Raw genomic sequence first — 51199 nt, forward strand, 5'->3', positions numbered from 1 at the left:
GGAGCCCACACTGGCCCAACACAACTGCTCTCAGCATGAGTGCGATTACTGTTTGACCTCACGTGTTTGACCTCTCGTGTGAGCTGTGGGATGAGGGCTTCCTCCACTGCTTGTTGTTTCACGCCTGTGATGCAGTAGTGGCAGCAAAGGAAGGGCCAGCCTTGCTTTGTGCAAGGCCTTTTATAGGCCTTGAGCTATTGCAAGACCTTCATTCATTAATATAAGTTAATCTTTAATATATTCATTTATGTAAACTTATGTAAATTTATTCAAATTTTAAGTGTAAATTCTTTTTTCCCCTGGCCCCCGACGCAGTGTCAGAGAGATGATGTGGCCCTCCTGCCAAAAACTTTGGACACTCCTGATTTAGATGATTGAATGTACAGCATATTTCCAAGATGGGAGTAAGGGAATTCTGTTTCCTCTCACTTTTGCCCCTAGAAGCAAGAGCCTCTAGGGGTTGAAGAATTGAAGGACATGGGAGGGGTGGCCCATGGCCACAGGCCAGTCAACCATGGACTTTGAGGAAGAAGAGGCTGTAACATGGCAATGACCTTGCTTCTGCTGTGTGCCACCCTCTGCTGTTGCTGGAATGGCATGTGCTGATGGAAACTCAGGGTCTGCACACATTATTTGTCTGCGAAGGACACACCCTCCGTCATGGAGTGAGAGGAGCCTGCCTGGTATCTGTTATGACTTGGTTTTACATCATTTCATTTGCCTCTACGGGTGTTCAGAAACGTAGTGGTAGTTCTGGTAGGGGGAGCAAAAGGCAGGCAGGTGGGGGCAAGAGAGTTGGAAACATCCCCAAATTGTTTGTTGGCTACAAACACACTTCTGAATTTGGGAGGAGGAGGAGTAGTTCTCTCCATCCTGGGTTCTGTAGAGAAGGGAGAAGCACAAGAGGTAGGAATAAGTCTGCCCTTGAAGGAAGCCGTCAAGCCCCAGTACCACCCTTGCAAGGCCTCTGGCCCATACCTGCCATTGGTATATGATATCTGCATATTGTCCATTGTATTTTTGCAGGTGGCGCTGAAACCTCTCAAGGCACTGTGTGTGTCAAGGAGGAAGAGCTATTTCATGTGCAGGGCAGCAAGGGCAGGTAGAGTAGGCCGTTTGCCTTGCATCCTCTGCGTCTATTCTCCCAGCGGCAAAGGTGAGGCAAGTGAGACTGGGGACACTGGCAGAGCTTGTTTTGTGTAAGCAGATGGAGTGTTGGCCAGTATGGCCCTATTGCACTCTGGGCAGGGCAGTGGACCTGAAGGAGTGTGTGCCTGTCAAGAGCTGCAGCTTAGGCTTGCCTGCTTATCACCTACCTATCTGTGCTGGAAGCTGAAGCCTCTGTCAGACTGGCTCTTGCCTGCCCCCACATAGTGGGTTTGGCCGGAAAAGTGGGGTTCAAATTCCCTCTTAGCTCTTCCTCAGTGATCTTGGCCTTGGGGTGAGATGCTTCCCAAATAAAGGTGCATCCTGATGGGTAGGTTAAGTCACACATGTTTGCAATTACAGAGTAACCGTATTGCCTAAGTATTGTTGCAGAGGTCAGATAATTGCTAGGCACAAAGCAGGTCACCCAGATGGATCAGTGTGGTTGACACCTCTGCTGATGTGGCAGTCCCTGATATGGGAGCACGGAAGGGCATGGGCAAGGGTGGGGCAGGCAACCGGTTGTTGAGACATTTGCAGTGGTTTATTTGTATCTCTTTAGAGGGGTGGGGCCACTGGGCCAGGAAATAGCTTTTGGTCAAGGGTGGGGTGACACCCACACCAGCCACAGTGTTCCACTGTGTACTCTGCAGTCTTCCCCCCCCCCCCAGTGCTGCTGCTAGCCAGCCAGCCAGCCACTTTGAGCTCCCTGACTCCAACCACCCCAGAGCTCTCAGGTGCCTTCACTACTATTCACAGCACTGTTTGTCAGCTCCCACCCACTCGTGGCCTTTTACATGCAGAAGGCCTCAGGTTCCAGTAGGACAGAGATAAATTCCTGGCTGAAACCCTGGAGAGCTGCTAGCACCAGTCAGTGCAGACAAGACTGAGCGAGGTGGACCAAAGGTCTGACGTGGAATAAAACACTTTCCTGTGTCTTCTGCATGAATCCGCCTGGGTGCCATTTTACTTCTGTATCATTGTCTGCTCTCAGTAACTACCTGATCAGTACAGTAGCTCTAAATATGCAAGACTCTTATGTACCAATTCAGCAGTTGAGATTCACGTTTAGTTGAGAAGTATCTAATAGTAGAAGTATCTAAAAAACATTTAGATTTAAATTGCCTTTTTTCTTGGTGGTTTAAGTAGCCATGATTAATTAATCCACCCTGCTCACAGCTAAATGTGGAGTTGAGCCTGCTGCTTTTGGGGTGCTGAAAACTGATCAAGGATGTCTGCAGAACCTCCAAGCTGAGCTGGACTCTGGGTTCCTCTCCATGTTAGAACATGTAGCTGAGCACCTTTTGTCTTGAAACCTGACTTTTCTACTCTAGAACATTCAGCCATGGAACCAAAGTACAAATACATTTTATTTCTGAGTGACAATCATGGCCTTCTCCTGATTCTTTTTAAAAGAGAGGATGGGCAGAAAGCTCTTCCTCTGCCTGAGAGTACCTGCCCATCCCTGGAGGCAACAGCCCTCCTCCCAGAGGCTTGGCTCAGCTCCTGCATGGTAACGAGACTAGGGAATAGAAGAACATTTCAGGCAGAAAAGCTGGCGATGTGACCTGGACAGCAGCAGCAGAGATCGTTTTGGTACAGCAGCAAGAAAAGGAAATGGCACTGTGCAGTCCTGTAGCTCAGCAAGGACAGGGTAGGGTGGCAGAGCCGGGTTTATGGAGGTATATCATGGAGTGGAGGTGTAGAAAGGCTTCCCATTTCCAGTAGCAGCAGCAGCCCTTTCATTTGACCCAGACAAATGGGGGGAGCACCCAGGCAGGCAGCCACCTCTACCCTGTGCGACTGCTGTTCTTCATTTCAAGAGGGTTTGTACAGAACTCTGTTCATGGAAGTGACTGGGGGCCGCATCCAGCCTCTGCCCAGAACACCAGTCCTTACACGGGAGCAAAAAGTGAGGGAGGTGCTTTGTTCCACAAGAGGTGTTATGTGGTGCCACCCCAAGGGCTCATCCTGCAAGACTAGCAAAAATGGGAGGCCCTTTTGCAGTCAAAACGCACTTCCCTTTCAGCTAACGTGGCACCTGGAGGAAGGCAAGGAGCTGCTCTTGGGGTCCTTGTCGTGCTAGCCAGGTGCTGCTTTCCTTGCTTGGGTGCCAAAACAAAGCACCACAGAAGTCCATCATTGTTCAGGAGAGGCACAGCCCTGCCTTGTCTGCAGGGCTCTGGGCAGCTTGGGGTTGATAAAAAATGCTTTCAGGAAGAGGCGGCAGGCAGTGTAGGGCAGGTAGTGGTGGATGAAGTACATAAGCCCCAGCCCCCTGCCTGGGTAATATTTCCCCTGAGGCCTGGTGGAGAGGAGAGCGTCAGTGATGCTCTCCACCACAGAGCTCAGGTCCTCCACAGCCATCTTCATGAAAGCAAGAAACTGCCTGTTGATCTCCTCCACATATTCTTCTCCGTAGGCATCCAGGAGGTCCAATGGCAAGGCTGCCAGCAGCTGATGCTTCTTGTCCTTCCAGAAGTCAGGACTGCAAGTACAACCTGCAAAATGGGGGGGTGGTGCAGTGGGGGAAGAGACAAAGAACACCCTCCTTAGCAGACTCATCTGTAGCCCAAGGGGCTAGCCAGCACCATGCCTGATGACTGCACTTGGGTTCCTGCTGCAAAAGCTATTCCCAGGACTATCTCTTGGTTTTGAGCCTTGACAAGCTGTTCAACTGACGGTTAGGGAAGCCAGAGGCTGAGCTTTCTCCCCCACCCACCCCAAACATGGAAGTGGAGGTGAGGAATGAAGTTAATTTCAGCCCAAAGTCTGAGTAAGCCAATGAAGTATTCCCAGGCCAATAGGTGGAGGGAGCCTAGGGGCCTTCTGCCATGATAGAGGAAATGACAAAAACCAATCAGCAACGTGTAACTGCAAGCAGTTAGAGCAAAGTGATGAAGGCATTGAGTTAAGACTCAAGAAGCCTGATGCTCACCTTGGCTAAGAAACTTGCTTGATCTCAGTCCCGGTACCTGGACTACTATGGCCTACCTTGCAGGGTTGGTGTAAAGCAGTAGCTCTCAAACTTTTTAGCGGCCCTAGAGGCTGCTGCCTGATTTATAAATGCCAAAGGTGTTGCTATAATGGTGATTGGGCAACAATGCCCCCCCCAGCAGCTTGTTTAACCCTTGATGCACATAGCCTAATCTGCCTTGGCAGTTTCACAAACTGCCAAAAACTGGTTCATGACCCACTGGTGGGTCCCAGACCCACAGTTTGAGAATGGCTGGTGTAAAGGATTACAGCACTCTGACCATTCTAAAAAGTGCTGTATGAATGCTGCCTATTATTCCTTGTGGGTGACTTTGCACGTTTAGTGACATGAACAATGACTGGTGCCCCTGTGTTTTCTACTTTGGGCAACAGGCAAAGGGGGGAATAATTTGCCATGGTGCCAGTTCCAGACACATCTGGGAGATGCATACCTTGTGTCAAGAAATGACACAGGGAACCGATCCACTGGGGTCTGGAGTGAGCCCCCAAAGGGCCCAGACCAATCTGCCCTTCCCCATCCTAGCAGCCAACGGGATTCTCTGGAGAGGGGGGGAGAAAATGTGGGGCAGGCTGCCTGGCACATATCTAGGACAAGAACGTCACCCAATCATTGCTGCACTGAGGCATGACTGGGGGGGGAGGGATGTGCAAAAGGTCTCAGAATCAGACTGTGACCCACTGCCTTGTGGGTCTGTGACCTTGGTGCCAGCCCCACAGGTCACAAAGCCTCAAATGCAGATTTTATGACCCTGAAGAAGGAAACAAAGACCGCCTCCTTCATCCTGTCAAGTTAAATAGTTGCCTGGTAATATCACACTGATAGGGAGATGGTGGCAGGATGTTTTGCTAGCCAGCTACCTACAAAGAAAAAGTCAGCATTCCATGATTTGGGGGCCAGGCGGGGCTGGCCAGACAAACAGGATCGTCTTCCAGTTCTTCTCAATCCATTTGCTTCAAGAGTTGACACTGAGCTCTGTGTATTCCTAAAGCTTCCCTCCAGCTTGTTTCATGCCAGCTGGCCTGGCTTTAAAGGTGGGAGGGAAAGAGTTGAGAATACAGAAAGTGGATACTTCCTCATACCTGAAACAGGTGGCAGAGAGGCTGCTTCAAACGCAACATCTGCAGAGCCATGGATGGATTTGGGCTCAATAGGTCTCACCTGCACCTTGAGGGAAGGCCAGGTGCACCTGATACTATGCAGAGGTTCCATGGTGTATCTCAGAAGGAAATTGGATGTGGAAAAGGCTCCCAGAACAGCTGGAGAAATGCTGCCTTTGTGAGGTGGGGGGGGAGAACCCTCCTGGCAAGGTCATGACAGTGTGTGGGGATACATCCAAGCCTCACTAAGAATATGCTAACAGGAGAACTCAGAAAAGCCTTACTGGGTCAGGCCAAGTGCTCATCTAGTCCAGCATAGCAACCCACCAGATACCTCAAGACCACAAAAACTTGCATCCTATTGCCACTCCCCTGCATCTCATACAGAGATAGGCTACCTCTAAAACCCAGAGGTTGGATACACTTGTCATGGCTTGGAACCTGTGATGGACTTTTTCTCTATGAATCTGTCCAGTCCCCTTTTCAAGGCATCTGGGCCAGGTGCTAGCATAACATCCTATAGCAAGGAGTTCCACAGATTAACTGTGTGCTGGGTGAAGATTTCCTTTCATCTGTTCCAGCTTTCCTGCTGGTCAATTTTAGTGGATTTAGAAACTCTGGTTTCTGACCTTGTGCGAGATGGAAAAGAACTTCCCTCGCCCCTCTATCCATCCCATGCATAATTTTCTCACTCATGTTTCCCCTTGAGCACCTTCTTTCTAGACTGAAAAGCCCTGAACGCTGCAGCCTTTGCTCATAAGGGAGGTGCCCCAGCCCACACATCATTTTGGTTGCTCTCTTCTATATCTTTTCCAGTTCCACTATATCCTCTTTGAGACATGGCAACCAGAATGGACACAGTACCCCACATGTGGCCTTACTATTGATTTGTGCAAAGGCAAATTAATTCCTATCAGGAGAATTAAGATCTACCCCCTCCCTCATGGCGCTTTGGTAAGGGCTCAAAACATGTTTGTTCCCTCCAATGTCTGGGTGATAGATTGTCTGCCTCCTGTACCTCTGTAGCAGTACCTGGGTTGTAAATAGTTTGCCCTCCTCCAAATGGTTTAACTAATTGTTTGTGGTTTTTAATATTTGTTTTTAATATTATAAATCACCTTGGGCATTTGCTCTGGCAGAGGAAAGGTGGAGCAAAAATCTTTTAAATAAATAAATAAGTTCCTTGAGATGTCTAATTTGCCAGGAACGTGACCCACCTGGGCTCTCTTAAAGGTCAAGCAAAAGGGAGGGGGCCTTAGAGAAGTCCACACACACCTCCAGTATTTCCAGTCATTGCTTACCAGTTTTGAAATATCCAGGAAAGATAATGCTCACTTTCACCCCCCAGGGTGCTAGTTCACACTGAAATGTGTCCATGAGGAGGCTCAGTGCAGCTTTGGATGCCCCATAGGCAGCCAAACAGGGGTATGGCATGTTACCTGAGGAAGAAGAGAAGCAGGGTATTACTGGCCACCTACATACACTTTTATAGTGGGCGGGTCAGAGCTTCTACATGGCCCCACTGCACAGCAGTCTCAAAGGATACCCCCCCCCATGCCTTCTTGGCCCTTTCCATCACAGGTCTGAACCAAAGGGACCTGCCCCAAGACTAAATAAACTCAAGACAGCCTGGGAAATGATTCAGCCAACTGTCCTTGTCACTGTACTATACACAATAAGAAGCACATTTATGTACCACTTTTCAACAAGTAGTTCACAATCATGGTCACTGACAACCACAGCCCTTTGACCTCAACACCCACAACTTCTCATCCTATCCCTGTCTGTGTGTATACGTACACGAAAATGCACATGTGTGCCTATGCATTTCACTTCATGTGTCTGATGAAGTGGACTATGGGCCACAACATTTAACACTGAAGCCAGCAATTTGGTCCTTACAGTACCACAAGACTCTTGGCAAACTAAGGGCCCAATTCTATCCAACTTTCCAACACTGATGCAGCCGTTCCAAGGGGCATGTGCTGCATCCTGCAAGAGGGGGCAGTCATGGGGGCCTCCTCAAGGTAAGGGAACAGATGTTTGGGCCCTAAGACCACAGTTCCCCTCCCCTCTCCCCTTCAGGAAGGGCATTGCTTCTTCTTTCACCCAATGGGTAATTTCATGTAACTCCCTGGAGCCTCCACAAACACAAATGAGTGCAGGGCCTGCAAAGTGCTTGGCACAAGGAGTCACAGAATTGAACGCCATGGCAGGTGTTCATCAAATTCTTGTTTTACATTTTCAACATGTGCGTCTTTTGCCAGTCTTTTTTCTTTGTGTTCCGGTTTGGCAAGACTTCCATTTTCTAAAGGAAAAGAGAGCCTCTCTAAGACAGTGGTGCTCTCTTTACACTCCACAGGGGGAAAGCAATTGCCCCCTACCCCCTAGCCAGCAGTGGCCACTTTCCCTGTGGTACCTCTGCTTCACTTTGTAAGACTGTGAGCCCTTTTGGGACCAGGAACCATGTTCAAGTCGTCCCTCATCATTCACTGGGGTTCCATTCCAGAACCCCTAGTGGATAAAAGAACACTGGGAAAATAGATTTAAAGACCCACTTCCAAGTTGCTTGCCCCTCCATTGCTCCTAATGGAATAAGGTCTTGCTTCGACTTCTGCAGGGGTTTGATTCTGGGACTCCCTGCTGATACCATAAAATGTGTTAAATAAAAACAGTTAAAAAAAATTGCATATCTTTACAATTGTAGTTTAAAAACAGCTTTTCTTACTGTTGCAGAAAGGCAGTCAGCAATTAGAAATGCAAAGGACCCCCTGCCTTTGCCTGGTTCAGCTGAAGAATGGAATGATCTCTTGCATAACTGGCTCTCTACAACAGTTAGAAAAGCAGTTTTTTAAACTAAAGGGATGCATTTGTCCCCTTCTCCAGGGATCAGCACATTCCTTCTCATTTGCAATGGCCATTCGGGTTGAGTCAAATCCTTGTATAAAAAATCCATGTGTAACAAGGTTGGACCTGTTCTTTGTTTACCTATTATTATTATTAATTATTATTAACAGTATTTATATACCGCTTTCAACAAAAAGTTCCCAAAGCAGTTTACAGAGAAAAATCAAATAACTAATGGCTCCCTGTCCCAAAAGGGCTCACAATCTAAAAGGATGCAAAAGAATACCAGCAGACAGCCACTAGAAAAGACACTGCAGGGGTGAAGAGGGCCAGTTACTCTCCCTCTGCTAAATCAAAGAGGAGCACCCACTTGAGAAAGTGCCTCTTATCCAGTTAGCAGGATTATGTGAACTACTGTGTGAACTGTTTTGTTGCAAAGCACTATATAAATTTTTTTAAACAACATTTCTTTTGACCCACATTTCCTCTGATTAAATAGGTTTTACAGGTTTTTTAAACAGTGCTGAAACCTGCAGAACCTATTTGTCCAGAAGTGAACATCGAGTGAGTGGACACATGAACTCGCTTTCAAATTGCCTTCCACACTCAGGGGAAAAAAAATCCCAGGAGGGGATTTGCGGTCCAAGTACCAGTGACCAGAAATGTTGCTCAGTGGCCAGTTTGATTTTATTTTCAGGATGTGGGAAGCTTCAGGGCCGCTTTTCAACCACCTTGAGCAATTCTTACCTGCTGGGCTGCTGACTGTGACGATCCTTCCTTGTGAGGCACGCAGCAAGGGCAGCAGCCCTTGGGTCAGCTCCAGCGCACCAAAGAAGTTCACTTCCATGCATTTGCGGAAGTGGTGCAGCGGGGTCAACTCAGCATCAGCAATGGTGTCATTGAAGCCAGCGTTGTTCACCAGGCCCCAGAGACCTGCATTCCAAAAGGCAGGGTTAGCAGTGAGCCCTGCCTCCCTGGACAGAGATTTGTGTTGCTGCTTCATCTACCTTACAATGGGATATGCTCTGTCCTCTGAGAACTTAACCATTTGTGTCTCTGCAGAGGTCCCAATGCTGCCTTTGCTATCAACTCTTTATCACACAAGCAAATTGGTGAACAGACTGGGGGGGGGGGAGGAACTCAGGGGCAGAGCATCCACTTGCCATGCAAAGGCCTCCCTGATTCATGCCCTGGCAGCATGACCACTCAAAAGGAAGCAGAGCTGGTGTGTTTAAGACTCTGCAGAGCTGCTGGAGGTCCAAGTGAACTATGTGGGGCTAGCTCGGGATCAAGCATCTCCTGCTCCAAACATCAAGGGTATTGCTTGGTGCCACAAAAGCCATGGAAATATGCCTGCAGCTCCGGACGCACTGAATAATAATCATGAATCACGACTGGGGAAGTGGCTTTCATATGAGGATCACCTTGCTGCACATGGGGGCCAAGAGAGCCAGGCACTGTGAGAAGCCTCTTGGTGGGGATGCTCACACTTCCATTGTGCAGTTCCTGTCTGCTGCTTATATAAGAACACAGCATAAGAAGAGCCCAGCTGGATCAGGCCGAAAGCCCATTTAGTCCAGCTTCCCATATCTCACAGTGGTCCAACAGATGCTTCAGGAGCACACAGGACAACAAGAAACCTTGCCGGTCTCTTGCACCTGGCATTCAGAGATAGCCTACTTCTAAAACCAGAAGGCTGCACATACCCATGTAACCTGTGATGGATTTTTCATCCATAAATCTGTGCAATCCCCTTTTCAAGGCATCTAGGCCAAGTGCCATCACCACATCCTTTGTCAAGGAATTCCACAGATTAATGACATGCTGGAGAAAGAAATATTTTCATCTGTTCTAACACTCCCAACACTCAATTTTAGTGGAAGTCCCCTGGTTCTGGTGTTGTGTGAGAGGGAAGAGAACATCCCTTTATCCACTCTATGCATATTTCCATCCCATGCATATTTCTGTACATCTCAATCACATCTCCTTCAGGTGACTTCTTTCAAGACAGAAGAGCCCCAAACACTGTAGCCTTTTAAGGGCAGTGTCCTAGCCCACTAATCATTTTGGTCACTCTCTTCTGCACCTTTTCAGGTTCCACCATATCCTTTGCTTGTGGTGTGGTCAGGGGAGCATGTATGCCCTTGTTTCCCTCAGCAATTCAAAGGGCCAGCCCAACTTCCATTGTTGTACCGTCACCATCTGGATTATGGTCTTGGTACCAAAATGGGATATATTTGCGTTTCAGAGGAACTCTTTTTTAGATTTTCTTTAATAACTCTTAGGCTGCAGCCTGGCTGTCCAGTCTCAGCACTGAGGTCATAAGCAGAGGCTGACTGCAGAACCTTGGACGAGTGCCCAGTGAGTGCTGAGCCCAGAAGTCAGCCGCCAAGCAGAGCCCTCACTGGGAACATGAATCTCAACAAGTCCCACTAGTGGCTGAGTTCCTTGCTCTGCTCCTTGTCCCCTCCCGTGGAGTCTGTTCCAGGTCACCTCCCAGCTGCTTGCCAGGATGTGCCAACAAGCTCTGTTACCTGTCTTTTCTGTCTGCGCCTTGATGAAGTGCAGGGCTCTTTGGATGTCCTCTGCTTTGGTCAGGTCCATTTGCAGCAGTGTCAGCCGAAGCGAACAGCTCTGCTGAAGCTCCTCTGCCCCAGGACTTGTGAGGTCCAGTACACTAGCATAGACTGTAAATCCCAGCGAGTCCAAGTGCTGGGCAGCCTCCTTTCCAAAGCCAGAATCACACCCTGAAAAACAACAGAGGGTAGTGGGCAGGGATGAGCCACAAACCTTCTCACAGACTCAGCTCTTCACCTGAAACAAGACTATGGAAGTGACTTTCCTCATGGGACTGTTGTGCAAACTAAGTGGTGTGGGCATGATTCAGCCAGACTGTAGCACTATAAGTCCCATTACCTTCAGTGGGAGAGATCCAAGCACCATGTGCTTAACTTTTTCACAGGAGCTCCATTTCAGCTAGAGCCTGCCCAGACATTGTCAGCACTTTGCAAAGTGAATATGCCAAATAAATTGTGACTACATGAATTTAGATGGCGCACAGATCGATTTACTGCACGCTGTTACAAACTTATCAGAATTTCCAGCACATTCCAGGTTGTGCCAGGGGAATGTTCGCTGCCACACATGTATGTCTGCAGAAGTCCACACAATATCTAGAACCAAGAGAAAAAAAATGTAACCAAGAGAAAAAATGTAACTGAAATGTTCAGTCCAGCTTCAGTAGTTGCAAGGGTTAAACATAATTCCACAAATGCAGAACAGATCCTACCACACCTGGGGACACCCTGCAATCCTGCACACACTCAACACAAAGAGGTCTGCTTCCGAGCAGCTGCACAGAGGACTGCACTGGAAGAGGAAGGAGACTCCCTTCGCCAGTGATGACAGCATCTGGAGTCCTGGGAACCATACAAGTTCATTCACCTCTAAAGGAAAAGGCTAAGTTAAGGGCAGCCCTGACTAAGACTGGATCTTTTCAGTCTATCTTTGCAGTGTATGGTATTCTGATCTTCCGAAGCTTTCAAATGATTGCTTCAGCATTTGTTTCAGAGATTTACAGCACAAACCTATATGTGTTCCTCAGAAGCCCCATTGTATTCAGTGGGGCTAACTCTCAGGTAAGTTTGCATAGGATTGCAGCCTTAACTTTAGAAAGAAAGCAATAGGGCACATTTCCCACAGGCAAAGATGGCCTTGCCCTTCCCTAAGCAGGCACGGCCTACTGCACAAATTACACAGGCCTACAAAACTGAGGGTCAGAAAAGTTTTTCCCAAACTTTATGGTGGTTTGATATGAATTTGGGGTGCCGATTCCAAAAATGGTATCTGTTTTGCCCTATCACGTCTAGTTTTGGAGATATGGTATAGCCTCATTAGTGAATTGTTCAAGCAGCTTCCTCATGAGGAAGCCACGGTGCAGGCTTCCTACAGATGCCATTTTTGGAATCAGTACCCCAAATATACCCAGGAATTGGTTTAATGTTTAAGGAAGCAAAATGTGTGTTGGCCTGTGTTATTTACTGTTATTCTGAGGAACATCAGAGGTGGATACAACACTAGCAAATCTGTGAATCACCTGATTCTGAAACATGATGTTGCCACCCCAGACGTATGAGGGTGGCAGGCTCCTGCTTACGAGGCAGAGCTAAGAGCTCTTGGCAATCTGTTCCCATCAGGAGAGAGCTGGTACTGTGCGCAGCAGGGTCAAGAAGAGGGTCCAATGAAGCAAGGGCCATTTGGCAGAACAGGCCCAAACACACAAGATGAGACAGTAAACTGTCCAGCCACAACACCCAGTCGCAACGCCCCAGCCTGTGGGTCCTAGCCTGTTTCCCCTTAAGGAGTGGGGGCAGCCAGGAGGCAGGGAGGAGGCAGCGGTGCAATTCCCAGGATCGTGCAGCTCAGGGGAGCTGCAGGGGCTTGGGTACACTTACCAGAGCCTCCTGCAGCCTCCCGGGGACGAGGGGAGCCCTGCGCAGCTGTCTGCAGGGCTCCCCGAAGCCTCACAAGTGAAAGTGGAGTGATCGTGCTCTGCTTCCGCTAAACCAGAAGTGGAGCGCAATCGCTCCACTTTCACTTGTGAAGCATTGGGGAGCCCTGCGGATAGCCGCGCAGGACTCCCTGCACCCCCAGGAGGCTGCAGGAGGCTCTGGTAAGTGTACCCAAGCCCCTGCAGCCCCCCTGAGCCCCGCTGCCTTCCCCTCACCCCTGCTGCCTCCCCCTGCCCCGCAGAAACTTACTGTGGCTTTCAAATTCCCTGGGAGTTTGAAAACCACAGTACTGGGCCATTGGCTGCAGCTTCTCACTAGGGCTACAATCCTATGCATTGCGCAGAGCAGCAGGTTTTTAACTAAGGATTCCATGGCTACCCTAGCTGGTTTCTGCGGAACTGAGGATGTGAGGGGTGATGGGAACAGTTCTTGGGTACCTACATCCCAAGCCGTGTACAGCTTTAAAGGCAAGACCCAGCACCAAATACATAAGCAGAACAAATGCAACCATTCTCTGCTCGTTGGTTTTGTGTTTCTAGCCTAGCAGAGTCAAGCATATTCAGCCCCTGAATTCTGCTGGTGGAAGACACATGAGAACTGCAGCTCTAGCCAGCTGTGCAGTTTGGAGTGCCGCCAACAGCAGGCTGCACCCTTTACAGCTTCCAAATTGCCTCTGTCTATAGGCCGCCTACCCGGCAGCTCAGACTTTCAGCTGCAGTGACCTGTCAGGTTCGTGCGCGCATTTCATTCTCTCTCCCCACCCCAGATCTTAGCAACCTGTGCCAATGGGAGGCTGTAACACTGGGCACTCATAAAAAGCCCCCCTGCTGAGACCCACCACACCTATAGCTTTTGTGCACAGGTGGCGGAGTCATTTATTAGGTCATTTGGCTGCTGTTATACATGGAAACGTGTTTATCTTCCAACCCACCACACAAACCACAGCGCTAAAAATAGCCTCTGCTCCCTTTGGTAGCTCCATTCATAGTGCCCATTATTGGACCTGGAATCCACAGTCAGGTTTATACACGTACTCCCTGGCGGGGTCTGAGCAGAAGTCCAGCTCAGCTTCAAATTGGCTTCCTTGCAATCTCTCTAGAGGCGGGTTGAGTCCCCTGAGCCCAAGACACTCTCCCTCCTCATCTCTGCCCCCTGGCAGGAACGCTGCACCTGCCTCGTCCCTGTTGCCACCAGGGTCCTAGTCATGACTCATTATGACATACTTTCCTGGGTGTAAGCCCCACTGAATACAATGGGACTTGCTTCTGAGTAGACATGTGTAGGATTGTGCTGTCTGTGCAGAGTTACATACACACAAAGGCAAAGAAGGAAGGCCCATAGCCAGGGAGACAGACCAGGGACAGACTGCACTTGCTCCTGGTGTGGAAGGGATTGTCACTCCCGAATCGGCCTTTTCAGCCACACTAGACGCTGTTCCAGAATCACCATTCACAGCGTGATACCATAGTCTTTCGAGGCTGAAGGTTGCCAACACATACACACAGAGCTCAGAAGAAACCTGGTGACCTGAGATGGGTTCCCCCAGGAGACAGGTACAAGAAAGCCCCCAGGACAAGCAGGGGATGGAGCTGACCAGCAGTCAAATGGCACTTTATGACTTCTGGGAAAATTCGTATCACCTATATTTGAGAATTTGCAAGTTTTCCCACAAACACACCAAGAATGAAAAGAACTATTGCTAATGCCATTCTGCACCATGAGAGCATACCCTGTTTCTGTTATGGAATCTCCAAATCCCACAGCTCTGCCATGCCATGAACATCTCCATCTCCCTTTGGTTCTCTGAGTCCAACAGACAGGCACGTGGGCCATCTCTCTGCAATGCTCACAATGATGATCTCTTAGTGTTGTGGTTTTGTCAATACACATGGCGCATAACTGAGTGGCACAGGCAAAAAGGCAGGTCCGTGCCTGGGAAAAGTAAAATTCTCAACAGAGGAGTGAAGGGGAAAGAAGACAGAGGCAAGAGCAAGAAGTGGACAAATGCCATTTGGGTTCTGTCGCAGCTGAGAAAGAAAGCAGGTAGCCAAAGGGAGCAATGCCATGGGGCTTGAGTCATGATTGCAAGGAAGAGAGGACACTGCCAATGTTCGGGAGGGGAGCGGCGGCGGCAGAACTGCTGAAGGACACAGAAGGCCTCTGGCAAGCTGAGGATGGGGCAGCCAGAGGAGTGCAGGTCATTGGCAGGGCTCTATGGGGTTTTGATGACAGGGAGATGTGCAGGGCAGGTCCAGAAACAAGAAGACTTTGCAAGGCATGGGAGTGCCAGAAGTCATGGTGCAGGGGTGAACATCTGAGTGGCAGAGTTCTGGAGAGAAGGCTGGGAGGGGAGGGGGCTGCAGTTAGCAAGCCGGGAGGCAGGGAGACACACTCCAAAAGGCAGGCCACATGGCCAAGGGTCCCTTCCATAGTGCTCAATGCAGTTTGGGTTTGAGTGAGCCTACTGGATATTGTGGGCAGAGCTGCAGATTCCAAAGACCTCTCCCTTCCCTTTTGTCCTCCACCAAGGAGCAGTGCCACTAAAGACATGCCAGCAGGAGAGGGGCAGTGGTTCACTGGCCCCTGCCAGCAACAGGTGCAGCCTTGCTGGTTATGGGGAGTATTGGCAAGACCCAGCATCCTTCGAAAGATTGCCCTATAAGGGACCTGGGGAGGGCAGATCTCCTCGTACGCCAGCTGCTGACCAGGAAGAGTCCCTTCCTTTGAGGGAGAGGGTGAAGAAAGCTTGGGGGATCCCTGTTAACGTGCAGGTGTCCACCCTTGCCTCTCTAGAAGTGACAACAGAAGGCAGGTGCATCAGAACTGTTGTGCACCTACCTGCACATAAACCCACTGCACAGGGAGGGACCTCAATGCCAGGACATGGCGTCCCTCCCAGGCTCTCACCCCCTCCTCCAGAACGACAACCAGACTGTCCCCAAAATGCCCAGCTCACAATATTGAAATACCCACAAGGCCCAAATTCTTTGGCTTAAAGCCCCTCTCTGACACTTGTTCAGGACAAGCCTGGTGTGGGCCTCCAAGGACGAACAAGATGGCAATAAACAAATCAGGATGTGAGATGAAAGGACTAGGGTAAAGTGGTGTGATAGATTACCAGACCCTCAGTAATGGATATCCTGTCTGTAAACAACTTGTCGATGCGCATCGAATTGCCCTTCCCAAACAAACATCCTGAACTGATAACGAATGCCGATTTTGTTTTTCTGCGGGCTTCTGTGTTATTTTCCCCACGGATGTTCTTCTCTCTTTGTGTGCTCGTTACCCCTCCCCTATTTGGAATGCTCTATAAAACCTGCATTATTGGAACTCTTCGGGGTCCTCCACCTGTGTGTGTGTGGGGGGGGGGGTCCTGTTTGCAAACGAGTAAACGTTTACTTTGTCAGAAGTGCTCTGAATTCTCCTGTCGTTTGCCTCTCCATAATCTGAACTAACCATGTGCCCATTCGGGATCAAGACCCATGGCCAGCTTACATGCTCCATCCAGCAGTTGTGTTGTGTTTGCTTAAAGGGTACAATTGTGCTCAGCTTGCTAACATGTCCCCACAAAGCTCTTGCTGAATCAGTGAGCAGCAGGCAAAAGGGGTGTGTGTCCGTCCCAGGCACTTAAAGGGTCCGTCCTTTTCAGATCTCCCACGGCTGCTGCAGCATCCCAAAGCAGTGCAGTTGGGCCACTGGGGTGGGAGAAACTTCCTCTCCCAAATGCTGCTGGTTCAACAGTCATGTCCTAGGAGAGTCCTTTGACCAGGGGAGGAGCCTTCTCCTGCCTGCCTTGCCCTGCCCCAAGCATGAGCTGGCCATGAGGCCAACTGCACCTCCCTAGGCCTAGAGGGTGGCTTGTCTTCTGGCAGGAGAGGGAGGGAGGGAGGGAGGGAGGGATGGAAAATAAACACCCCCACCCACCCACAGCCCAGGGTACAGGCTGTTCTCTTCTGATGGCCTGCCTGATAGCTTCCCTTCCCAGAGATTACAAGCCTCAGCAGGTTTATGGCAACATTAACCATTAACAGTGACGCACCAGGAGGCAGTGAAGGAAGGGTGATGTGCTATGCAGGCCACACACGCATACCCCGTGCCTCCAAGAGCAACTGTGGGGCAGGGCTCTGCTCCCTAGGACTTGGTCAAGGGTTTCCATGGGTACTGCATTAAATCAACCAGACCCTTTTGATTTTCACTGAACAATGTTTTGAGGGCACACATAAGAGGCCTTTGGAAAAATAGGTGTGCCAGCAATGGAGGGAAAAGGTGGAGAGGGGGAATGTGTCCTGGTGGGGTATCAACCAGGCCATAGAGTAAGAAGCTGTTTAGGTGTGCCAGAATCAGAGCCAGCTTTCTTGTTGTCCAGCAAGAATGCAAAAACCCACCTTGGGGGGGGGGGAGGCATGTCACACTTTGGAGAGAAAAAATCAGAAGGAAGAATCAGAAGCCCGGTTGTTGGATCAGGCTCAAAGGGCCCCATCTTCTCCAGCATTTTGCCCAGAGGTGCCCCCCACCCATGAAACCCTCACACAGGAGATGAAGGCAAAGACTCCTCTCCTTCCAATGCATTCTTGCAACAGAAATTCAGTGGCACTACAGCCAGAGGGAGCACACAGCTGCCATGGCCAACTTCCATTGGCAGACCCCTGGTCCTCCATACATGTGTCTAATGCTCTTGTATAGCCATCTAACAGCCCAATCCTATCCAACTTTCCAGCATCGGTGCAACTGCAATGCAGCCCCAGGGTAAGGAAACAAATGTTCCCATACCTTAAGGAGGCCTCCGTGACTGCATCCTCAACACAGGAAACTGCATAGCCCGTAGGTACAGCAGCACCGGCACTGGAGAATTGGATAGGATTGGGCCCCAAGTCAGTGGCCACACTGCATCTCGTGGCAGTGAGTTCCACAGACTCATGTCCTGAATCTCCCCCCAGTCAGTCTCACTGGACAACCCAGTCTGAGTTTAGTGTTGAGAGATAGACAGCAACTCATCTCTCCCCATTTTTTATACAGCTTAGAAATCATGGCTAATGTAAGACATCCAGAAATTAAGAAAAAAGAGATTAAAGATTAAAATGGCAAAAATAAAAAAGCCATAAAGCACTACAGGTGATCGTTATAACAACACGCCTGCCTTATGCTCTCCTCCAATCTTGCATTCAGCTGGTATGACCATAAGGCTTTCATTCTTAGGCATTAAGGGTGCGCCTCTCCTGTGTGGCAAGGCTGAATCTCTGGACTCCACCTGCTCTGTTGCTAAAGATCTCAGAGGTGTTCTAGCACAGTACCCATACTTACATCAGAGAACTTCCCGGTATATATTAGAAATAGTAAAAGCAGGTAGATCAACACACACAATACCCCTGAAGAACAACTGCGGTGCTTTCCGCCAGAGATACATGCCCTATGTATGAAAGAATTCCTTCTGCCAGACCATGATATAAGAAGCAACAAAGAGAAAGCAGAGTGTCTCTGACCATGCACAGAATGCAGCCCCCACCCATTTGGTGACGGCTTTTGCACAGCTCCCATGCATTTCAACAAAGGCTTGCACAGAAGACCATCCCCATTGCTTATGCCTAAGTAAGATAATGCATTACACGCATGCACTTTGTGCTGGAAGGGCAGGCATTACCAAAGGATCACTTCCTAAAGTAAAGTCACACTGCAGCTTCATGAAACATGAATGTTCTGATCACAATGTCCCAAGCCAACCAGCCTTCACAGACTCCTGGGGTGCACTTGAAGACTGTTCCACAACTGTAGCACATCCCAGGAAGCTGCCTGGGGCTTCTGCAGCCCTCAGGTCTTATAAGGCCTTCTTGTAAGGCCTTCTGAAAGGCAAAAATGTCATTTCTGGTTTTCAGCCTCCAGAAGGCCTTATAAGGCCTTCTGAGAGCCAGGGAAGCTGCACATGGCTTGGGGGAGCAACCTCAGGGGAGCAGGCCTTAGGAGGACTCAGTGCCACAGGTGGGTAATGCCAGGGGGCATGGATGGCAACACAGTGCCACCCCCCCAAGCCTTACACCTGTGACATCTGCACCCCTTCCCCCCCCCCCCGTTACACCATAAGAACATAAGAACAGCCCCACTGGATCAGGCCATAGGCCCATCTAGTCCAGCTTCCTGTATCTCACAGCAGCCCACCAAATGCCCCAGGGAGCACACCAGATAACAATAGACCTCATCCTGGTGCCCTCCCTTGCATCTGGCATTCTGACATAACCCATTTCTAAAATCAGGAGGTTGCACATACACATCATGGCTTGTAACCCGTAATGGATTTTTCCTCCAGAAACTTGTCCAATCCCCTTTTAAAGGCATCTAGGCTAGACGCCAGCACCACATCCTGTGGCAAGGAGTTCCACAGACCGACCACACGCTGAGTAAAGAAATATTTTCTTTTGTCTTTCCTAACCCGCCCAACACTCAATTTTAGTGGATGTCCCCTGGTTCTGGTATTATGTGAGAGTGTAAAGAGCATCTCCCTATCCACTCTGTCCATCCCCTGCATAATTTTGTATGTCTCAATCATGTCCCCCCTCAAGCGTCTCTTTTCTAGGCTGAAGAGGCCCAAACACCGTAGCCTTTCCTCATAAGGAAGGTGCCCCAGCCCCATAATCATCTTAGTCGCTCTCTTTTGCACCTTTTCCATTTCCACTATGTCTTTTTTGAGATGCGGCGACCAGAACTGGACACAATACTCCAGGTGTGGCCTTACCATAGATTTGTACAACGGCATTATAATATTAGCCGTTTTGTTCTTAATACCCTTCCTAATGATCCCAAGCATAGAATTGGCCTTCTTCACTGCCACCGCACATTGGGTCGACACTTTCATCGACCTGTCCACCACCACCCCAAGATCTCTCTCCTGATCTGTCACAGACAGCTCAGAACCCATCAGCCTATATCTAAAGTTTTGATTTTTTGCCCCAATGTGCCTGACTTTACACTTACTGACATTGAAGCGCATCTGCCATTTTGCTGCCCATTCTGCCAGTCTGGAGAGATCCTTCTGGAGCTCCTCACAATCACTTCTGGTCTTCACCACTCTGAAAAGTTTGGTGTTGTCTGCAAACTTAGCCACCTCACTGCACAACCCTGTCTCCAGGTCATTTATGAAAAGGTTGAAGAGCACCGGTCCCAGGACAGATCCTTGGGGCACACCGCTTTTCACCTCTCTCCATTGTGAAAATTGCCCATTGACACCCACTCTCTGCTTCCTGGCCTCCAACCAGTTCTCAATCCATGAGAGGACCTGTCCTCTAATTCCCTGACTGTGGAGTTTTTTCAGTAGCCTTTGGTGAGGGACCGTGTCGAACGCCTTCTGAAAGTCCAGATATATAATGTCCACGGGTTCTCCCACATCCACATGCCTGTTGACCTTTTCAAAGAATTCTCTTGAGGTTTCAAGAACCTCAAAAGGTTCGTGAGGCAAGACTTACCCTTACAGAAGCCATGTTGATTCTCCCTCAGCAAGGCCTGTTCGTCTATGTGTTTTGAGATCCTATCTTTGATGAGGCATTCCACCATCTTACCCGGTATGGATGTTAGGCTGACCGGCCTATAGTTTCCCGGGTCCCCCCTCTTTCCCTTTTTAAAGGTGCACCACTGCACCTTGTTTCCCAGTCCATGTCCAAACACAATTCAAGGTGCTGATACAGGCCTCTCTAGCTGATCAGGTCCTAGATCAATAAGCCAATTAGGTTCTTTGCCACCGGCGGTGCAGCAGGTGGTGACTCTGGTAACAGCCCTTCCACTAAGCCTCACTTGGCAACACCACCACCTTTATGCTCTCAAAGCCAGACCAGGGCTGCTTGCATTGGCCTGGCCCTTTCTAGGATGGCCCTTTTCAGCTGCTGTTTTTAATTGTTGCCATGTTTTACTCATTACAAATTACAAGGTGTAATTGCAGACCACCTTGGGACATTTTCACTCGACAGGCAGGATACAAAGGTTTTGGAAGATATAAGCACACCCCTGGATTCCACAAAGCCTGGCACCCTGTGGCCCTGCAACTCTTCATTCTCCTTCCTGCCTCTCTGCCTCAGGGCCCAAACACAGACAGCAACATTTCTGGGACTGCAGGCAGGGGAGTGTGCTTGGTGACCTCTAGGTGCAACAATGGTGCTTATCGAGTCATTGTAGGGCTGCTTCCAAAATTCTCCCCTTCCTGGACTTTTGGATTTCAGGCTATGTGCTTGAAGTGAAACTGGCACTTCAGGTTCTGGTATTTCACTGCTGAATTTTGAAAAGAGCTTTCAGTTCATATTCATTCATGCCTTTTTGCCCCTCAATGTTATTGATCCACATGTGCACATTGATAAAACACAGTAGAAAAGCAACATTGATATGTGGTGTTTTATCAAAGCACAGAAGTGCAGAAAGAAAGAAAAAACCACACAAAAAAGCATATGAGGTCATCATAGAGTCATAGAATGTTGGAGCTGGAAAGGATCTTAGAGGTCATCTAGTCCAACCCCCTGCTCAGTCCAGCTTACATGACAGGCAGCCATCTGGCCCCTGCCCGAAAACCTCCAACAAGGGAGAGCCTTCTACTGCATGGGGCAGGCTGTTTCAGTGATGGACTGCCCTTCCATTCGGAAATTCTTTCTCATGTCCAGCCTAAATCAAGTTTGCTGTCTTTTCAACCCTCTGGATCTTATCCTGCCCTCAGGAGCCACAGAAAGTACGTCCTCCCCTTCTCCACTGTGACAGATGACCTCTAGGATCCCTCAATATTTGAAGATGGCTATCAGTAGGATCATATCAAGATTGCTTTCCTCTAGAGGGTTTGAGCTGCGTACATCACAAAAGGAAAGATACAAACACACTGGGGAAAAAGTGGCAGATGGCACAAGTTCCAGTTGGAGAATTAGTATTTACAGAAGTTCCCTACTTAAATGAAAATTAAAGAGGAGTGAAATGCAAGGCAGTCAGAACAACCCACAGAATAATAATCAAGGCAGGGAATGGGGGTCAGATGTTCATCCTTAGCAGCAGAAGTGTGCATTGCCCTAGAAATCTGATGCACTGCTTTGCCAGAGGGCAGCACTGCCCAGCCTCTGAAAACGCCACTTCGCATGACCTTGGCTCTCACGCTATTGCAGCCCCAATCCACTTGCCCTTTTCCACCAGCTCGCCACAAATTTGGGAGTGAAAGTGTCACGAATTTACAGCGCTCATAAAGGGCTTTCTTCGAAAAAGGCACTCTAGGGCCGGCATACATCCTGCTTCTCCATCTACAGTGCTCATTTACAATGTTTGCCAAGCAGCTGCTGATAACCAGAACACCACTGGGGAATTTTCCAGCCATCAGAAGGAAATGTCTTGTCTGCCTGCAGATTATCAGCCAGCTTGGAAGGAATTTAAGGCTTTGCCTGGAGAGCTTTTGCTTCCCCTGGATCCCCGCATGGCTCTTCTTATTTTATCACAACTCTGACACCATCCTTAAGCGGACGCTCTCACTGATGCCTTTCTAAACAAGCCCAGTTGGGAGTTAGAAGCAGTCCAAAGGGTTAAAATAAACCTTTTTTCCTACAGGATGAACTAGATGCAAGAGAACCACGTACATTTGTTCAAACAGAGTTGTTGCAACTGCAAAAAAGGACAGCGGGGAAGGGATCCAATTTCACAAGGAACATGCACAGAAAGTTGTGACAGCATTTCGGAATCAGAATTGCAGTCCCTCAGAACTGTTCAGTCCACCCAGCCAGCAAGTGGGCTTCTGTCAATCCCAAACGCTGCTCTCCCACCATAGTTGGTCCAAGTGCATCTGACTCTGCTCCATGTGCACAGCTGTTATAGCTGCATGGCCACGGCTATATCCGCAGCAGGGTTGAACCCCGCTCCCCCAGTCAGAACTAAAGCTGAGATGCTCACAACTCAGCCTGGCCAGTACCTAAAGTGCCTTTGGGACTATGCACAGTTCAGGAGCTGCGCTTCCACCCCTTGCCCCGTTTTACTTCCCCCCCGGATCCTGAAAAACCCTGCAACAAAGTCTTGCTGGGATCAAAGGAGGGCAGAGAGCAGAAGAAGGGCAGGGAGACGGAGCGGTCTCTCCGAACCATTTCTAAAAACACCGCAGACCAGAGCACTCTGGCAATAAAAGCCGTGTGGGCGGCAGGCACAGAGTCCATGTGACCCTCCTTGGGAAGGGTGGAAAGCAGGCCGGGCCGAGGGCCTGTCTTGAGCTCAGTATCTATGCAGATAACAGAAGTCTTGAACTCAGTATCTATGTAGATAACAGAAGCGTGTGGTTAACTGATTTCAGCCCGCCAAACTGCACTTAAAAAAAGGCCTGCCAAGGTGATTGAGCGGGGTTCTACCTTCCACATCAGGTACAATCCAGGACAAGCACAGTAGAACCTGTTGGGGAGAGGAAAGAAGCCGAACTGCAGACAGGTGCATGAGGAACCTGAGGACTGTGTCATAAACTTCATCTTTGAAGAAGAATGCAAACAGGCGGCTCTCCAGCTACCCAGTGGCAGCATTCACTTGCAGCAAATGACAGGGGAGCAGGCAAGTGGGCAAGTAGCCTCCTGGGCCTTCATTGCTCAAAGTGGTGGGGGGAAGAAGAGTGCCACACAGCAATGCGGGTCAAGATGCCACAAAACCCACTTGCTGCCAAGTTAAGGGGAGGAGATGAGGAGGCCCTCCCCACATCAGAGGCCATTTTGCTAAGGGTCCCTTCAAACCTGGAGTCAGACATAGCCCATGCAACCTCTCAACCCCAATGCCTACACCATGTGATTCAAGATGTGCTCTCTGGTACCCACCACAAATGCCAAAGAATGCTGGGAAGGGTTGGACCTGAGCACTGGCAAGGCCTGGCCACAACGCTCAGATCACCCACCATCTGCATACACTGAGGCAGCCTGCTTCACCCAGCACATGACGTGGACCAAGAAAGTGGAGGCTCCAGGGATTGGCGGGTCCTTGAGCTGCACTTGAGCATCACCCTTGGACGGCCAATCAGGTCTGCCTTGAGTGGCGGTCTTCCTATTCCTGCCTGTGTCAGCAGCAGTCACAGTTGCTCCCACAAGGTACACAGTCACCCCATCAGTTAGAACAGAAGATGCACCCCCAGTCGCTGTGCCTGCATTTAGGTGTCTGCACAACACTAGCGATAAAAGAGTGCCAAGAAAAACATCCAGTCGACATGCGCACAAACTAGGCCAGTTGGCAAGTAGGCAGTTTAGGGGAAGCATTCAGAATACCGCTGTCCTGCCAGCTCATTGCATTCAAAATTTGGGCTGCTCCCAGGCTGACTCCGGCACCCATTTCACACTGTGGGGACCCAAGTTCCAGGTCCCGGGGTGGGGGTGGGGGTAGTGAGGAGGCTCAAGCAAAAGACCTCCAGGTCAGCCAGGTTCTCCCCAGACTCAGAGAGTGGACACACCGGCTCTTCTGAGCAGAGATGGGAGCAGACCTACCAGGAGCAGGTGAGCCCAGGGCAGCTGCTTCATGCAGTTGGCGGGCTGCTTGAGCTCCCAGTGCATCCACTGTCCCTTTGCTGGTTTTATTCCAGTAATTTCTGGATCAATTTCTCACAGTTTGCGCAGGAGCAGCACCTGCACAGAGAACAAGAGGTGGAGGGAAGGTGCAGGGCTGTCTCATTGCTCTGGCGTGGGCCCCGGCTATTGGCTGCTTGCGTACTATACCCCCTCCTCTCTGTGAACTGCCAGCGGCAGAAGGTGACTGCTCACTACCCCAGAGGAAGGAAAGAGACAGAACGGGCAATAAAGACAGGTGACACAATCAAAAAGCACTTGTGCACATCCCCCCAGGCTCTGAGGCAGCTGCTCCATTGGCCATCATGCCTTGACCGAGCCGTGAGCTTCCAGCAGCTCTGGCAGTGACAGGAGGCCTGGCACTGCCAAGCCTATCAGGACTCACTGGCTCAGCCGCTTTGCAGACAACTAACTTGATTTCCGATATGAAGATAACCATTTGTCTTCCTTGCCTTCTGCACTGGCAACACGCACGCACCTGACACATGCGATTGTGTGCTCAAACAGATGGACAGGTAGTTGCTAGCAAGTCCTGAGCAAGCCTCTAGCCTCGAGGTATCCTTCCGTGGACTGCGGTATCACAGAATGTCTCATCCACGGAAGAGACAGACAACCTGCTTTCTTGAGCTTCTTGCTTGCCCTCAAGTGCATTCCTGGCTTTCCAGAATATCTCTGGAGCACAACCCAGCTGGGCTCTTAAAGCAGCTTACAGTCACAGGAGGGCTGGTATGGCAGGATGGCAAACAGCCTGAGCCACAAGGCAAGCAGTCCCCAGTTGGAATGTCTGCCACAACCTCACAGGAGGTCTCAACCCCATTTGCAACAGCAGCAGGTGACTGTAAGGAGACACCATGAGAATGAATGAGGACCAAGTTCAATCAGAATTACAATAGAAACAGAGCCCTTCAGAGAAGCCAGGCATTCAAAGACTAAGAGATCAAGCAAACTGAGTAAGGATCGTCTCCAAAAGCCAGGGTGTTCACGTGGGACTCCAACAGCATGGAGTGCGCCAATTCCATCTGAAGGGGCACAGCCCAATTCGTGAAGCTGCCTCTGCTTGGCATGCACAAGCTCTGATAGCATGTCCAGGGAGCAGGCAGAGTGAAGGAAGACCCACCTATGCCTGAAACTCTGCCAGGCAGAGCGAACGAGACAGGAGGGTCATGAGAGTCCAATAGCTGTGTGTGTCCCCATCAAGATGTCCTGATCCTACTAAGCAGCTACCTCCTCTAGGGTGAGTGTGGAAGTGTGACAAACTGCCTGGAAATGACCAAGCACCAATTCTGCCTGGGCTCCCGGGCTTAAGCCCAGCATATCCCAAGTCACATGAACAAGAGTTCTTATGGGCACATGTTGGAAGAGCCACCCCAAGCCCAGAGCTGGTGCACACAGCAGGCGCCAGTGGGCAAAACTGCATGAAAAGGAACTTCCAAATCCTATTCTGGAAATTTTGGGGGGAGGACAGAAACAGGTGTGAAAATGTCCATCTCCAGAGTCAAGTTGCAGCGTGACAAGAAGGGGAGGGAGGTGTTGCCATGCTCCAGGAAAGGGGCTATTTTTTTCCTGGAGAAACTCAGCTTTTTGAAAGAAGATGTCATGTCTCACCCCTCCCAACCACAGCCCTGTGATGATTTAGTACCAACCTATTCAGCATGCAGGACAAACCAGAAGGACTGATTGCACCTTCAGCATCAGCTTTTGGTCCCATCCGCACAGGATGACTCCCCAGTGCAGAAACCATGGCAGAAAAGCATTGCCATGACCCCCTGCGCTTCTGCTTGCTTGACCAAGATGGGCAAGAGACTCCACCCTGCTGTGGTGTCTCAAACAGCACCAACAACAACAACAACAACAGTCACTCTGCAAGCCAGACCACAAACCCTTGGAAAAGGGGCATGCATTTTCTACAGCACCTTCACAGTCCAGGATTGAAACGACCTGCACATTTCCAGCCATTCCTGACTGGCTGTACTTAAGCATCAACACGCTTCATGCATGTTTTTTTTTAAGGAAAACATGCAATAGCCCAGAGAAAACTCAGCTCATGGAAGCAGTGGAGTCACACTGAGCCATGGCCCAGAGTGGTTTTGCCACCCCAAGTGGCTGCAGTACCAGTGATCTGAAAACAGTGTGGGGCAGGGGTGGGGGTTTGCAATATTGGAAGAGAAGTTTGGAGTGCTACTCACTGGAGCCCCCAAGAGATGAGGAGGTGAGTCCAGCTGAGGTGCAGACAGTGGTCTGATATGCACAGACAGCTGTGGTTTTTGTTTTCTGTATAACCCTAGCAAATGTGGACAAGAGCAGCTGCCTGCCCAACAAGGCCCTTGATTACTTTCTTGCATTACAGTTTAGAAGAAGGGGTGTGTCCTCATAACCCAACCCTGGGTCAGGAGACACAAGAAGGGAGGTGAGAAGACGACAGCATGGCAACCAACAGGCTGACACAGGGCGCAGCTTGGCAACCTGTAGCTTTTCCTCCCTGCAACATGTGTGCACCATCCACACCTTGTTTGACAAGAGTGTGCAGGCTTGGGAGTGACCCACAAGAAGGCACACAGGTCATCATAACGAAAGGTTAGTAGTGGCAGACTTCCTCCCTGGGGTCAGGTCTGCAGTACTTGTGAAGCCAGGGCAGGAACAGTCTGAGTGAGAAGTTGGTTGGAAGTCCCCAACTCCAGCAGCTCAGAGAGCAACAGGGAGCTGAGGCATGCAAGTGGCTAGGGAGGTGGTCAACAGTCCCTCAGCCACAGAGCCACAGGCAAGAGAGGGCTGTTCAGCCCAGCTCAGCTCTGGCTCAACTCGCAGGTGAGGATTGCTAGGACTTCTGCCTTTGGAAAGCACTGAGCGCTCAAAAGCACAATGGAACAGCTAAGAAATGATTAGGTTTAGTGCCCTCTTCTGGAACATCCTTCCTCAGAGCCTGCCAGCTTCCATGTTTCCTACCACACCATCAGTGACGCAAGCAGCGTAGTTGGGTTGTATCTGAGCAGTTCATTCAGGGAAAAACCACCTGGTTCTACAGAGCCCAGGCTGGCTTGGCTTCAAAAGAGGGACACGCATGTTTACCTTCCTGCCTGCTTGTGCAGATGCTGCCAGGCCGCTTGGCTCCAGCGTCTCCTCTTGCACGGGTGCCTCATCTACACACAGGGAAGAGAGAGAGACCCTCGTGTTAGATGGAGGATGGCATGTCTGGGTCAGTTCCTCGTCCTGCTCCCATCCACCCCGTCCTCAGGCGCACAATGATCCTTTTTCCTAACCTCCTCCTAATGCTCCTTTCCATATACAGCTCCCCCTTCCTCCAGAGCCCGCTGCTCTGCTCTTCTGAGGAAAAGTCCCCACGAACATCCCCACAGAGCCCATTGGAAACCACTTCTGAGACTACAGGACCACAGTGCTGATCCACTTGCTCCGGACATTTGGACAGAGTTTTTAGTGAGTGAAAGACATGTGGGTTTTGCATTCTGTACATCACAATAAATATGGAGGGATGGTGTGGGGGTCACAGGCTGTTGCTGCCACAGTAGCAAAACCACTTGGCAGCAACTCCAAATTTGGAGCAGCGATGCCTCCAAATTGTCGAAAACCTTGCAAAGGCTGGGGAGAGAAAATGGGCTCCACAGGATGCTTTCCTCTGAGGGAAGGGCCGGAGCAGGTGGCCCCAGGACAGGAGGAGCTGTGCTGGCAAAGCAGGCAAGCAGTTTGGATGTGCAGAAGAGATTCCAGGAGGTTGAGAAAGTAAGAAGTAAGGAGGTGATCCAAAAAGGGGGCAGAGTCAGCAGGGAGCCTGAGGGAGGACCTAGCTGCGGGGATGGAAGCCTGGGGTAGAGGGCAGTGAGAAAAGCCCATGGGTTCACTTTTTGGTGCTATTATGTGCTCTTTTTAAATCAGATCCTTTCAGGATCACAGAAAAAATGAGGCTGACGCAGCATTCAAATTTAATGGCCAAACTGGTGGGTGCTATAAACCAGAATTAAAATGGTCATTTCTCACATTAGTTGTTGCAAAAGATGCATTTACAAGTTCAAGAAAAAGCCCACCATGAACAATGCTTGTTTCTGGTCACTTCTGAAAACACCCAGAAGCACTGGACTTCCTGAACTCCTTTGATGTCAGGGTGACACAGGGAGTCAAACCTGAAGTTTGAGCTATCATCAATATCCCACCGGGGGGGGGGGGGAGGCTTAGAACCCTGTTCTTCCCCCTTTGATGTGCTGAGGGGAAAAATACCAAGTTTCCACCTTTCATACAGGCCCAGCCTCCCCTTGCAGAGAGAGTCTGGCCAGGGATCTTTCAGAGGACGTCACAATCACCTTGTGCCCTCCAGTGGTCCAAAAAGAGAGCCACTGAGCCTCTTGGAGAATAAAAAGAAGCAAAACAAGGCCAAACATCTGCAAAGGCCACCAAATGGAACAGGTAAGCAGGACAGAAGGAGGGAAGAGCTGTTTGACTTCTCCCTGTGGATGCCAGCACTGGCACTCCCCAGGACAACAGCCACAAGCACAACAGGAATGGCATCTTCCCAGCAACACAGCACTCCTCAGAGGAAAGACACTGGCTCCCAGGACAAAAGGCAAAGTGATGCCCACTTACCACGCACACAGCCCCTCACTGCTCAGCAAGGTCCTTTGCTCTTCCACATTAGGCCTGCCCCCAGTTGCAGTTTGCTGATCCAAGGAAGCCAGCAAACCACAGTGCCGGGGTTCCTTTGGAAAACCAGGCAATTCCTGTCACAAGGCACTGCTTTGCCCCCAGAGAGACTGCCTCTGTGCCCTGTGAGCAATTCCACACACATGGAACACAGAACCAAGAATCTTGAGACTGCCTCATCTCACCTCCCTAAAGGTGGGGTTTTACAGGGAGATCACACGTGCCAATTGCCATGGTCTGGAAAAACGTGGTGTGCCCAGGAACTATCACAGGAACCTTGACCTCCCTCATGTCCCCAGGTCATATGCCTCTTGTGCTAACTTCCCCTTCTTCTGCCAGACGATCCCTCACAGAAATCAAACACAGATCCATTCCAGAATGAAAGAAGCCAAACGAGTGTCTTTGTGCACATATGCATGGAGGATGAATGAAAACCATTTATTTGGGTGCAGAATTTGAGGTCTCTCGACAGAGAACCTAGAGAGATCCAGTGGCTGAGCAGGGATTTGTACAGGTTCTGGGGTCCCACTAGGCTATTCCTTTAGCCTGCGACCACCCCCAGAACACTCCTCTTCTCCAGCTGATCCTGGGCAGGCAGTCTTGACTCTGATGATTCTGACCAGGGTGGCGGGAAAGAGAACTTACCGCAAAGGCCAGGGAGTCCAGTTGCTTGCTTGCTGCTGCGGTGTCTAAACATGTCCCCAGGTCACCTTGCACAGTAGCCAGGCTCCACTGGGCAACTGCCCATGACATCAAAAGCAGAAGAGCTGCAATGGTGCACAGGAAGCAAGTGTGCAGGCATGTTGCTTCCTGTCCTCAGGCAAGCCACATGGCATCTGGACACCTACTGATTGGATCTACCAGTTTGAATTCTTTCCATCCTCCTCTGGCCTCCAGGACTTGTTGCATAAAAGGAGACCAGTAGTCAGGCTTCCTGGCTGGGCTATAGCCTGAGAGGTCCTGGACCAACCATTGTTCTCTCCGACAGGAGATGTTTGCCTAGAGTCCGTTGTGGTCTAAACGTGTCCAAATCCTTGTGGTCCATCAGGGAAGATGGCAGTTTGGTTAGGGTGGCAGTTCCCCCTCTCCCCCAGCCTTCCACCACTGGCATAAGATTCACCCCCCCCCCCCAGGTGAGCTGCTCAGCTCAACACAGGAGATGAGAGGGAGGAGAAAGGTGGCTGGTTGGGAAGAAGGAAACAGATTGGCTAGTGAGAGGGCCATTCTGCTGGCTCTGGAGAGCTCGCAATCAGGGCATGGAGGCTGCTTCCCTCCCCTGTCACTTATCCCCAGCACCAGACATTCTGAGATATGCTGTCTCTGGAAGTTCTGTTTGGCTAGATGGAACTACTCCATGAAAGCTCCCTACTCATTTGCACATCAACCTGCAGATCCCAGGTGTTCCTTGACAGTGATGGAACTGCGCCAAATGTCCTGTAGGAGATGCTGCTTGCAGCATGCTGGTATATTAGTAAGGGGCCCTCAAGGTGCTTGGCACTTTAAGACAAAAGAGAAGGCAAGTCCCTGCCCTGAAGAGCTCACAACTGAACACAAGGGGAGGGGACATGGTGGCAGGATGAAGAGGAGTGGAACAAGGTCATGAACTTAAACTTTGTTGCAGTAAGGTGGAACCAAAGGCTTTGTGGGGAATATGGGATTTGAGGAGGGGTTTAAAGGAAATGTGAGAGGAAGTATCCTGCAGCAGATCTGGGAAGGAGTTCCAGGCATAAAGAGTGGCAAGGGGCAAAGGGCAGGGCTGCTTGAGGAAGCAGGAGCCTTGAGGGTGCAGAGATGGAGGAGCCAAGGTCACAGGCAGGGGTGTAGTGAGACACAAGAGTAGGGAGTAAGGCTGTAGGGGACTCTGATGGAAAGGAGAAGGACACCAATGTAGGAACAATAGGGAGGCACATGATGCGATCAGAGCAGTGAGAGTTCAGCGATTTGGACATCAAGATGCTGGATGGAGGTGAGAGATCAGAGGGGAGCTAAGGGGAGCCCAGAGAGAAGAAACGGCAAGAGAGGCACAGGGCGTGAAGTAGTGTTTCTGCTGAGGGGATGAATTTTAGTGATGTTGTAGAGTGAAAAACAACAAACTTTGATGACTAACTGTAGATGGGGAATGAAGGAGAGGGAAGAGCCCAAGACAAAGCCAAGGTCTGGAACCTGCTCAACAGGGGGGACAGTGATGTGGTCCGTGGAGAGGAAGAAAGGACAAAGAGAAGTTCTGCCTAGGTCATGTTGCCTTTGAGACAACAATGAAACACCCAAGTAGAAATGTCAGGCAGGCAGTTGGACCCAGGGAGAAAGCTCTGGGGGAGGAAAGTGGAGCTGGTTGTCTTCAGTGTGCAGTACAGGTGGTACTGAAAGCCTCCAGACTTGCTGAGATCAGCCAGGGACAGAAAATAAAAAAAGAGGAGAAACAAAAACAGAAGTGAATAGGAGGAACAAAGTGAGGGAAAGTGGAAGAGGAGTTTCCCTTGTGAAACCTTTGGAAGTACATCAGGGAGGAAGTGAGCCATCTAAGGACAGAATGACGGAGGCCTAAGGCATAAAAGGAGGAGCAAGAGAGAGATTAGGAATCAAATGGGTCAAAGCAACAGAGAGGTCAAGATGGATAAGGACAGGACCTTTCAACCTGGTGGTGAGGTCACCTAGGATTGGAGTAAGAGTTGCTTCAGTGAAGTGCAAGGAGTGGCAACCAGATCAAAGAGAATCAAGATCAGAGCCGGAGGAGAGAGGCAGCAGGAGTGCAGAGCAAGCCTAAGGAGTTTGGAGGCCAAGGACAGAAGACTGGATGGGTGACAGCTGGAGAGGAAGAGTTGAGGGGGTTCTTGGGAATGTTGGAATGCAGCAGGGAAGGAATTAGAGAGGACAGAGGTTGGTGATGTGGTACATAGGAGGAACAATGGTAGGAGAGATGAGCAGGATGCTGGGGAGAGGACAACGATTCAGAGAAAGCCAGGGGATCTACAGGTGCAGGTCACAGAAATGAAGTAGGTGAAGGTGTGTAATGCTGAAGGAGATATAGTGCTGGCATTATACCATAGAGAGGCCAGAGGCAGAATAGTCTGGGGTAAGATGAGACCAAAGACGGTGGCTGTGGCAGTGGCTGGGGACATCAGTCCAGAGGTGGTGATGAAGGAAGGTGGCCAAAAGGAGGAGATGGGAAGCACCTGGGTCAGAGGCATTATCAACATGAATGTTGAAAATTACCAGAGCGCAAATGGGGTCAATGCAAGAGTTGACCAGGAGCTAAAGTTTTACAAAGCATGGAGCCACTCAGTGCCTGTTCTCAGTAGCAACGTGGTGTGTCTGAACAATGAACGAAGTAATGTGTTGATGTAGCAAAGGTGGAACTTCAGTGGAAATTAAATTGTGCAATATCTTGCAGTGTCTTCCACAAGTGGAAAATGATAAATAATGGAGGGCAATTAGACGTTTGCAAGATCTTCAGGTAACATTTGGATTTGAAAGATGTAGCAGGGCAGATTTAGAAAAGGGGTTATCTTAACTTACAAAGCAAGTAAGGTCATGCAGAAGGAACTCCGATTTGATCTACAGCTCATTTTCAAGAAGACTTGTTTTAAAGTAGCTCACCATGAAGTTGATGATGAAGAAGCAGCTGTGTTGCAAAGTGCTTATTTTCTATCTAGAAAACTCAACTGTTGATTTGTGTTAGGATATCAGATTTCAAAGTAGGAGGGAAGGAACTCTCCATTAAAGTCTGCTGTCTCCCACCTAGTGAGCAAGATGGAAACCTGGCAGGTGTTTACTGCAACCCAGACACGATCTTTTAAGGCCCCCCTCATACAATGGGAGGGAGGCAGCCGGGGCACCTTCCACCTTCCCTCCCTGATCCTGTTGTCCACTGGACTCCACCTCCACCTGCTACTGCAAGTCGTCGTCGTCCGTCCTCCCCCCCCCCCTTATCTCCTGCATCACTGGGAAACTGAAAGGAATGTGCCTGGATTGTGAGGTGGCAGTCTTACCCACACATATGGTCAGAGGACACTTGTTCTCATGCTTTGCTCACATCAGACTCAATTTTGCAAACAGATCAGTGCCTAGAGCACAGGAATTCTCACTGCCAAAAGCTGTTGGAGCAAACAAGCTCTGAGGGCATATGCCTCTGTTTTGTACCAGTTTAATTATCATGGCTCCCTCCAAAGAACCCTGAGACTCAGAGGTTGGTGAGGGTGCTGAAAATTCTCCACATTTACCCCCTTGCAGAACTACAGTTCCTAGGATTCCCTGGGGAGAGGAAATTAACGTTAATCCAGTTGTATCTGCAGTATAGACAGTCTCTGCTTCTCACTCACACACATACTACTCAGGGTTCTTGGCCTGTTAAATATGAAAACAGACCAAGAACCCCTGAGCGGCACATCCCTGAGGCGCATCACAGGCGCATCTATGAGCCCTTCTCACACATGACCCTCCCTGTGAGGGAGCCGCCAGGCATATCTAGGCCCACCTCCGGGATCAGGTTCTGAGCTAGCACCAAAGTGCAGGAGATTTCAGTACTACTTTACCCCCAAGGAAGATGTTATTTGATTTTCTATCTCAGGCCCTGAATATTAATTCCTCAATATTAAACACAGCACCTAATTAAAGATAAAGATTAAAATATATTCTGTCTTGGTTTGGCCAGACTAATCACTACCAGCTCCGACAAACCCCTGCAATTGCCCTGGGAGTTGGGACTGAACCGAAAGCTGCTCAGATCACTCATCTATTAGTCAAAAAGGCCAACTGAGCAAAACGCCACAAGACTCTGCCACACAAGGCTTGATTTCCCACCACTGCACAGCTGCACATGAGACTACCAGCTCATGCACAGCCTGCAGTTCATTGGGGAACAGAGCTGCTTCACCCATTGGGAGCTGGGTCTCTGTTCCCTCCCAAGGCTAAGCTGCTGGACCAAAGTGCAACAGGTGCAAGAGGTGCTGGACAGGGCCTGGGTGAAGGTGGTCTCCTCTGACGCTAGTGCCACCGCTCAGCACAAGCGTCCTCCTCTCTGGCCCTCATCTCGAAACTGACAAAGCAAAACTTAAGAGCTGCAATGACACAGCCCCCACCCCCAAATGGCCGACAGAGGCACCAGCTGGAGCATTTGCTGTGGCCTGCTTGCAGTCAGGGTCAGGGGTCAACACAGTCTGCCATTTGTCTTCAATGCAACTATGAGTCTGCTCAGGCTGGGGACGTGCAACAAGCTGTGAACTTCTTCATCTGGAGGGGGGCCTTAGGGGGTTGCCAAAGAAAAGGTTTCTGGAAAGCCCCTCCTTGCGCTCCTAGCCTGTGCTTCTCTCCACTCTCCAGGGATCTTTTACTCACCAGCGTAAAGCCTGGAAGCATCTGAAGCCCATCTGATTTGTGGTGCAAATCCGAGGGCAACATTTTTGTTTTTCCTTTGGAATAAAAAGGATGCTGATGCACTACGGTAATTTTGTCTTGTCCAATACACACCACACATTGCAATGGACACCTAACACCACACTGCAGGTTTTATAGGAAACAGCAACCATTTTAATTTTCTTTTGAATTCTTAAAAAGTCAGTACTTGTTTATACTATTTATATTTTGAATAACTGAATTACATAATATGTTAACTATAGAACAGCGTAAAAAATTATTTCTCTGTAAAATTTGAAAAGACTAATATGAAAAAATACATGTAACATGTATTTTTTAAGATTCTGATGTTCCTATAAATATGAGTAAGGACACAATTCTAACCAGGTCTACTCAGAAGTAAGTCCTATTTTGTTCAATGGGGCTTACTATCAGAAAAGTGTGATTAGGATTGCAGCCTGACAGCCTGATCCTATCCATACTTTCCTGGGAGTAAGCCCCATTGAATCTAATGGGACTTACTTCTGAGTAGACATGCATAGGATTGGGCTGTAAGAGTCTAAGGACCCAATCCTAACTTTCCTGTGCTGATGCAGCCACAATGCAACCCCAAGGTAAGGGAACAAATGTCCCTTTATTTTGAGGAGGCCTCTGTGACTGCCCCCCACTGCAGGATGCAGCGCATGCCCAATTGACATGGCTGCATCAGTGCTGGAAAATTGGATAGGATTGGGCCCTAAGGGAACTTTTAAGCTCACATTTTGATTGCTTGCCATTCTACCATAGAAATATAAAGTCTATAATAAATTGTATTTATATCTCTATGATTCTACCAACCTTGGTTATGAACCTGGACACCCCCCCACCCCGGGAAAAATGTTTCCAATTGGGCCCTGCAGCCCCTAAGGCCGCATCTGTCCATGCTCAAGCCACACTATGCCATTGCCTAGGGCAAGGGTCTCCAAACCCTGGCCCGGGGGCCAGATGCGACCCGTAGTGAGCCTCTATCCAGCCCGCAGCCAGCCTCTGACCCCCTGAGAGCCTCTGGCCCAGCTGACCAAACACAACCAGAGTTGTGCTTGTGGGGTGGGGGAATGGGGGTCCATTTAAGTGTGTGCTTTATTTCTTGGTGCTTAGAGAAATCCTGGACATTTGAGTCCATTCATTCATTTATTCATTCATCTAAATTCCATCTCTAAGGTTACTTAAATTTTAGATTTAATTTTTTTTCCCAGCCCTCGACACTGTGCCAGATATTTGATTTGGCCCTTCGGCCAAAAAGTTTAGAGACCCCTGGCCTAGGGAGATCCCAACTGCATCTGTTAACAAAAACACTGCTTATGATTAATGAAGGAGTCCATGTAGCACTGGCATCGCTAGAGAGGTGCAGGGGTGTGTGGGCTGCACTGGGTGATGTACACGGGGGGGGGGTGTGTGTGACACCACTACTGGCCAAAATGTTTAAAATCTTGGCATTTTCGAATAATACCACAATGTTATATATCAATCGATGTGTAAGTTCATACAGAATGCACTGAAACAAACCATGTTGAAATATCTCTATTCTACTCAAAAAACCAGTAGGGGCAGTGTGATGGTACACCACCATGCCCACTACATGGGACATTGCCCTGCCCACTGCACGGGAGGAGGTCCATCATAAGGGTGATGCGCTGGCCTCCGCAAACCCTAGTGATGCCACTGCCATGCGGGGTCCTAATTTGACTGGGGCCACTGTGCTGGGGAAAGGAGTGTTTAACCCTTCCTGGCCCCACACTCCCCATCTGAGCTGTTCGCCTCATGCCAGGGGGAAAGGAAGTTTTTCCTGTATGGGCTAACACAGCAAAGTGGCATGGGGCCAGTGCGGTTAGAGGGCCTGTCTTCCCCAGCACTATGGCCCAAACCAAGCTGGCATCACAAAGGCCAATCTCCGACACAACCTGGGCAGGAAATCCAGGCAGGCGGCATTTGACGGGCCATGCAGCATTCCATGGGCCACAAGGCAGGAGTCTCACTCAGGGCCGGCTCATGGGTGAGGCTGACTGAGACCGGTGCCTGGGGGCAGCAGAATGGCACGCCTGCACCTCCTAGCCCGGAAGAGGAAGTGGGGCTGCCTCTTCTGCTCCAGCCAAACCCTACTGGGAAGAGCAAAGGCCAGTACAGGTGGAGGGGGGCTTGGCCAACCCTGGGGTCACTCCCTGTGAGGCGCAGCAGCAGCTCGGCTCTGCGGGGGGGGGCGCCCAGGACCCCTCCACTTACGCGGACCCTGCTGCTGCTGCGCCTTCTCCCGAGCCGCCTTCCCTCCCGCCCGCGAGCGGCGGCAGCGCGGAGGCGGCGGGCAGGCACCGGCTGGGTGGCGAGCGCTGCTGCGGGCGGGAGCTGGGAAGCCCTCGAACCCCTCTCTGCCTCCCAAGTCGGCGGGCGCCTCGCCCGGGTCAGTTGAAGCCACCCCCGCAAGCGCGGCTCTGCTGACGGGCGCTCCCGCCTGGGAGCGGGCGCGAAGCGCGGCTCCTGACCCAGACCTCTCCCGCAGCCCCTCCGGAGGTGCCGTCCGGGCGGGCGGGCGGGCGCGAATCCCCCGCGGGGCCTCCTGGGTCAGGTCTGGAAGGAAGGAGGCGTCGCCTGCGAGGGGAGCCCCTGGTGGGCAGGCAGGCAGGACCGGAGCCCTGATGTCCGTCCCCATCACGAGCCTTCTCCTTCCCTCCCATCGTAAGGAACCCATTGGTTATAATGGGACTTCGTTCTGAGTAGACAGGCGTAGGATTGGGCTGCCAAGCTGCTAGCCTAGCCACACTTTCCTGGGAGTAAGCCTCGTTGACTACAATGGGACTTGCTTCTGAGTAGACAGGCATAGGATTGGGCTCTCAGCCAGGGCACAACCCTATCCAACTTTCCAGCATTGATGCAGCCGCAGTGCAACCCCCAGGTAAGGGAATCAAAGACCTTGAGAAGGTCTCCGTGACTCCCCCCCCCCCCAAATCACAACAGGAAGCAGCACATGCCCCATTGATATGGCTGCATCCATGCTGGAAAAGTGGGTAGGGCTGGCCCGCAGAGTGGGCCCCTCATTTCCCTCTCAAGCCCCTTCCTGGGTAAAGCTTAGCTCTAAATGCTGGTTAAGCTGTTCTCTTGGGTGCAGCCCCCTCCCTCTGCCGGTGAGGTACCCCACTCAGCACAGAGACCTGCTGCTGTCCACTCACTTGTGTTGGGGTCACAAGGGATACAACCACTGCCAGAGTGGCGCATCCCACCATAGATCCTGCCATTCTGCTGGGAAACATAGATTTTTATTTTAAAAGTTTCATACTACAATAAATAATACAAAGGAAAGAAATCACATTTTACATTTTCAACTACAGTCACATTACATCAACTGTTTAGCTAGAACACAGATACATCACGTTATAGGTGGATTCACCCCATCTAACCACTCCCACCATTTTTTCCACCTGTCTCTACTGGTTCTCACCCTTTCGTAAGCCACAACACTGTATACTCTGTAGACCACAAAGCGGACCCAACCCTGCGTGTTGGTGGACTTTTTCTCCTTTATTTCTTTGTCCCTTTGGATGCCCAGCGCAAAAAGGGCATACAGATTTATCAATCTTACTGTAGACCACGGCACCTCCCACCTATCGTCTCCTCCCCTCTGTTGTCCCGCGTTACTTGTCCTCTTGGGTCCCCTCATACCTCCCGCCGGCTCCTTCCCAGAGACGATAGTCTCCCAAGCCTGTTGGGCCAGTTCAGGCCACTTAAAGGCCCTCGCTATGCCCCTCCACAACTCCTTCGCCGGCATACACTCTTGGACGAAATGGGCTACCGTTTCTATCAGTGGCAGGGCACCTACAGATCTAGAGGGTCCCAAACCCGAACAGGTTGGCATCTTGCACCTCTTCTGATCTTCTTGCAACCATGGGTTTGCCGCTCCCACCCTGAGGACCTGATGGAAAGCCCTCCACCTTAATTCCCATAAACTAAAGGGGATTCTCTTCTCGCTAAAGGCACTGTGCACCACCTTCTCCTGCAAGAGGTACATGGAAAGGTGCGTCTTACTTTGCTATTTCTCTTGGTGAGGCCTCATGATAAACTACTGTACCGTCGTTTCATACACGTAACGCTTGAGTTGTTTCCCTTCCAGTCTGCTGGTTTTATACGGCTTGGCCGAGAGCCTCATCTCCTTCATCAGAGTCACCGCCTCCCTCATATAAAACGACAAAGATCGTTTTATCACCTGAGTGAGTACATATCCCATCTCTTCTTTCGCCCACCATTTCTATCCCCAGGTTGTCTTTTCCCAAGTGTCTCTGAATTGGGCCCATACAGATGCAAAGACTCCCCCTTCCTGCGGCCTCTGCTTCCATTTCGCCCAGTTGCCAAAGTTGTAGGAGACAAAGGTCGCCAAGAACAAAGGTCCCAGGGCCCAAACCCCTAGCCCTCCTTCTTTCACTCTCTTATATGGCATCGCTTGGATAAGAGGGAAGAAGCAGTGCCCCACAAGAAAACAAAAACCTGATGGGTAACCTTGGCCACCACCTGTTTCGGTGGAGGATAGATCACTGCCAAATTGGACACCATCGGAACACAATACACGTTGACGTAATGCGCCCTCTGGTACAGGTTCAAGTTCCATTTTTTCCACCTCTTCAGTTTTTCCTCCACCTTAGAGGCCCACAGTTTCCAGTTCTCCTCCCACCCTCTTTGTTTCAGTCCAAAAATTATACCTAAAATTTTTACAGATTCCACCTTTTGAACCTCTTGTTTCCTTTCATCCGTTTCAAAAACAGCCCCCATGGCCCTCACCTCTATGTTTTCCCCCCTCAACCCAAGAGAATAACATTTGGTTTTATCCTCATTTATCACCGCTCCCGAGGCCCTGTTGTATTCATCTATTATTCCCTTCAATGTCTCCATCTCACCCACGTCTCTAACCATAATGTACACATCATCTGCGTGGGCTACCGTTTTTATGGCATTCCCAGCCTCTGCACTATTCCCTTCCCCACCCATGGCGATTCCCTTTATTCTGGGCTCTGCCTAGAGTATGACCAGCAACAGATCTAACGCCAAAACATAAAGGAGTGGGCTCAATGGACATCCTTGGCGTATCCCTGATTCTATGGGTATGATTTTTCCCTTCCATCTGTTTACCTGTGGCATAACTGATGCCTGCTCATACAGAGTTTTTATATAGTTTATGAAAACCTCTGGGACAGTCTTTGCCATCAGCGTTTGCCAGAGATACTTTCTGTTTATTCTGTCAAAGGCCTTAGATGGGTCCATTTGTAGAAGTATCCCTTTCCACTGTCCCTTCTCCACCATCTGAAAGAGCTCTCTAACCAGAACTAATGAATCGGTCATCTTCCTCCCTGGGACAGCACTAGTCTGGGTCCTCACAATCAACTTAGGGGCTATTTTGGAAAGTCTCTCATTCAAAATCTTTGCTAAAATCCTATAGTCGATGTTTGTCAGTGTAATGGGCCTCCAGTTTTTAGGCAGAGTAGGGTCCCCCTCTTTATAAATGAAGGTTAAGTTTCCTCCATAAAAACTATCTCTAAATTTGTCCTCCTCCCATAAGGCTCTATTAAAAGCTGCAGCTAGGGGTTCGGCCAGTTCTTTCTGAAACAACTTATAAAAGGTGTAATTCAGTCCATCGGGACCCGGAGCAGCCATTCTGCTGGGGCTCCTGTACCACAGCAGACCAGAGGAATGTTTCACACGAGGCACATCTGCTTACATCAGGGTGGCTCAGCTGAAGCATGACTGTGCGGTCCTTTCTTGTGTTCCCTTTTCCCATCTTGCAACCTCTTTCTTAGAGAGCCATGTTGCAAAAAGAGCAACTGAAATGCAGCTTCATGGGGGGAGGGGGCGAATGAAGTGTGCAGAATGAGGGGCCTAATGAAGAGGCGGAACTTCAGCTCCAAATCCACGGTGCTTAGTTCCAGAAACATCGGAAAGAGAGCCCATCTCCTTGCTGAATCTCCTTCTGGTCCAGCATCCTGTTTCTAGCAGTGGCCCAGCAGCAGCTTACAGAGTGCTGCCTGACCCCTGTGGCTTGCCTCTTACAGCCAGTGCCTAGAGGCAGCCTGCCTCCAGCCAGGGAAGTTGCTTACAGCCCTCCATCATGACAACTGATGGAGCTCTCCGAAAGCAGGAGCTCTCCTCCAGGCCCCACCAGGTGTAGGTCAACTGCTGGTTTATTACTATTGTTATTAATAAGACTGGGGGCTGGGATAAGAATAGGCCCTCAGTTTGGCTGTACTTGTCGTAAGAGGCGACTAAACAGCCACCAGGTAGATGGAGCTCATTAGCCTGGGAAGGCAGCTCATCTGAGAGAAGGAAAACTCTGATCCCAAACCTCCACTGCCTTGTGGCTACATCCAGTTCTGGAAAAGGCTTCAGAAGTCAGCCTCGAGGCAAAATCAGGAGCTGGAGTCCCTGAGGCAGTTCATGGCTGAACACAGTCACGTTCTGGCAACTCCTGCGACGCTGCTGGAACCAACCGTATTGGCTTCTGCCTTTCCATTTTACCATTTCAGTGACGTGGAGAGGGGGGATTTGCTGCATGGGTAACAGTCTATCCTCCATATCTACTTGACCCAGGCTTCGCACACTGGAGAGGACACTCTGTTCCAGAACCACCATTCAGAGCACGATACCATAGTCTTCCAAGACTGAAGGATGCCAACAACAATTAATAAGACTATTGGCATTTACCAATGTCAGGACTCGGCAGTATCTTACAGGTGGAGACCTGCAGGTATTTTCAGTTATGACTCTTGGGGTTCTAATATCACCACTTAAAATGATTTCAAGTATGTGAACTCTCTCACTCTTGGCGGCCCCAATTTCCAGACTGCATGTAAGATGTGGGACCCCTTCCCACTGCCCCAGTAATTTGCCCCAGTCATTTGCCTTCTTTGCACCAGCCACCAAGAGCTGGCTCCCCCAGTCCACTTCCTGCACCACTCTGGCAGACTGCACCTGCTCAGCTGCAGGTGACACAGGCAGACCCAGGCCCATGGAGCTCTCTGCCTGCACCTCACCTACCTGCTCCTTCCTTGGGCATTCAAAGAGTCTCTATCCTGTTTCCCCGCCCTTTCTAGATTGACAGCAAAGTCCCTTTGCACCTGTGCAGGTTTACTTGTAAGAAAGCCCCATGCTGAGTAGGACAAGGTGGCCAATGTGCCTCAGAGTGCTGCCTCAGGCCCAGTGCCTACTGGGATGGGGTGAGTAACCCATCTTTGACCTTTGCCCTCCTCCGCCTCCCCAGCACATCCCAGGAGGAAGTTCTGCAGATGGTGACCTGCTTCACACCTGCTGAGTATGGCATAGTTCTTCAACAGAACTTGAGGGAGGGGGTTGGCAGAGGGCTCTTTGCGCCCAGTTGGGGGCAAGAAGCAGCTCTGGTTGGAATAGAGCAGGTCTCCTGACAACGCCTGCTCCTTCTGGAACCTATGGAGATTCACCACCACAAGGACACTTTGGGAGACACTTGGTCCCTGAGAGTCTGTGCATCAATCCAGGGGGCTTTTTTGAAATGCAAGCACTTTATGAAAAACTCTGTTTCTTGTAGCATGAATGACCAGCCAGCTCCTGAGGACCACACTGTTCTCTGGACAGCATTCCAGGGGATGGGGGACGGTCTTGCCACATCACAAGTGGCATTAAAGTGAGCAAGCAGTCAGGACTGCATCCTACTTATGGGATCCATGCTCATGACACAGACAACCAGAGGAAAACAACATCCAAATGTAGAACTTTTGCTGACCAATGGAGCTGGGAGTAAACTTTCAGTCAAGATATGGCCACCAAGGCCTGGGTCTGGCCTGTGGACCACCCCCTGGATAAGAGAACCCCATCTGCAGACCTGACCAAGCAAAGCATCTGCTGCAAACTCAGAGCAAACAGCCTGCACAGCAAGCAAGCGAATAGCTCAAGCAAGCAAGCCAAGGTACATACTGGAAGGGAAGTTAAGGTTGTCCCCAAACAGGAACCTGTCATGAATCTCAGAAAGGCCAATGTGGAGGCCCCTGTCCTCTCCAATTTGGTTCAGCAGCAAGTGCTGAAACTGGGACATCTCTCCTGAGCCACTTTCCCCCTCCCATCCCAGCAGGGCTCAGCTCAGCTCAGCTCTCCAGGAACCTGGCTGTGCCAGCCCATTAAACATTAACTGTACCAGGGCGGCAGGTGGCGGAGCATCACCCTGCCTGCTTGCCTGCTTGGATGCTGGCTGTACTCACCTGTGATGAAAATGGCTTTGCCCACCGCAGGAACCCTCTTCCTCCGTGTGGCAGCTCCCAAGACAAGCCAGCAGGCGGCACCGGTAAGGGCTGTGCTGACAGGCAGTGGCAGGAAGAGGTGGCTGAAGCCCTGCAGGAGGACCACCAGTCCCACCTGGAGCAGCAGGCTGAGATTCAGCAACAGGTCACAGTGCAGGAGCTTCCCTACCAGGCTGCAGAGGAAGAGCAGCCACACGAAACAGCTGCAGGCCCAGCCCAGCTCCATGGCACGGGAAGGGGCCAGGGGAGGAGGTAGGGGAGCAGGACTGGACTGCACAGCAGAGGGACAAAAGCAGCACGAGGAGACTGGCCTGTGCAGTGGTGCCCAAAGTGTGCATCTGCGGGACTGGGAGGAAGAAAGCTGCACACATGATTTATAAAAGAGCAGGCAGTGGGAAAGGGGAGGAGCTGCCCTGCCCTGCCAATGGGAGAAGTTCAAGGCTCACTCCGGCTGTCTTGGAGGGAGACAGGCACACTCACACACACAGAGTCGCAGGCTGTTGCCCCAGGGTAGCCGCTGAGCTACGTTGGAGGGAACTGGCTGCACTTCCAGTCACTCATGTGCCTTACTCCCTCCCTCCTTTCTATCTGTCTTCCTCTTTCCTGTGGCAGTCACCAGTGTCTGCTGTGATTGCCACCTGGGCTACAGGAGGGACAGTGCCAGAGGCCAGGCAAAGAGGGGGCTCCCTGGGCAGTGAGGTACTGAGTGACTGCCCAGAATGTGGCTGCCACTTCTGGAGCTCCTCAGGGGCAAGCAGCCTGTCCAAGGGTAGGGGTTCTGCCAAAGGAAGACCAGGAGTAGGCAGAGAGGCAGCTGCTCCCTAAGGGCCCCCATCTACAGAACTCCACATAGGATCACATGGAGGAGGCAAGTGTGCAGCAATGGGGCGCTGCAGGGCATGCAGTGTGTGGTGCTGGAGGAGGGCGAGGGTGAGCCTGTGCCCCCACAAAACAACTCGCCACTCTTTTGACCCCTCCTGAACAGAGGACCTTTCCCTAGCAAGGGACACGCAGGAGAGCACCTGCCCTCCGGAAGTGTGTTTGTCCTCCGAGGTTTATGTTGCTCCTTCTGCTGCCGCTGCTGCACCGGGGGGCATGGTGAGGAATGTTGCCCGTGACAGGCACAAGAGGAAGCAGGGGGAAGGGGGCTGTTCCTTGAGTGCCACCAGGTCGCACAATTGCATCACCAAACTCTCACTGTCAGCTGCATCAAACTGGTCTGCTGGTGTTGCGGCCCTTCGGGTGAGCAACACTACAAACTGCTGATGGAAGAATGTTTGTTGTCTGTGCTAACATAAAGTCAAGTTTTCTGGGGAACCAAACCACATTCCTCCCAGAGTCTAAAAAGGGGTAGCACCAGGAACCGGCAAGGACCAGGTGGTTCCCCAGTGCCTTTGGCTGTTCAAAGCGCGGCCCAAGCCATGACCTAGACCTGGACACAGTGCACTCCCCAATCTACACCCTGCTGTTCTCTGGCACTGGGGGGGGGAATAGAGGAGGAATGACATGGAGTCTGTGGCATCACTAGGGTTTGTGTCACCCAGTGAAGGAAACCAGGGTGTCACCCCCATGATTGACCTCCTCCCATGCAGTGGGTCGGACAACACCCCTCTGGGCAATGGGTGTGATGGTGCATTCTCGTCCTGTCCCCTCATTATTGCCCCACCCCCACATCATCGCCCCATCCCTGCATCATTAAAATTGCACCTTTAAATTACAATATCATACACACAGCCTAAATGTATGTACTGTACTATGTACTTTTTTCTGTAAAAATGAACAGGAACAAATATACAAACAGTGCAACACTTACTGAACATCTTAACTTATTTCATTAAAAATGAGGAGGAACAAATAAAATACACAAACAGTGCAATGCTTGGTGAACAGCTCTGGAAGTGTCACTAGGGTCACCCATTACGAAAGCTCATTGCATCACCCCCCATGATGCACCTCATAGCATACCATACCATACCATACAGAATAAATTACAATATCATATGCACATGCTAAATGCAGTGGCATAAGTAGGGATGGTGTCATCCCCATTCACTTTATTTATGTATTTTAATATATAACAGTACAGGTCACCCAACAAATCAGTAACCAATAAAAAAGCAGTGGCTTTCCAGCACTGACATAAGGGCAATGCAGCTCTGAGGTAAGGGAACAAACATTCCCTTACTTTGAGGAGGACTCCGTGAGTGACACCCAACTGCAGAATGCAGCACATGTCCCATTGGCACCGCTATGCCAGTGCTGGAAAGCACTGACATAAGGGGTTAGGATTGTGCCCTGATGGCCCAATCCTATCCAACTTTTCAGCACTGGTGCAGCTGCAATGCAGCCATGAGGTAAGGGAACACATATTCCCACACCTTGAGGAGGCCTCTGTGACTGCCTCCCCACCTCAGGATGCAGTGCACATCTCATGGGCTCTGCTGCACCAGCACCAGAAGATTGGCTAAGATATGGCCCTAAGTGTTCTAGTATGAGCTGATACATGGAAATGAGAGCTGACCCATACTAACACCTTATTGATTCTCTGCTGTGCCATTATAACACCTCATTGGCTCTCAGAACAATCAGTCTCCTTGGTCAATTTTGAATTAAAGAAATCCATTTTTTGTTACACAAAGCAGTTGTGTTTTTCTTTTCTGGTTTTTTGGCTATAACTTTTGACAGAATAGAGATATTTCAACGTGGTTTGTTTCATTGCATTCTGCATTACACTTCCCATCATATGATATATAATGTTGGCAACCTTCAGTTTCGAAAGACTATGGTATCGTGCTCTGAATAGTGGTTCTGGCACAGCGTCTAGTGTGGCTGAAAAGGCCAATTCGGGAGTGACAATCCCTTCCACACTGGGAGCAAGTGTAGTGTGTCCCTGGTCGGTCTCCCTGGCTATGGGCCTTCCTTCTCTGCCCCTTTGCCTCAGTCTGTTGGCAAAGTGTCTCTTCAAACTGGGAAAGGCCACAACGGTATTATTAGGGGGGAAAAAACAAAGATTTTAACAATTATGGCCAGTTATGTGTCACCCCCCCATGCCCATCACCTGGTGCAGCTTGCATCCCCCACACCCACCTACGGATGCCACTGCATGGAGTCAGGTCCCAGGGCTGCAGCTGGACCCAAACTTGGGAGTCTCGGGCGGGGACGCCTCTTGTGCACCACCCACCAACTCTGGCCGAAGGTGGGAAGTGCAGGAGCAGCAGCAAAGGAGCTTTCTATAAGCAATAGGCAGGATCATTCCCAACATTCCCTACCACCCCTATGAAAGTTTCCCGGTCAGGCTGCCTGAAGAACAAAAAGATGTTGTGGATGTGGAGATAGTGTGTCACCAGCAGCAGTGTTGTGGCAAACTACTGTTCACAGAAACACCTGCAGGAGAACTCAATGAGGCACAAGTACAGAACATGGCGTGTTCTGTCCCATTGTCCGTTCAGCATGGGCTTGTGGCTCTTATCTGTGCTGAGTGTTAGTGAGCAAGAGAACAAAGGTGTGATGAGGGTTGTTCCTGACTGAGAAGAGAGACCAGATTGCTCAACAGCAGCTGTTGGTGGAACTGCCCCCTCAAGTGCTCCGTCCAGGTATGCACAGCAGTTACTAGGAAGAAGTGACCCAACCTGCTCACATTGCAAAGGATTCTGGGAGCACCTTGTGGCATACGTGCCACAGCAAAATGGGCCAGGTTCAAAGAGGAAGTTCGAGAAAGGTCACGGACACATTCCTGCCCGCAGGTCTTGGCAAAGACGTGTCAAGGGCAGTGGCCATCAGTCTATGCTGACTGATGAGCCAGCTTTACAGGGCCCTTGTGTCCACTGATCCAGCTGCACTACTACTGCATGACCATCAGGGCTGATGGGGGTGCTGCAGCACAGCAGAGAACCTGAGGGCTGCTCCCTCCAGTGGATGGCGTTGCAGAGGGAAAGATACCTGGGTCCAGCTTTCAGCACCCAGTGCCTGGTATCTTTTCAGGGGCTGGGAGCTGGAACTCTGGTGTGGAACTCCCATTCATTCTTCTTCTGCCCTGTTGTGGTCTCTGGTCCAACGGGTTGAAGATTTCTGTAGAGCTGGGAAAAGAGAAGGCAAACACCCTGTAACATGGCCAGCCCAACTGCAATGAACTGATGTCCAGATGTTACAGGTGCTAGTTGGACAGTGACGAGTGACACACTCTCCTCCCCCCACACACACAATACCCGGAGCCATTTTTCATAAACGTTTTAGCACAATGAAATGGTAGGTGTGCACAGCTGCTAATCTAGTTGGCTGACTAATATATTTATCTTTTTAAACGGGAACAAAAATATCCTCCCTGCTGACTGCCAGGCACACCTGGAAGGTCCACACTGGGGAGTCTCATTCACTAGACAATCTGCAGCCAGGGGAGAGGGGCACAGACCCATCAGTGGGGGTCTCATTTCTCACGCGGGACCGGTCTTCACCACACCTTCATTCTCTTCTTCACAGACACTTAATGCAGATCTGATGCTCTGGCCTGAAGAAGTAGGGAAACTTCTGAGAGTGAGAATGGGTTGCCCAGCCCCACAGACTCTAATCAGTGGGTACCCCCATGACAGGAGGATTACCTCCAATCCTACATTCCTTTCTTTTGCAGGATGTGCTAATCCTGCATTTCTGTTGCTCTGTAAATTCTTTGGTGTACTTTTTGTTGAAATCAGTGTATACATATTTTTGCTAATAAGTCTGCTGGGGGCATGGGGGGCAGGCAGGCATAGGGGTTCTCCAGCTGCTGGGCTGGTCTGGCAGGCAGGTCTGCCTTGGCCCTTGCTGACCCTCCTTGCAAACCTTTTATCTGCGAAGGTTCAGGTTGTGGGGAGGGGTATCTCTGTGTTCTCCCAGCCGTGCTTCTGCCCCCACCACTTGTGCTGAGCTCTGCTAGCAGGAGGGATGCCATTCACGGAGCGGGTGGAGGGCACCATCCCTCTCCCCCCACTCCTGCTCTGTTTCAGGACACACGTGATGCTTTGCTTCTGGGGAAGGGGTTCTTAGGAAATAACCACATAAATACACATTCTCCAGGTGCCCAGCTCTTACAAAGAGGTCTGCCTGGCATGAGAGCTATGTGCGGTCTTGCCAGCTGCCTCCAGGTCTGCAGGTTTCTCCTCCCAGAGAGTACTACTAAGGTATAAGGGAGAGACCCAAGTGGGTACTCATTCCTATACCTATGCAGAGCTTGTTCATTTTGCCTTTTGCAAAAGCATCACATGTCCTGCAAACACCCTGTAACATGGCCAGCCCAACTGCAATGAACTGATTTCCCTTTGCTTTGTGTCCCTTTGCTGAGACACCCCTGGAAGGCTCACACCTTGAGCCCCTACTGCCAGGGATGCTCGGCGCAGTGGCAGAGTTCTTACGGAGCCTGTCAGAGTGCCCAGCTTTAGCTCCTGGTAGCAGCTCCAGGCAGGGCAGAGAACAATCCCAGCCTGAAGCCCTGAAGAGCTGCTACCAGTCAGAGAAGGTGGCCCCAGAATGGCCTGATTCAGTCCAAGGCAGCTTCCTATGTTTCTAGGAGCAGTTTCAGCCACTCAACTCAGGAATAATAAAATGCACTTTAAGGCATACAAGGAAATGCATGGGAAAGGAGCATAGCAGACCCCCAAAGAGCCTCTCCAGGCATCCTTAGGCACCTGGGTGAAGGTTTGCCTCCATTCTCACACCTCCTTCCTACACTGTAACGGGATGATCTCCCCTAGTTTGTCTGGCATGGTGGGCTGTGAGGATATGTGGAGCAAGTTGTGAGGCCAGAGCAGGAGTGGCAGGCCATGGCTCTTGAATGTGCACAGGGCCCTGGGTAGCCTCTTGCTCCTGTGCCAAATGGGAAGGTGGCTGTGGGGTCCTGTTGGCCCATAAAGTACTGGCAGGATTCCTGCATCATGACCTGGCTGACCACAGAGCTCTGACTCACCCAGCTGTTCTCCACAAGGCTGTCTTCGGCAAACCGACGATTACTAGTCTTCACACAGTACAAGTAAATTTGTTTCAAGAAATTAGAACCCATTTTTTTTATAAACAAAACAAAGCAGCTCACATATTAAAGGCCACACATCAAAACAATGAAGCCAAACGAAAGCAGAAAACAGAAACAGCAGTAACACCAGCCACCTGAGAGCTGATAAAAATTAATCATTAAATAGAGGAACAGCCACCCAACAGAGCTCTGCAGGCCAAGTATCAGCTACTACCAAAGATGCCAAGCCCCAAAGCCAGATTTTGACCACATCCCCTGCCTCATATGGGAAATTGGCACTCTCCAGCTGGTAGGGGAACACAGAGCAGGGCCCAGGTGTTGAGTGACCATGGAAGGGAACATGCAGGCAGAGGCAGCCCCTCAGGTGCCCACATCCCAAACTGTTTAGGTCTTGAAAGGTAAGAACCTGCACCAGAAACAAACAGGCAAGCCAGTACAGAGCGAACAGGGACTTTTCCAGACACTTTTCAAGGACAGACCCATGTAGGCAGCAGTCCAACCTGGAGGTGCCCAGAGCAAGTAGAACTGTAGCCAAGAGAGGGAACAGCCACCACACCCACTAGAGCGGGGAAAAGACATTCCAGCTCACTGCCACTGTCTGAGCAACACTGAATCAACCCCCCAAACTATGACCCACAAAGGTGGCCCAAGGGGATTCTTCATCTCTGCCAGTACATACCTCCCCCCCCCCCATTTCATGGGCACTTGACCTAGGGCATTTGTTTTTCTCACACATGCCCAACAGCAACCACTGCTGCCTCCTAGGGCACATGGCTGTTTCAAGAAACAGCAAGGAGAAGGGAGAGCAGCAACAGCTCCTTTGCCTCAGCTGCCTGCCATGAGCTGCTGCCTGGCAACATTCAGACATGTGAGGTGGAGCATGCTGGAGGATTCTGGTGCCAAGTGTTCCCACTGCCTCCAAAGAATTCCAAGAAAATGAGAGGCAGAGCTGGCTAGGTGGCATCAACATATTGGTGACTTCTTAGCACAAGTGTCCGCCAGATTACTAAACTCACTGATGTCATGTAGTCATTGAAAAGTTTGGGGGGGGGGGAACCAAAGCAATGGAACTCTGCAGCTACCCAGAAGCAAGGGGTAGAGTAGTAGTCTCCCAGCAGCACTTTCTGAGGCCTACCCCATGGCCACCTAAATATGGTTCCCCTGGTCCCATTCCTGAGAGAGGACTGAGAAAAGGCCACCTGATTTGATGGTCTCAGATACTCCAGAAAGGTCCAGGAGGTTCAATAGGGTTATACTCCCCTGTCTGTCTCCTTGCACAAGTTGTCCACCAGGTAACTATGGGGTTTTCTGTCCCGAGAAGTGAGTAGCTCCCAAATCAGGTGCCTGTGCAGAAAGACCAGCTGGCTGTGCTAGCAGGCAAGTCTCTGATAATGGGCAGTGGCCAGCTGAAGCACAATTGATCAGTAGCCAGGTCCCTCAAGACTCTGAAGAGCTGAAAGAAAGTGAGGAGAAAGGCCTCTGCCAAGTTTTCTGATGGTTCACGCATGAAGATTTTTCTCTTCTCCTCCTGGATCAAATATTTATCGTCAAGTTACTAAAACTGAGTGTTGGGAGAGTTAGGACAGACAAAAGAAAATATTCTTTACACAGTGTGCAATTAGTCTGTAGAACTCCTTGCCACAGGATGTGGTGATGGCATCTGACCTAGTTGCCTTTAAAAGGGGATTGAACAAATTTCTGGAGGAAAAGTCCATCACAGGTTGCAAGCCATGATAGGTATGTGTAATCTCCTGGTTTTGGAAGTAGGCTCCCTCAGAATGCCAGATGCAAGGGTGGGCACTAGAATGCAGGTCTCTTGTTGTCTTATGTGCTCCCTGAGGCATCTGGTGGGCCACTGTGAGATACAGGAAGCTGGACTAGATGGGCCTTGGATCTGATCCAACGGGGCTCTTCTTATGCTTTTATGTGAGTACTTCTGAGGACATAGAATACACTCGTACTTAATGTGCACGTTTGCAAATCGGATGTTTGTGATAAGAACAACATGGAAAAAAATTCCTAATAAATAAAACAAGATATAAAGAGCTGGTCTATTTGATGTTACACATAATCATAAAGATAAAAGTGAAAAAGATAAGGCAGAACCCTTCTTGCCTCTGCCAGTTCTGAGTCACCATAATCTTGGTGGCAACTAGTACACCATAAACAAACACATGAGACTCTTTTTTGACCATATCCTGAAACAGTCCCCAAGGAACTCTATGAGGGTTCCAGAAGAACCTCACCCATAATTGCCTGACCGATAATCAAGGCTGTCTACTAAAATCTTTCAATAATCGGGCATGTTAACCAAATGTGTAAAAAAGGGGGCCGTGGCATTACCAACAAAGAGGTGAGTTTATCTCTAATGACACCTTGCATGTGAGAATGGACAGTGCTCCCAGCAGAGAGGAAGGGAATAGATTTGCTTCAAATGAAGGCAGTCTCCTTGAATATTAAACTTGGAAGGTCATCTAGTCCAACATCCTGCTCAATTCCAGCAGCAGCTGTAGCATCCCTAGCAGGTGGCTGTCCAACCTCTTCTCAAAAATGTCCAGCAAGGGAAAGGCTGCTCTAGACAGACTGTATTGGTGCCGGACAGCTCTGATGGTTCAACAATCTTTCAGAAATTTTTCTAGCCAAGTCTGTCATTTCAACCCAGTGTTTCTAGTTCTGCACTCATGTTACATCCCTTCCGTACTTCTGACTGAGGGAAGTGGGGTGGCATCCAACCCAGTCCTTTCCCACCTTCAGCATGGATGGCTTATCACCTGTTGAAACCCGCAAAGAGAGAGAGAGAGAGAG

The 51199-nt window shown here is 50.2% G+C and overlaps 1 protein-coding gene across 1 annotated transcript; it reads right to left on the reverse strand.

Moving 5' to 3' along the window:
• Nucleotides 1–3285: 3285 nt before the first annotated feature.
• HSD11B2 (hydroxysteroid 11-beta dehydrogenase 2) lies at nt 3286–36800 on the reverse strand. The gene is made up of 5 exons (XM_066637919.1): nt 36377–36800; nt 10623–10835; nt 8836–9021; nt 6543–6680; nt 3286–3647 (listed from the first exon to the last, which is right to left on the reverse strand). The coding sequence occupies exons 1-5, from the start codon at nt 36798–36800 to the stop codon at nt 3286–3288; spliced, it is 1323 nt and encodes a 440-aa protein (XP_066494016.1).
• Nucleotides 36801–51199: the final 14399 nt, after the last annotated feature.

This window comes from Tiliqua scincoides, chromosome 9, assembly GCF_035046505.1.
Source record: "Tiliqua scincoides isolate rTilSci1 chromosome 9, rTilSci1.hap2, whole genome shotgun sequence".
In the NCBI taxonomy this organism is placed as follows: domain Eukaryota; kingdom Metazoa; phylum Chordata; class Lepidosauria; order Squamata; family Scincidae; genus Tiliqua; species Tiliqua scincoides.

Coding starts and splice junctions, on each gene's coding strand:
- HSD11B2 (XM_066637919.1), bottom strand. CDS start 36,800: ATGGGGACGGACATCAGGGCTCCGGTCCTGCCTGCCTGCCCACCAGGG. Junction 10,836..36,376: donor GCAGCAGCAGCAGGGTCCGC/GTAAGTGGAGGG, acceptor GTTGTTTTTCAG/GGTGTGATTCTGGCTTTGGA. Junction 6,681..8,835: donor CACAGTCAGCAGCCCAGCAG/GTAAGAATTGCT, acceptor CTTCTTCCTCAG/GTAACATGCCATACCCCTGT.